The 72,089-nt window shown below is 39.0% G+C and overlaps 3 protein-coding genes across 3 annotated transcripts; 2 read left to right on the plus strand and 1 right to left on the minus strand.

Moving 5' to 3' along the window:
• The first annotated feature begins 750 nt into the window (after positions 1-750).
• On the plus strand, positions 751-5,413 carry LOC145095237 (ubiquitin carboxyl-terminal hydrolase 2-like). Its single transcript, XM_079033153.1, has 3 exons — positions 751-913; positions 1,652-4,275; positions 4,966-5,413. Exons 2-3 carry the CDS (start codon positions 1,658-1,660, stop codon positions 5,168-5,170), a joined length of 2,823 nt encoding a protein of 940 aa, XP_078889279.1. The 5' UTR covers positions 751-913; positions 1,652-1,657; the 3' UTR covers positions 5,171-5,413.
• Positions 5,414-7,866: 2,453 nt separating this feature from the next.
• On the minus strand, positions 7,867-11,167 carry GB1 (GTP-binding protein 1). The gene is made up of 7 exons (XM_079033158.1): positions 11,012-11,167; positions 9,765-9,963; positions 9,514-9,654; positions 9,234-9,342; positions 9,067-9,128; positions 8,333-8,436; positions 7,867-8,226 (listed from the first exon to the last, which is right to left on the minus strand). Exons 2-7 carry the CDS (start codon positions 9,855-9,857, stop codon positions 8,118-8,120), a joined length of 618 nt encoding a protein of 205 aa, XP_078889284.1. The 5' UTR covers positions 9,858-9,963; positions 11,012-11,167; the 3' UTR covers positions 7,867-8,117.
• A 49,350-nt stretch (positions 11,168-60,517) lies between these two features.
• LOC145095249 (putative F-box protein PP2-B12) lies at positions 60,518-67,029 on the plus strand. The gene is made up of 3 exons (XM_079033166.1): positions 60,518-61,067; positions 65,724-65,842; positions 65,984-67,029. Exons 1-3 carry the CDS (start codon positions 60,759-60,761, stop codon positions 66,432-66,434), a joined length of 879 nt encoding a protein of 292 aa, XP_078889292.1. The 5' UTR covers positions 60,518-60,758; the 3' UTR covers positions 66,435-67,029.
• Positions 67,030-72,089: the final 5,060 nt, after the last annotated feature.

Here is a 72,089-nt window from a genome sequence, read left to right on the forward strand (position 1 = left end):
TATCTTATTTTTACTTCATATTTAAAAGAAAAAAAAAATAGGTTAAAAACGGTCTACAGATCAAACTATAATTAATCTACTATTTTCTTGACTAAAAACTACATGCACCAAAAATACGAAGAATATATAATAAAAAACTAGGAGTGTATGAATAATATATTTTTAGATTTTAGATTTTGACCGCTATAAACTTATATATTGATAAATTTGGTCATATATAAAAAATAAATTGTAAAAGTTATCCATATAATTTACGAAAAAGACGGTATGTATTTTTATATGTTTGAGTTTTAGACTTTGATCAGAAGTAAATAATACTTCTATATGTTGACAACTTTTTCTATGTAGAAAATAATTTACAAAATCTCTCTTGTAATTTACAAAAAAAGTCTATGTATATATTTTTTTCAAGAAATGGTTCACATGTTTAAATAGTATATTTTTTATTCCATATGTTTAAAAAAAATTTAAATATAATCCCGACCTAATAGCAAATTTACAGATTACGTTCCTCGAAAAATGATTCATTTAAATAGTATATTTTTTATTCCATATATTCAAAAAAAATTTAAAAATGATTCCGACCTAATAGCAAATTTATAGATCACGACCCTCCCAAAACATAAAGGTGATAGGAACAATTTCTAGTTATAAATAAAATAAAAATAATCATAAATAATATTTATTTAAATAAAAAATTAAATTGGATTACTAATTTTAAAACTTGGTAGAAATGCAGAATTGGGAAAACTAAAGAGACGACTGGCAAACCCTCGCCCCACAAGCCCTTGAACTGTTGAACCACACCCCTTTACTGAAGACTGAAGACCGTAGTCACAGCTCTGGCGTCTGCTCCTCGGCGTTGCCCGCCGCCGATCCGTTAAATTCAGCCTCCTTCTCTAGCGGCTTCCAAGTAAGTTCCTCTTCTTTTGTTTATTCTTTTTGGACATCTAATTTCCAATTGGTATAACATGTTTTTGGTTACTCTGAAGTTCACGATTTGAATTTTTTTGGAGTATTTATCGTTCGTTTCGATTTCATCGGTTTTCTTAATGGATGTTTCAAATCAGAAACTTACATCTGAACATATTAATTGATTTGAAACCCTAAGCCATTAATCTATCGTGCTTTTGAGACTATTTATAATCAAACTGGAGTTGTGAATTTCGATTATGGATGATGTACTAATTCAATTTTAATATAATTTTTGTGTAAGATATCCTGTAGCTACAACATTTACTTGTTCCTATTAGATGACATTGAAGATATGCTAAGAACAGATCTTAATTCTTCAGGAGAAAAATAGGCTTTTTATGTAAAGTGCCTATCTTATTTCATTATATAATACTTATCTTTATGGATTCCAGAATTGCATATAATCAACATTGCTTATATCATTTTGGATTTTGTACTTATAAGAAAATGGACATCCACATATGAATAGTATGAAGATAACATAATACAGAGATTTTGGGAAAAAAACTATCATCCAGTCGATTCCAATCTTTGAATTTACAGATTACATTATGATTCTAAACTTCTTTCAATCATATTGGTTGGCAAATACCATTTATCTCTAACAATGTACTTTCGATGCTATCTTTAGCTATTCAGAATTGTTGACCTTTTTATTCAACTGAAACATTTTCAGATTTTAATGGGGAAAAAGGTCAACAAGAAGGCAGCCCGCAGTGCTCAAAAGGACAAACGGATTCCATCTTTTTCTCCCAAAACAGTTTCACAAGACATCATTCCATCCGTTGATACAGTCATCAATGGAGTTTCTGTTATTAAAGAGACTAAAACATGTCCTCATCATGAAAAGGGCATCAATTTTGAAAACTTTTCCTTAAAAATAGCATCACTTGAGTCTCACAAATGTGATGATTGTAGAGAAAGTGTGAACGATAGAAGGACAAAAAAGGGAAAAAAGAATAAAGGAAATGGTTCAAAATCCGATTCCAATTCCAATTCCATATGGGTATGCTTGGAATGTGGTCATTTTTCATGTGGTGGTGTTGGGTTCCCAACAACCCCTCAAACCCATGCAGCACGCCATTCAAAACAAAATCACCATCCATTAGTTATAAAATTTGCAAACCCTAATTTAAGATGGTGTTTCATTTGCAATACACTTATTCCAGTTCAAAATGGAGAACAAAAAGACACATTATCCGAATTTGTTAAAGCATTAAAGACCCAATCGATAGAAACGCGTAAAGATGTTGATGATAGTGATACAGCCGAGTTAATTTCTGTAAATACCCTTGAAAATGGTGGATACATAGTAAGGGGTTTAGTGAATTTAGGAAACACTTGTTTCTTCAATTCAGTTTTGCAAAATCTTTTAGCAATGGATAAATTGCGGGATTATCTCTTGAGACTTGAGGGAACTTTAGGGCCTCTTATGGTGTCTTTAAAGAAACTTTTTGTTGAAACTAGTCAATCAACAGGGGGCAAGAATGTCATTAATCCACGAGCCTTTTTTGGGTGTGTTTGTGTCAAGGCTCCACAATTTAGAGGATTTCAACAACATGATAGTCATGAATTGCTTCGATGCTTGCTTGATGGAATGTGTAATGAGGAATCTGGTATAAGAAAACGTTCTCAAAATGGTAATGCTACTCAAGAACATGTTCCTACTTTTGTGGATACCATTTTTGGAGGACAAATTTCTAGCACTGTTAGTTGTTTGGAATGTGGGCATAATTCGGTAGTATATGAGCCATATTTAGATCTCTCATTACCTTTACCTACTAAAAGATCTCCTCCATCTAAAAGGGTTCAGTTGGTTTCTAAATCCAAGAAAACAAAACTTCCTCCAAAAAGAACGGGAAAATTTCGGTCAAAGAATAAAAAGGAAAAGGATTCCAAAGTAGACCAAAGTTTTATGAAAATTTCAATCATTGAAGAAAACTCGGGACCCACAAAGTCTATTGAACCATGTGTTAATGGGCAAGTTGAGTCTGTTGTTTTAGAGGAAACAACATCATGGTTGGATTACCTTGAACCAACTTCGGAATCATGTATTGAAGACATGTCAGGACTTCATGATTCCGGGAATAGCAATGAAGTTTCTTGGAGAGACGAATCCCATGTAAAAGTTCAAGAATCTGAAGTTACCTCAGCTATGGAATCATGTAATGAAGACCCGTCAGGAATTCAAGATTCCGGAGATAACAATGGAGTTTGTTGGAAAGATGAAGGCTACTTAAAAGTTCAAGAATCTGAAGTTGTCTCAACTACGGAATCTCGTAATGAAGACCTTTCAGGAATTCAAGATTCCGGAGATAACAATGGAGTTTCTGGGAAAGATGAACCCCATGTAAAAGTTCAAGAATCTAAAACTACGGAATCATATATTGCGGACACATCAGGAATCCAAGATTCCAGAAATAACAACAATGTTTCTTGGAAAGACAAACCCCAGTTAAAAGTTGAAGGATCTGAAGTTACTTCAACTATGGAATTACAGAATCCGGACGCTTCAGGAATCCAAGATTCCGGAAACAGCAGCGTAGTTTCTTGGAAAGATGAAGCCCAAATAAAAATCCAAGACTCTGAAGTTACCTCAACAACGGAATCACATAACAAAGACCCATCAGTGATTCAAGATTCTGGAAATAACAACGAAGTTTCAACAAGTGGTGGCAATGAAATTACAAAAGAACCCTTGGAAGTTGATGGGTTTGGATTTGGAGGTCTGTTTGATGAACCCGAGCTTGATATAAAACCCTTGTCAAATGGAGATGAAAAAAAAGGTTTAATGACTACAAGCAACAGTGAATCTGATCCTGATGATATTGATGACAACAATTCTCCAGTTTCAGTGGAGAAATGTTTGGCTTACTTCACTACCCCTGAGCTTCTAACAAAAACCGAACACGCGTGGCAGTGTGAACAATGTTCAAAACACCAAAGGACGATACTAAAGAACAAAACCAGGGGTAAAAATGGAATTTCATGTGATTCAGGCGTTGACCACTTGCTTCCCAATGGGTTCGGGAGTCAGGATACTGAATCTTGCAGTGTAAACAAATCCAATGGTGAATGTAAGAAACATGAGTCAGATAGCAGTGAAGATGATGACGTGGATTCCAAGAGTGCCAAGGTGGCGAGAGATGCGTCTAAGAGGATTTTGATCAGTCGGGCCCCACCGGTTTTGACTGTTCATCTGAAAAGATTCTGCCAAGATGCTCGGGGGCGTTTAAGTAAATTAAACGGCCATGTCAGCTTTAGAGATACAATCGATCTTAAACCCTACATGGACCCTAGGTATGTTTCTTTTCTTATACTTAGGCTATGTTTGGCGTATTAGCTGAAAAATTAGCTGCTAAGTGCTAACTGATAAAAAATGACATTTGGGTTATGTTTGGCTACTAGCTGAAAAGCTAGCTGATAGCTGAAAAGTTAGTTGATAAAAAACGGTGTTTGGTAAAACTAGCTGAAAGATATAAAATGACATAAAAGGACATTTAAAAGAATGTGTTTCTATAATTAATTAAGGGGTATATTTGGAAATTTTTAAAAAAGCTCCTAAAAAGCTAGTCTAAGTAGCTTTTCAAAAAGTTAGCTTATAAGCTAATTTTTGGCTTGTCAAACATGAAAACTTAAAAAAGTTTGAAAAATAAGCTAAGCTTATCAGCTAGCTGTGACGTTCCAAACACAGCCTTGGTAAAAACTAGCTGGAAGATTCAAAACGACATAAAAAGATATTTCCTATAATGAGTTTTCTATAACTAATTAGGGGTATATTTAGAATATTTAAAAAAAGCTCCTGAAAATGTAGTCTAAACAACTTTTTAAAAAGCTAACTTATAAGCTATTTTTTGGCTTACCAAACATGACAATTTAAAAAAGTTCGAACAATAAGCTAGCTCTAGCGCGCCAAACGTAGCCTAAAACTCTATTACACGACAAGACTGAATGTTAAAATGACCAAATTGTCCCTTTGATTGATTACAGTTGTTGTAAAGACAAGGAGACATACAAATACAAATTAATGGGAGTGGTGGAGCATTTAGGGTCAATGAGGGGAGGCCATTATGTGGCGTATGTGAAAGGAGGTGATTGCGTATGGTATCATGCCAGCGATGCGTATATCCGTGTGACTTCTTTGGAGGAAGTTCTTCGGTGTGAGGCCTACATTTTGTTCTATGAAGCAATGTGAGTTTAAAATTTTTGATATTTTGTTTATTTAATTATTTTTAAAACTTCAATCCTTTGATTTTTCGGTATTCTTTTTGGGAAATCATGGGATGTTGTCAAATTTTGTCTCATGAGTATACAACAGAGCGATATTTTTCATTGCTGTTTTAAATTAATTTCTTGTAACTTTTGATTTGATATCGAGGAATTAATGGCTCATTTACAGCCATATTTTTTGTTATTATTATCTATGATGTTGTTTGAAGTAGGTTTGGTTAAATAGGATCAATTCACAAAGACAATTTGAGATCAAATACCTTGTTTGATTCATGAATTTCTAAATGGTGTTATAAAACGAGAAATGTGAGTCTAATGGTTATTTTTAATCAAATTGACCCCACAAACAAAAATGAAAGCACTCTACACCTCATTTGTGCCCGAATTGCATCAATGGCTTGTTGAAAGTTCATTACATTCAATTTCAAGCCATGGTTTTTACAAAAAGTTTATGTAACAAATAATCAGATTATCATTTGCAAAATTGCATGATTTTTGGTAAATTGTGAAAATGCATATGCAAAAGGAAACAATTCCTACTTAGCAAGTTTTGTCTAAAATAGCAGATTGTTTGCATTTATGTTCGCTTATAACAGGGAAATAAATTCAAATGGTTAGAAAAATTGATCATTTTCTAGCTAACAATAATGTTCCATTAAATATAAGAGGATGATTCTATATGTACCACAACATTGCTAGATGTACCCTTTGATGGATGAGATTTTTTTGTTGTCTTGTTTTTTGTGTTTTGTTATTATTTAGATTATTATTGTTTTTTTTTTTTTTTTTGAAAGACATTATTCATTAATACAAAGGTTAAAATAAATAATTTACTAAAACATATGAATTTATTTTTATTAATAGCTATCAGATACAATAACTTTTGCAATATTACAATCATTGCAGGGCGTTTGGTGGAATGTAGTCATTTAGTATGTGGTTACTTCATAAATATCAAATAATTAGGCATTGGATATGCTACTTGTAAATCAACATTTACATTATGATTACCATAAACAAAAACAATAGCAATAGCTACATAAGTTAGGATCTCTTGTGGACCAAGCCTTAGTGGAAGCACGATCGATGAACTTTGTTTGCTTAGAAAATTAACGATCACACAATACTTGTTTGGAATGAGAAAACCGATGACCATCATAATAAGTCGTTGTCTAGTTCCTACAAAAACAGATTCACAATAATTCAAAAAATGACTTGTGTTGCTGAAATAGGCTATATATCAAGGTATATTCTTCATGGTACGCTAATAACTCCTCGTATAATCTTCCTCATAACTGAGAGAAATGAACATTACATTTGTTTTATAATCAAACAATTGAGAGGCTTATGACTTATCCACTCAAATAATTGATTCATTTCATGTGTTTCATAAATTACGCCGTAAACATGGTGTATTATTGATTTTAAAAGACATGTCGTCAAGAATTGAGAGTAGACAAGCTTCATTCATCCAAATAATTAAATATTTCATATCTATATTTAAAAGCTTATTTTTCATTTTTTTTATATATTTGAAAAATTACTTTCAGCAAACCAAATTTGAAAAGTTTTGACTAATTTTGAGTGTAAACGGAAAAAAAAATAATCCATTTTTTGATAAAAAAAAGAGCAAAAAGGTTATAAGTAAAATTAAATATACTTAAATAATAATAATACAAAAAGACAAAAAGCAAATCAAGAGGATGCAATAAGGTCATCCAGTATGGTCATTACAGAACAAACATAAGGTTGATGTGGTGTAGGTTATAATGCATGAACACCGCACTGTCCTCTTGGGTTGTTGTGGTGTCCTCTTGGATTGTTGTGGTGACATGACGTGGGAGGCTCTGCCTACTAGGAAACTTCACTGAAGAGAGAACAGAATTAAGTTTCTTTGGCCTCCCACTCTCTTTTCTTCCCTGATGGATGTGAAAAAATGATTTCATGGAACCCCAATTGGGGAAAGGAGCCAGATACAACTAGTGTTGAAAAGTATGGATAGTAGCACTATTTTACTACTTTAGCCACTTGTTTGGCATCGGCTGCCCATTGTAATCATTGATTGAAGTTATAAAATCAGACAATTAACTATTTGGATGTTTAAAAAACCTTAACATGCATTACAAAATGATCATGTAATTTGCGAATACAAAATGATTTGTAATTTACAAAAAATAAATTGTGCATTTATGAAATCATATTTTTTTTTTAATTATTCTTCATGCCAACTTTTTCCCCATGCATAACTAAATGCATGTCGTTAAGTGTACATAAATGCATGTCGCTACCACAATGTTCTTTGTTGTTATAAATGATAGGTTTGTGATATTATACAAATATGCTATTTACAAGCTTTCTAGGCAATTTTTATCACAAATATTTCGCAAAATACATTAATTCCGCCAAGTGGTCTTTGTCATATATGCTAAGTTTTATTGGAATCAAATGACAACTTTTCTATCGTTTTTCCATCTTTATGTTTAATTTATTTAAATCCATAATAAATTTACGAAACAGTAACATTATAGTACTTCTTTGTAGTGGAGGGACGATGGAGAAGGTTTTATCTGAGTTGAGATAACTGGTGGTTATTCAAATTTCAAAGGACGAATCCCCATTTGCATCATTATTTTATCATTTAAATAACATAGTTTTATGACATGGAGTTTTCAATTGCAAATTTGATTCATGATAAACGTCATTTGCTTGGAGCTCAAAGATTCAAACCTATTAACTTTTAGAATAAAATAGCATCTAGTTATTTTTTTTTTCTTCCAAAATATCACTATACTAACATAGTTTAGTTATTACTTTTTTTTTTACACAAAATAAATAATTCTCATGAATTTTGAAGTTAAAAAGGTAACTCATCTAGGAGAGATGAGATGAAGATGAAGTATATAATTTGTCTTCTAAGCGCCACTGCTATTTGCAACACCTGCACGAACTCTCAACATTTCAGTCCGCTTGCTTCTTTCCATAACATCTACTAGCCAGTTCACAGTTTCCGTTATTCCAGTCCTACAATATAAATTTTAAAATAAAAATAAATATGTTTATTCTAATTCCATAAATTCATAATTAATAACAACAAATTTTTATATATAAAAGATAAATATAGACTTACCCATCGTACCCTGAAACAGCTTCAAATGTATAAGCTCTTTCATCTAATTTCTTAAGGTCCAAATACTGAGCAAGTTCTTCTGCTGATACAGCATCAGCAAGATCCTGCAATTAATCGGTTTTATAATAAACTATCCGCTTTTCAATATAAAAGCTCAAACAAGGACCAAAAATTGCAAACATTAGCTATACTCAGGGACCAAAAATGTAATTTACTCTATAACATATAATGAGAGGTTGCTTTGTCTGTTTATAAACAAAAGGGAAAATGGAATTGAATCCCTTCCACACTCCATCAAACATGGAATTTGAAGGACTCCTATAGAATTCAATTCTCTCCATGGAATGGAATCTCAAATTCTAATTCCATTGGATTTTGCAAACCAAACACGCCTTAAACTTCCAATATTTTCACTTTAAGTCCCTAATCTTTTAAACGTACTCTATAGCCCATTTAACTTTTTTTTTTGTCTAATCAATTTGACCTGGTAGGATGCCACATAGACAATGTTACCTTATTTACCCCTTCAAACTGATTAAGTTTCTACACTTACAATTTACAAAAAAATAAATACTTCAGGGACCTATTGAGTACAATTAAATGATTAGGGACTTACATGTAATTTGGCAACAGTTACTTGTTATATAGTGACAATAACCCTTTTATTAATATCAATGTCTTTGTTAGCAGTTTCTAAAATAAGGGTCAAAATAGTAAATGTATTGGAGGGGTACCTGCTTGTTGGCTAGTATTAGAAGAGGAGCACCTTGCAGATCCTCATGCCTAAGCACCTTTTCTGAAATCAACAAATTTCAAATCACAATCAGCATATGTTAAATAGCTTCATGTCATAAATTTACCACAAAAGGGCAACATCTAATATAAAACAAAGATTATTTACCAAGGGCAGATTTGGAATCTTCAAAACGTGATGGACAAGAAGCATCAACTACAAAGATAACAGCATGTGCTTCCTCATAATATTTCTCCCAAATTGAACGAAGACCAGACTGTATAGATACTCATGCATCAGTGACAAAATAGAAAATTCATGGGAACAAAATAACATTATTATGCTACTTTTTAAGATAAGATCATAAGAAAAGTTGGGAAATTTAGAAGGTATAAGATAAAAGGCACCTACTATTATTACATCATGAGTAAGGATTGATTGTAAATACCTGACCTCCAAGATCCCAAAACACAAGTTTTGTATTTGAAGTTTCTATTCGACCAATATTGAGTCCAACAGTAGGAACAATTCGATCAGGGGGAAGGCCTTCTAAGCTTGAATATTGTGTCTTCAATTTCTCCAGTAAGGTCTACACATAAAGAAAGTATTGCTCATGTCTAAATAGGCTTCTTTTACTACAAACAAAATGCACAAATTCCATAAAAGCATGCAAGAATGAAGAAGTAGAGAAAAGATTACTGTTTTTCCAGCCTTGTCAATTCCAAGAATCAATACATGAAACTCTGTCTTACTGACCAGATATTTCCAAAGTCCATAAAACAATGAAAACATCTCTTTATCTTTCTTTTTATTTCTCTTGCTTAGCTCTTCTCCACTTTAAAAAAAAAGGAGAAATTGGACTTCTTTTTTTCCTAATTCAAAGTCTGCATATCAGCATCTGGAAAACAAAAGGGAATCTGGATATCAAGATCTATGGCAAATGGATATGCTCAACAAAAAATATTGAAATCAAATACAAATTATAGAACACACTAATTTCAGCTCCAACAACCTATGTAGTCTTCTGGTTATGGTTTCAGCATTTCATGGTGAATCAGCCATGTATATATAGGACTATGTATTACTATTATTTTATGAGTTATGAATACCATGTAAATTGAGTTAAATTACTTCATGACATGAGCTTGTTACAGCTCATTACTATTTATTAGTGAAGACTGAAGAGCTGAGGTCTGAATTATCTTTTCAGTGAGAAAAAACTACAGCCACATCAAGCAGAAGCAGCAGGAAGCTGTGATGCATACAGATTCAATCATAGTACTAGTAGTGCCAAAATATCAAAATAATGCAACTTTTCATTCCCAAAAGAGGTAAAATTTGTCTTTTAAGGTCTAAGAACTACTTCCAACTTTAAAATTGACAGCAATGTTAAACCATAATGAGAAAAGGATAACTCAAATCAAATTGAACTTCATATCAAGCAACAAAAGGAGAGATATATCTGTTAGATTATAAGAAAACCGAATAGAATTTAGCATGTGAATATACTAGGTTTCACATCAAATTGTTTGAAGCAAGCTATTTTGCTTTAATTGCAAGAGAAATTGACTAAAACATGGAACGCTGTGAGAATCATCCAACCAAGATTTTATCTGGTAATAAATCTCATAGATCTAAAATTCTATTTATCATATGATCCAACTGAATATTCACAAAAATTCAAGGCACTTCGCCGCGATCTCTTACTCTAAACCAATGAGATACAAAAGTAAGTATACAGTTCGGTCAGATCACATATCATACTGTCCATTCGGTCAAACAAAACACGATCAACATCGAAATTAACAAGTTTACCGAACAATCCACATTAAATACGCGAAAAATCAAAAAACCAAACGACATGATCGAGAAAATCGCAAAAAATACTGGAACGGTTAGGTTCTAAAACAACAAATCGGAACCGCGGTTGAAAATTTCAGAGTTACCTCGGAGAATGCAACGAATAGGTGAGCCGGAGGACGAGAAGAATTGCAGCTCTGGCACTCGTCGTCGTCGTCGGTGGATGTTAATTGTCAAGTGTGGATTTCGATTTTCGCCCAATTTCCCACACAGTTGCATTTACCAATCTACTATTTTTTTTTTCCCAAAAATAATAACAATAATAATAACTTGAATTAAACAAAAAACCAGCCAAATTGAGAAATCTAATTCTTATAAATGAGTTGGTTAACAAAAATAACCACCTTATTATTACTATTATTATTATTATTTATTTATTTAAGATATGACCATCTTCCGAAATACGATATTCTAGAGTATTTATTTTCGTTCCGAAGTTGGTGGTGGTTGGTAGGAATTGCGTCCAGAATCTAACATCCCGTACTTTCCGGACTGAAAAAGTGTATTTCAGACTATTGTTCGGAATGCTCGTACATTCCGGAGTGCTGTTCTGAAGAGGTAAAATCAGGGTATTTGTGTGTTTTTGTTCCATATATGCAATACATTTGTGTGTTTGATACTTTCCTTATACGTTACAGAATGAGTATGTATACACGATTTTTTCAAGTGTCAGTTTCTAGTGGAGGGCAATGAAGTATATCGAGGGATCTATGCAATATATTGCTCCAGACTACACATGTTTTTGTGTAGATATAAACAATGATATCAACTCCATTAAGTTCATTACGTTGGTTGTTTCCAAGTTCAGGTTACATGTAACATCTGTTCCAGGTAGTACTTAATTCAATTAAGATCTAGGATTGTGGTGTGTGGACTCGGCAAGTTGGGAGTCCAACTCGTCGAGTAGAGGGCATTTCAAGGACGCGAGATCTACACCTTACTCGATGAGTTGGAAGGTCGACTCGACGAGTAGGCGTTGTAAAGATAAAACCCTAAATTTAGGGTTTACACCCTATATAATCTCCTTAAGAGCCTTAAGGATGACCTTACATCAACCTCCCAAACCCTAAGAATGTCTGTGCTAACCCTAATCCCCATTCTCTTTCATTTTGTGAGCTAGTGTGACTTTAAAGCTTAAAAAGAAGGAGATAGTGAGAAGATCCAGCAAACCAAGCCCTCACTCTTGAGCTTGACCATCTTGTGGACTGTTGTAAGTCTTCAAGACTCGATTTTTATCATAGAATATGGAAAGATCTTGAGTTTACTCTTCATTTCCTATCCTTCTTGTTGATTGCATGCATGGGATTCATAAAGTTTGCAACTTTATGAATCTCCAGGGCAAAATGGTCCCAAGGTGGGCTAGATCTGGCCTTTGGTTGAGCAAGGACACCATGCAAGGGTTTTTAGGGCATATTTCCCTCTTTTTGACCGTTTGACCTAGAGACATGCATTGGACATGCATGTCCATAAAGCCTCCGTCTTTCGAATGTTTTGAGGACTATAAACTCTTCTGGAAAGGAGGGATTTCAGATCCCTAGAGTTTTGGACTATATGGCAAAGCTTTGGAGCTTTCGAACCTTTGGCAAGGGCCTTAGAGCATTTGGAACGGTTCCAGAAGGTAAAGTTGGAAACTTTATCCTTCTAGACACCTTAGGGCTTCAGATCTAAGCTCTGAGTCCCTGCATTCGGTGTATCATCACAAGAAGCAAACAGAAAGGGAACTTGACGAGTTGCCCTAGGAACTCGACGAGTCGGGTTGGGTTTCCCCGCCTTTTGGATATCAAGCGAACTCGGCAAGTTGGCTAGGGTTTGATCAGGTCTTCTTGACTCGGTAGGAACTCAACGAGTGGCTAGATGCACTCGACGAGTTGAGGTCAACATGGACTGTTGACTTCGACTTTGACCAAGGTTGACCAGGGTAGACTTTGAGGGTAATTTTGGGATTATGACAAATTTGTCTTATGATGGTTTTAGGCAGTTGAGTTGGAGCAGCACGTGGGACATATCTGATTCTAGCTTGTCAGTTCAGCATTCGAGAGAGGCGAGTCTCCTCACCATACCAATGGGTCTAAGGCACCAAGGCCTCACCATATCTGATGCTAGTCATTTATGACACTTGCATGAAAGACCTCGGGGGGTTCCCGAGGCACCTAGGTGTAAGAACTTGGAGGGTTTCCGAGGCATCCTCAGTAAAGACCTCGGGGGGTTCCCGAGACACATGGGCTAAGAACTCGAGGGTTCCCGAGGCACCCGGAGTAAGACCCTGGAGGGTTTCCAGGGCATCCTTGGGCTAAGACCTCAGGGGGGGGGGGTTCCCGAGGCACCCGGAGTAAGACCCTGGAGGGTTTCCAGGGCATCCGTATATGTTGTTTGCATGGATTATGTGGTATATCTAGCTTTCTGGCTAATGTTATATGTGATATGTGGATTGTATGTGCGCTATGCTCTGGGGAACTCACTAAACATTAGCTTACAGTTTGTGGATTTATTTCAGGTACATCTGAGGCCAAGGGCAAGGGCAAGGCTTGATGGTGCAACGTGCACTCTCTCATCGACATCTTATGGGACACCCTGATGTTTTTAAATAAAGTTGTAATGGATGTGGATTAGAAAACAATTGTTCTGGGATTTCATGGTTTATGGAAATGTTTTGATTAATTAAAAATGAAAATTTTCCTTCAAAATTTTGGGTTGTTACATTACACACTAACAATATATTTTCTTAGTTTTGTTAGTAGTATGCGTCACAACACAATACAATTTTTTTTTTGTTAATAATGTTATGGAAAGTGGTATTTTTGATTTGTCGGGGAAAAGCGTTCTGGTGGAAATAGGTATTCTGGTGCTGGAAGTAAGCAAAGTTGTAATTTATAACCTATGACAACCAAACATGTTTCTACTTACAATGGCACTATAGATGGTGGTGATTATATGTATAAAGGAAAGATTGTTGTCGATGCTTCTCTTACAGTTGATGTTGATGAATCTACAAATAAGAGGAAAAACTAATGATGTTGGTTGATGATGGTAATATAATTCCACATGGAGAGCTAGTTGAACATTTTCAAAGTAACACTAAATTTTATGGGGAAGATACTGAAGGTGAAGAGGAGAAAACTGAGCCCTTACAACCCCGAAACACAAACCACCCACTGGGGTATGCCTGAACCTTTACCATTTCCCAAATTATCTCAAAAAAAACGTAAAGGTACCACAACCCACAATTATACTTCTTATGTGAAGTTATATCTACTCTTCAAAAGCAAATAAGAACTTAAGCTTAATTTAGGATTCAAAAGTGTTACTGAAGACTTCTAATATAAAGTGAAAAAGTCCACAAAAGACATGTTTGAAGTTGTTTGCTTTATGGATAATTGTGACTGGCAGATACGGGCAACAAAACATAACACTACTGATACATTTTAAGTAGTTAAACTATCAGAGAGATACACTTGCTCAAACACACAACTACGTCGCCATCACCGACAAGCCAACAAAAAGGTACTAGCTCACTTCTTGAAAGGCATATTACCTGATAGTACATGTAATATGTTGTGGGGGAAAAAGATACAACGAACTTTAAATGACCGTCTTAGTGTACATATTTCATATTGGCAAGCATGGAGTGCTAAAATGTATGATCTAAATCTATTGAGAAGGACCTTTGAAGAAAGCTTTCAAAGACTACCTTTATATTGTTACAACTTGGAGAAGAAGAATTCATGGACGATTACACATATAAAGACGATTTATGAAAATAAATTTGAAAACTTTTTCAAGGTTTTCGGTTGCGCGTTAATATTTCTTGGGTATGAGCTCAGATCTGAAGTTGTAACTTTAGATCTGATCTCTCTTTGATTTGTAAGTCTATAAAGTTATCAACTTTGGCAAGTATGAACCCCTCCTTAAGTGTAAAACCCCATTTCAAGCTTGGATTTGGCATTATGATTCATTAGAGCCTTGCATGCACGTAAAGTTTGCAACTTTACGTGATAAGCATGTGTAACAGCCCGGAATCTCAGGTATTGTTAAATTATGTTTTTGGGGTGTTTTAAGAGGGGACTCGGCGAGTTGGAGCCTAGACTCGCCGAGTAGGACCGCAAACCTGGTCGCGGGTTCGCGACTGGACTCGACGAGTCCAGATATGGACTCGGCGAGTCGGCGCTGTTTAGCGAAAACCCTAACCGTTCAGGTTTGGGACGTATAAAAGGGACTCATTGGCTGTCATTGTTCATTTTAGCCTTCTGAGAAGAACCCTAAATCGATTGTGTGCATCTGGAGCAAGGATTATAGGCCATTGTTGATTATAGAAGAGTGGTTGTGCAAGGAAGAGAAGGGAATTGGCTAAAGGAGCAGCAAGGGAGTCACGTTCTGAGGATTGGGGACACAGAGGGTACATTATCCAGGTAAGAATTCGAGTATACTCTGCTATGTTGATGTGTTTATGGAATTAGGGTTTATGGAACCCTTTTGTGACTGGATTGAATGTTACCCTAGTTCCCCAAACGATTGTAACCCTGTATTGGGACCTTTGGAGGTCCAGAATGTCCCATGTCTGTGCATTTCAGGAATTGATGAAGGTTTTGGATTGGAATCCTTATGCCTTAGGTCAAAATGTAAATTATGAATCATATGGTGTATCATGAGCACTGAAATGAGGACTTTACGTGATGGATCAGCCTAGGAAGGCCAGACCTAGGAATGGTCGAAGCAGTTCTGACCTTAGGATGCAGTTCGAACGGTTGCATGGCATGGACTCGCCGAGTTCGATGAACAGACTCGGCGAGTAGCTTGAAGATTAACTGGGACTCGTCGAGTTGTTCTTCAAACTCGGCGAGTTGAGTCGGGGTGGCCCCGCGATTCTTCCAGGAGTAACTCGTCGGGTCAAGGAGGATACTCGACGAGTAGATAGGGAATCTCAGAGAGTTGGAGGACGTCTAGACTCGCCGAGTCTCCATGGCACTCGCCGAGTCTGGTCGAGTTAACCGTTGACCGTTGACCAGAGTTGACCTAAGTCTGACTTCTTAGGGATAGTCACGCTTAGAAGATATAAGTGTTAATGAGAGATATGTGATGTTATAGGGAGGTTGTAGCTCGTCGGATTGTGCACGAGTGATTTCAGGATTTGCTAGCTTTCAGCATTCACGAGGTGAGTCTTCTCACTATACTGTACCCGGAAGGGTTTGACTGTATGACCGGAAGGTCGGATATGATATGTGATATGTATGCTATATGTGGTAAGTTATTTGTTATATGTGCTATGTATGTCATGGGCCGGAAGGCGATTATATTATGGGCCGGAAGGCAATATGTTATGGGCCGGAAGGCAATATGTTGTGTGATGGACCGGAAGGTCGGCGTGGGTAGGACCGGAAGGTTTACCCAGCAGGGACGGAAGTCCCCTGAGACACATGGACCGGAAGGTCAGGGCCTGGAAAGGCGTATGTGCGTAAGTTGTATATTGGGGAACTCATTAAGCATTTATGCTTACAGTTGTTATGTATGTGTTTCAGGTACTAGCGAGGACCGTGGGAAGGCGCCGGCGTGATCGATACACACTGAAGGATGTTTTTATGATCTTGGGATTTAGACAGTTGTATTTGACATGACACTTAAACTATTTATGCCTTGTTTTGAATGGAAATACTATTTTTTTTTTAAATGAAAAAAATTGTTTGGAAATTTGTGTTGTTACAATTGGTATCAGAGCCTTGGTTTGAGGGATTCGGGTGCACCTTCGGGAGTAACTGAACTCAAACCGAGGATTTGAGGAAAAACTTTTTAAATAAAGGCATAAACTTTTGTAAATGGTTTTGTGGTAAGCAAGAAAGAAGCAGTGTGTACGATCAGTCAGCGCCCGAACGGTAAAGATCCCCAAAATACCTTACAATATTATATGATATACATTGTTATGCATGCTAGAAGACTAGGTGTTCATGATAGGACTAGAGTGGCCTGATTTGTGATGCCTTAGTCTAGGGAAGTTTGCCGATATGAAATGCTTTGCTAGTGTGCGGGTAGATAGTGCATATCAGAAGTAGAGTACTCACTATCCGGGGTTTGGGGAGGAAGACTTGGGATGAACGCTGATGCAGTGTGGTCGGTAGTATTGGGCCCGTACTACCGAGGACACCGGGTCAGTGGGAGACCCAAGTAAGAATCCCTGGATATCGGGGACTGAGTAGGGTTGCGTTATCGGGTGCGATTATACTCGATGGAGTCTCTGATAGTTTTATGTTGTAATTCAGAGACATCATGGTTAGACCACGCCACGGAGCGAGTTCGAGCGGTGTGAGTGACGGGGAGATTCGTCAGATGATTCACGAGGAGGTAGCTGCGGCGATCCGGGCTGAGATCCCGGAGATGTTTGGGTCTATTAAGACCACCCGGTTGGAGACGTTTGAGGTGCGGTACGCCGCATTGACTGAAGCTGCAGCCGCTGCAGCTACCGCAGCTGTGGCCGCTGCCAGGCCACAGGGGGGTGACTCGTTGCTATTCCGGGAGTTCAGCAACACGAAGCCACCTGAGTTCGATGGGACGCAGGATCCGATTGCTGCGATGAGGTGGATCGCGGATATAGAGGGGTGCTTCTACACTTGTTCATGCCCGGAGCACCTGAGGGTACGGTTCGCTTTGAACCAGCTCCGTCTGGGAGCGAAGGATTGGTGGAAGTTCGTGACGGCGAACTTCACTCTGGCAGAGATTACAGCAGTGACATGGGAGGGGTTTACTGCTATGTTCAGGGACGAGTACGTTCCCCCGGTGGAGAGGGAACGATTGGTATAGGAGTTCTTGACCCTCAAGCAGGGTACTGATTCTGTTGCGGTGATCACGCGGAAATTTCATGAGAGGGCGATGTTCTGCCCCGAGCTGGTATCCACTGATCAGGCTCGGATGAGCCGGTACTTGGGTGTGTTGAGGAGGGATATCCGGGAGTTTGTGTCAAACTCCACCTACCATACTTTTGCTGAGCTTCAGGCAAATGCCAGGAAGCGCGAGATCGAGTTGGAGACCCAGGCCAGGGAGGAGGCCGAGTCTCAGCGAGTGGACCGGCGACCGGCTCAGTCCCAGCCGGCAGCCAAGCGGATAAAGTCCGCCGATTCGAGGACAGGAGGTTCGAAGGGCCGCACTTGCGGGAAGTGCGGCAAGAGTCATGATGGGGTATGTCGATCTGGTGCTTGCTACAAGTGTGGCAAGGAGGGGCACATTGCTAGGGAGTGCCCCAAGGGGTTTACGGTTTGCTTTCATTGCAACCAGACAGACCATAGGAAGGCCGAGTGCCCTCAGCTTCTTCAGGGATCTGCACCTGCTGCCAGAGCTACTGCGACCCGACCAGTGAAGGCCGAGGCCCCGCGGGCTCGGGGGAGAGCCTTTCAGCTGACTGCGGAGGAGGTCCGCGCTGCGCCCGATGTTGTGGCAGGTATGCTGTAATTCATGTATTTACCTTTAATGTCGAGATGTTATGCTTATGTTATTATATGCGTAGGTACTTTCCTTGTGAACTCTGTGCCTGCCTTAGTGTTATTTGACTCGGGTGCGAGTAGATCCTTTGTATCTCTAGCCTTTAGTCAGCATATCAGCGTTAGTCGTGAGTCGTTGAGTCGGCCTCTGAGAGTTTCTATAGCTGACGAGAGAGTGATTTGTGCCACGGAGGTTCTCCGGGGATGCGTGTTAGAGATTTTCGGGGTCGAATTCCCGATTGACCTGATTCCTATTGCGATGGGTGATGTCTGTGTCATCGTGGGCATGGACTGGTTGAGCCGATTCGGCACTGTCATCGACTGTGAGCGTCAGCTGGTGACTATACGAGACCATAGTGGGGGAGTTCTTTCGGTGTACGGCGAGGGTACCCGTTCGGGATCGGCTTTTTGTTCGGCCGCTAGGGCGAGGCAGTGTCTACAGCAGGGCTGTAAGGGTTTTGTGGCGTATGTGATGGATACGCGGGAGGTTTCCGAGAGACCGAAGTCAGTTGAGGAAGTCCCTGTGGTGCGTGAGTTTCCAGATGTTTTTCCCGAGGAGCTGCCGGGAGTACCTCCGGTGAGGCAGGTAGAGTTTGGTATCGATCTAGTTCCGGGGGCCGCGCCTATTGCTAAGGTGCCTTATCGTCTTGCACCTCCAGAGATGCAAGAGTTGTCCTCGCAGCTCCAGGAGTTGCTAGGGAAGGGATTCATTCGGCCGAGCAGCTCGCCGTGGGGAGCACCTATTCTGTTCGTCAAGAAGAAGGATGGTTCACACCGGATGTGCATTGATTACCGGGAGTTGAACAAGTTGACGGTCAAGAACCGTTACCCGTTACCGAGGATCGATGATTTATTCGATCAGTTGCAGGGAGCGTCTTGGTTTTCCAAGATCGATCTGAGGTCAGGGTACCATCAGGTGAGAGTGCGGGATGAGGATGTCCAGAAGACAGCGTTTAGGACGCGATATGGGCATTATGAGTTTGTGGTGATGCCTTTCGGGCTCACCAATGCCCCGGCTGTGTTCATGGATCTCATGAACAGGGTATGTAGGCCGATGTTGGATCGGTCAGTGATTGTATTTATCGACGACATTCTAGTGTATTCGAGATCTAGAGAGCAGCATGAGGAGCACTTGAGGGAGGTCCTTGAGGTATTGAGGTCGGAGAAGCTTTATGCAAAGTTCTCCAAATGTGACTTCTGGCTGCGGGAGGTCCAATTTCTAGGACATGTTGTTAATCAGGAAGGAATATTGGTCGATCCGGCCAAGGTTGAGGCTGTGATGAGTTGGGAGGTGCCGAAGTCACCCTCCGAGATCGGGAGTTTCCTTGGGTTGGCAGGGTATTATCGGAGATTCATTAAGGATTTCTCCAAGATCGCAGTGCCGCTCACCAGATTGACCCGGAAGGGTGTTGCATTCTCATGGGGGCCCGAGCAGCAGACCTCCTTTGAGACACTTCGCCAGAGGTTGTGTGAAGCCCCGGTATTAGCTCTCCCGGAAGGGATGGAAGATTTTGTAGTATATTGCGACGCATCGATTTCGGGACTGGGTGCAGTGTTGATGCAGAGGGGTCATGTGATAGCGTATGCGTCGAGGCAGCTGAAGCCTCATGAAGCGAGATATCCCATGCATGATTTAGAGTTGGGGGCAGTAGTGTTCGCTCTCAAGATTTGGCGTCACTACCTGTATGGGGTTCGATGTACGATATATACGGACCATAAGAGCTTGAAATATCTGATGGATCAGCCCAACCTAAATATGCGTCAGAGGAGGTGGTTGGATGTGGTCAAGGATTATGATTGTGAGATCCTGTACCACCCAGGTAAGGCTAATGTGGTAGTCGACGCGTTGAGCCGCAGGGCGGAGAGCACTCCATTGCGAGATGTATGCTTGAGACTGACTGTGATGACTCCAGTATTGGATGCTATTCGTGGGGCACAGGCCGAGGCTGTGCGGCCAGAAATGCAGAAGAAAGAGCGGGTTGTGGGGTTAATTTCAGAGTTCGTTAAGGACGGACGAGGGCTTATGACGTTTCAGGGTCGGATATGGGTACCGTTCGTGGGCGGTACGCGTATTACTTTGATGGAAGAGGCTCATAGATCGAAATTCTCGATCCATCCCGGTGCTACGAAGATGTATTTGGATTTGAGGAAAGAGTATTGGTGGCCCTGTATGAAGAGGGACGTTGCATGGTTCGTTGAGAGGTGCTTGACCTGCCGTAGGGTTAAGGCCGAGCACCAGAGACCGCATGGCAAGTTACAGCCATTGGAGATCCCCGAGTGGAAGTGGGAACAGATCACTATGGATTTCATCACCAAATTGCCGAAGACTGCCAGGGGAGTTGATGCAATTTGGGTGATTATGGATAGGTTGACGAAGAGTGCACACTTCCTTGCCATCAGCGAGAGTTCTTCAGCGGAGAAGTTGGCGGAAATATATGTGAGAGAAGTAGTATCTCGGCATGGAGTGCCGATCTCGATTGTTTCAGACCGTGATGTGCGCTTCACTTCCAGGTTCTGGAAGAAATTTCATGAGGAGCTGGGTACTAAATTGCATTTTAGTACCGCATACCATCCCCAGACAGACGGTCAAAGCGAGCGGACGATTCAGACGCTGGAGGACATGCTTCGAGCGTGTGTGTTAGACTTCAGGGGTAGCTGGGATGCATATTTACCCTTAGCAGAGTTTTCCTACAACAACAGCCATCATTCGAGCATTGGTATGCCACCTTTTGAGCTGTTGTATGGTAGGAGGTGTCGGACCCCCATTTGCTGGGGAGAGGTGGGTCAGAGAGTGATGGGCAGCACGGAGATCGTGCTCCAGACGTCAGATCAGATTCAGCAAGTTAGACAGAGGTTATTGACTGCCCAGAGCCGACAGAAGAGTTATGCAGACAGGCGCCGGTCCGAGCTTGAATTTCAGGTCGGCGACTTCGTTCTCCTGAAGGTCTCTCCTTGGAAAGGAGTGATTCGATTCAGGAAGAGGGGAAAGTTGGGGCCCCGGTATATTGGGCCATTTCGTGTGATTGCAAGGATAGGCCGGGTAGCCTATCGTTTGGAGTTACCAGCGGAGTTGGGGCAAATCCACGACACTTTTCATGTGTCGCAATTGAGGAAGTGCATAGCCGATGAGTCGGCAGTGGTTCCATTAGAGGATACTCAGGTGGATGCGAGCCTGAATTATGCTGAGAGACCAGTGACCATCAGGGATCGGAAGATCAAGGTTCTGAGGAACAAGGAGGTACCTCTGGTGTTGGTTCAGTGGCAACACCAGAAGGGATCGGAAATGACTTGGGAGCCGGAACGTGAGATGCGGGAACAACATCCGAAACTATTTTCAGAGTGAGACTTCGAGGGCGAAGTCTAATCCTAGTGGGGGAGAATTGTAACAGCCCGAAATCTCAGGTATTGTTAAATTATGTTTTTGGGGTGTTTTAAGAGGGGACTCGGCGAGTTGGAGCCTAGACTCGCCGAGTAGGACCGCAAACCTGGTCACGGGTTCGCGACTGGACTCGACGAGTCCAGATATGGACTCGGCGAGTCGGCGCTGTTTAGCGAAAACCCTAACCGTTCAGGTTTGGGACGTATAAAAGGGACTCATTGGCCGTCATTGTTCATTTTAGCCTTCTGAGAAGAACCCTAAATCGATTGTGTGCATCTGGAGCAAGGATTATAGGCCATTGTTGATTATAGAAGAGTGGTTGTGCAAGGAAGAGAAGGGAATTGGCTAAAGGAGCAGCAAGGGAGTCACGTTCTGAGGATTGGGGACACAGAGGGTACATTATCCAGGTAAGAATTCGAGTATACTCTGCTATGTTGATGTGTTTATGGAATTAGGGTTTATGGAACCCTTTTGTGACTGGATTGAATGTTACCCTAGTTCCCCAAACGATTGTAACCCTGTATTGGGACCTTTGGAGGTCCAGAATGTCCCATGTCTGTGCATTTCAGGAATTGATGAAGGTTTTGGATTGGAATCCTTATGCCTTAGGTCAAAATGTAAATTATGAATCATATGGTGTATCATGAGCACTGAAATGAGGACTTTACGTGATGGATCAGCCTAGGAAGGCCAGACCTAGGAATGGTCGAAGCAGTTCTGACCTTAGGATGCAGTTCGAACGGTTGCATGGCATGGACTCGCCGAGTTCGATGAACAGACTCGGCGAGTAGCTTGAAGATTAACTGGGACTCGTCGAGTTGTTCTTCAAACTCGGCGAGTTGAGTCGGGGTGGCCCCGCGATTCTTCCAGGAGTAACTCGTCGGGTCAAGGAGGATACTCGACGAGTAGATAGGGAATCTCAGAGAGTTGGAGGACGTCTAGACTCGCCGAGTCTCCATGGCACTCGCCGAGTCTGGTCGAGTTGACCGTTGACCGTTGACCAGAGTTGACCTAAGTCTGACTTCTTAGGGATAGTCACGCTTAGAAGATATAAGTGTTAATGAGAGATATGTGATGTTATAGGGAGGTTGTAGCTCGTCGGATTGTGCACGAGTGATTTCAGGATTTGCTAGCTTTCAGCATTCACGAGGTGAGTCTTCTCACTATACTGTACCCGGAAGGGTTTGACTGTATGACCGGAAGGTCGGATATGATATGTGATATGTATGCTATATGTGGTAAGTTATTTGTTATATGTGCTATGTATGTCATGGGCCGGAAGGCGATTATATTATGGGCCGGAAGGCAATATGTTATGGGCCGGAAGGCAATATGTTGTGTGATGGACCGGAAGGTCGGCGTGGGTAGGACCGGAAGGTTTACCCAGCAGGGACGGAAGTCCCCTGAGACACATGGACCGGAAGGTCAGGGACTGGAAAGGCGTATGTGCGTAAGTTGTATATTGGGGAACTCACTAAGCATTTATGCTTACAGTTGTTATGTATGTGTTTCAGGTACTAGCGAGGACCGTGGGAAGGCGCCGGCGTGATCGATACACACTGAAGGATGTTTTTATGATCTTGGGATTTAGACAGTTGTATTTGACATGACACTTAAACTATTTATGCCTTGTTTTGAATGGAAATACTATTTTTTTTTTAAATGAAAAAAATTGTTTGGAAATTTGTGTTGTTACAGCATGTGTGACAACCCGAAATTTCAATCTTGTACAATTAATCAATTCAATCAATATTCAACTTGTTTCGTCGATTTCTAGTGCTATTCAAGGGGGTCATTTAAGTGTTCTAAGCTTGTATATATAACCAAGGTTGAGTTTAGGAATGAGTCGGAGTGTTGAATAGTGAAAAATTGGGCCATACACACCTCTTGGAGGAGTGTGCGGCCGCACACTCACCCCCTTGGCAGCACACTCACTTTTGGGTAGCACCTTTACCCCTATATAAAGGGTAGCCCCCTTCCTTTCATTCCTTTAACACCTTGGCATCACACAACATCATTTCCTCTCAAGTTTCTCCAACTTTGAACCTTCCAAAGCTTCAAAAACATGAGTAATCCATCCCTTAGCTTGTTATACTTGAAGAACCTCTTGATCTAGGCCTTGAATCATGAAAGTACCGTCATGTTCTTCATCTTGTTGAAGGAGTGCAACCACACACTCGTGTGTGTGACAACACACTCATTTGTGCGGCAACACACACACACACACCATAGGACCACAAACCCATTTCTAAGACCCTAAACTTGTACTACAACCAAGTATGGGCCTAGGACACTTCATGGATGCAAGTATGGACCTTGAAAACACCTTTAAAGTGGCCATACACCTCACTCATGCAATCCTTTTGAGGTCCTAACACTTAGCAAGTAGTCCCAAGTTCTTAGAATGGTTCTTTGTCACATCTAGTGGTGAAATACCATCATTTGACTCCTTTATGTGTCATTACTTGTTGATTAGGATCAAATCGTGTTCAAGGCTTCACTTGAACATCCCGCATTCCGTATCGATCCTTCATTCAAATCACCCGAGGTGAGTTCATACCCCTACATTTTTCCGTATTTTTAATGTTTTCAAGGGGGAATACAAGCTAAACATAAATGTTTTCAAAAATCATGAAATTCTCATACTTTAACCCTTTTGTACTGTGTTGAGCATAAGGTTCGTTTTTCACTGAAATTTCATAGTTTTCCGGATTCGCTATTCACTACGTTACTCATGCAAACTATAATCGGTATAGTTTGGGATTTTTCTAAACATAACAAGTATAGAAACTTTCACTACTAAACGTATGCACTAAGAACATGAATAGTTTACAGTTTTCATCACTACTCTATCACGTTTTTTCATAACTATTATCTCTACGAACGATATACATTCGGATTTTCACTACGGTGGAACGCTACTACACTACATGTAAACTAGATTGTACGATACTGTGAGGCGCTACTTCACTACTGTACCCTTAGGTATAAAGGGATAAATCCTATCATAGTATAACTAGAGTCTCCTGGAGGGAGAGCGTGAGATTTGTGAATAGATCTATTCGGGACTGGCAATCCTATACCCGAACTGCTAGCTACAGTTGGGCAGGCATGCCCAGGGTGACAAATGTCATTTAACTCGACGCCTGAAGAACGTTGGAAAGGTCTCTAGTCATATCAAGTATGGTTATACGACTCACATTATGTATAAATCACCTTTAGTTTACAATCTGACACTCTTCAACGGTTTTATTTATACTAAATAGAACTAAAACACACTACGTATACTGGCCAAAGCCAGGGTTTTCAAACAGAACCAATTATGTAATGGCTTCACATACAAAATACTTATACTTCATGATTAGCTTTAGCTAGTCACATGAGGTAGTATTTGCGCATATCACTACAATTTTCAGTAACGAACATTCATGGTTTTATACGGAATCGATAACGCTACATTTTTACTAAAGAAAATATCGGATTTTCTTTGAAACATACAGATATTCATGGTTTACTACAGAACTGATAACGCTACATTTTCACTGAAGAAAAAATCGGATTTTCTTGGAAATATACATATATTCATGGTTTACTACAGAACTGATAACACTACATTTTCATTAAAGAAAATATCGGATTTTCTTAAAACTATACAAACATTTCTGCTAGCTCATCAACAAGTTTCATTACAAACTACTGCTTATGAACTCACCGGCTTTATGCTGATATTTTTAAACTGCTTGTATTCTCAGGAAATCAGTAGACAGGTACCTGCTGGGTTTTTGAGGAGTTGGAGCAATAAGAGTTTAATGTTTATATTCTATATATATTTTGTATGACGAAATCCAAAAAAGTTTCAGACAATTTCCAAATTGATGTAAACATTTTTATTTAAGTATTCAATGTAATGGTTGCATTGCTATGATTGCTATTATACATTGGTTGTGATGCTATACATGACGTCCTCCACCCCAGAACGTTTCCGCCATTCTGGTTTTGGGGTGTGACAACATGCATTGGGAAGTTGGATCTACAGTATGGAGCCTTAGCATGGCTTAAAAAACATCTGTTTGGATGAAGGACTGAAGGGACTCGGCGAGTCGCATGGTAGACCCGGCGAGTCATATAAAGATGGTCATGAACTCGACGGGTTGGATGAACAACTCGGCGAGTCCGATGAAGATTGCCTTGGGCTCGGCGAGTGGCATGGTGACTCAGCGAGTTGGAAAGTATGAAAGGAACTCGGCTAGTAGCTGAGGTTACTCGACGAGTTGAGGTCAACATGGACTGTTGACCTTGATAGTTGACTCTGACTTTGACCAAGGGTTGACCGTTTTGACTTTTGAGAATAATTGGTAAGCGGGTATTTACGAATTGGATCATTGATGGTTATAGGTGTTGGAGCTTGGGGCAGTGTCTCGGGAGCGTGATTTCATGGTTCAGTCCGACATTGCAAGGTGAGTTATCCTCACTATATCAATAGGGTCTACGGCACCAAGGTCGACCCTTTATCGGATTTGTATCTGGGTATTTGCATGATATGTTTATTGATATGTTAGATCTGTGTCCTGGTAGTTAGGACGGTATTATGTTTAGTGACCTAGTTTAGGTCGGTATCCTGGTATATAGGATGATGCTATGTTAGTGATCTGTTAGATCGGTGTCCTGGTTTATAGGAGTATGTTATGTTAGTGATCTGTTGGATCGGTGTCCTGGTTTATAGGACTATGCTATGTTAGTGATCTGTTAGATTGGTGTCCTGGTTTATAGGACTATGCTATGTTAGTGATCTGTTAGATCGATATCATGGTTATAGGATGGTTGTTATGTTAAAGATCGGTTAGATCAGTATCCTGGATATAGGATGATGCTATATTAGTGACCTGGTTAGGTCGGTATCCTGGTTATAGGATGTTGTTATGATATTGATCTGTTATATTGATTTGATTGTTATATATGCTAGTGCATCATATGTATGAGCACATGTTTGTTTGATTGGGGGTTGGGTTGAGGCGGTCCTGCTTTGTGCTGAAGGCCAACATACCCTAGGCAGACCGGATAGACTGCAGACCCGGCTAGGGTCCAATCAGATCGAAGGCCCAACGAGCGGTCCGGATAGGCTGAAGGCCCTGCGAGGCAGTCTAGACATGCAAAAGGCTCGGAGAGCGGTCCAGATAGACTAAAGGCCTGCGAGGCGGTCCAGTCAGACTGAAGGCTCATTATGCATGTTGTTTTGTATTTGTTGATATGATATGATCATGGTTATATGAGATTGGTATTTTGGGGGTAACTCACTAAGCTTGCGGGCTTACAGTTTCAGTTTATTGTTTCAGGTTCAGCGGATGGCCGCGGGTAGGCGCAGATGTGACCGTACACTTCCTCGATTGACGATTATGATTTCTGGGAACTCTGATGTATAAACTATTTTGAAAACAAATTGTAATAATTGAATGGTTTCAAATGATTTAAAAAGTTTTAAATTAGCTCGAATTTTATGGGTGTTACACTACTCCTACCTCTGTTTATTGGGGAGCTTTTCTCCGTATTCTGAGATATCTTCGCTACACTCAATTTCAGACCCTCTTGTTTTCTTCGATGTCTTCTCTTGAGTTATGTGCTTATAGTTATGCTGATTGGGATGGTGATCGTCATGATCATAAATCCACCACTGTATTTTGTGTGTTTCTTGGAGAGTCTCTCATTTCATAGAAGAGCAAGAAACATGACGTTTTCTCTAGATTTTCCATAGAGGCTAAGTATCATGCTATGGTTGTGGCTACATATGAGATTATCTGGTTACATTGGCTTCTTGCGGATATGGGGGTTCATATTTCTTCACCTACTCCCCTGCATTGTGACAACAAAAGTACGACACAAATTGATAAGAATTATGTTTTCCATGAGCGGACGAAACACATTGAAATTAATTGTCACTTCACCCGTTATCACTTATAGCTCGGAACCATATCCTTTCTGTTTGTTTCATCAACCTTGCAGCTTGCAGATATTTTTACGAAGGCTCTATCGACATATCAGTTTCGTTTTTTGTGTGACATACTCTCAATGCTTATTGTTGTGGCATTGTGAGTTTGAGGGGGGATGTTAGCCTATATGTTGTTAGCCCACATGTTTATGGGCTCTTTAGCCCTTAGCCCATTAGGGTTTTCACTTAACTAGTATTTATTCTCCTCTTTTGTCACACCCCCAAACCAGACGGCGGAAACGTCCGAGGGCTTGCGTGACTTTAATTGAATACCATCACAATGAATACACATGAATCATAACATAAACGTCACCATGCATCAATATATTACAACTGAAATTGTTCACGTCAAATACATTGTTTTAATATTACACATCCATAACCTAAATAGTTTGAGTACATTTAACAACATGACATCTAACATTACTTCTTATAAATCTTCCGTTTACCTGTTACCTGAGAATACAAGTTATTTTGGAAAAACGTCAACATATGAAATGTTGGTGAGTTCATAAGCAATGTTGTGGTAAAATGATTTGTGTATTTTATAAAACCCAGAAAATCCGATATTTTCTGAAAAGACTTTTGTTTATCAAAGTGTGAAGATCCATAACTTGATGCATGAATGATTTTAAAAACATATATATATATATATATATATATATATATATATATATATATATATATATATATCTCAACGAAGGGTATTTTGTAATATTGTTATAAAGTTTCGAACGAGTAGTATTAAATTCCCCGGAAAACCCGATGTTTCCCGCTGCTGAAATGTATTCGTGATTACTGATTTTTGTATTGTCTTAACGAATGAATATTGAATTATTCTATATTGTATATCGTCCTAGTTTTGTCTACTTTGATTTCTCGTAAGCCTTAACAAATGAAGAGAAGGGGAGCATTATGTCCCACTACTATCGTAAGTACCTTAGGTTGTCGTGGACGCGAAAGACACGTTGGTCCAGCTCGCATTTGATTACTGTGACCTTACTAACTTTTCTAGCACGACACTTTGGCCTACTAGCACACAAAACTACTGAAAGTCCTTTTTTAAAATATTGGGTCATTGGAGGCCTAATAACATATAAGCGTTATCCCTTAGGGCCCAAAGATCATGTTGGTGGGCTTGCAAGGCCCAACAAGCATAATTTGAAACTCATAAGCCCAAAGTTTGTAGATTTACTCATTGTAGTCATCACGTATCTATTGAAGTGTTTTGATTTAACGTTTGTTGTTTTGTATTGATTCGAGACTGAATCAATTCGTTTATAACGATATTTGGTATTGAAAGTGTATTTGTTTTTCGTTTTGTCGCCAGCCGGATATCTTGTATTTTGTCTTAATAAACTAATTTGTTTAGAAGTATGACTTTGATCCTTTTCACTACCTTTCTTTTATAAAAATAACACTTTTAGTCCTTTATATAAAAGAATTTCATTTTTAGTCCTTAAAAACATTTTCTTGACACTTTTGTATCATAAACTTGTTGAAAATACATTTTTAACCCAAATTATATTTAGTAAACAGTTTTAGCCCTTCCAGAATGGTATTTCTCGGTTAGAACCCCAAATTTCTCAATTTTTACAGTTTTGGCCCAAAATACAAAAAGTTCACATTTTGATCCTTTTTGGAGTTTAAAAGCATTTTGACCTTAGAAATAGTTTTATTTCACTTCATGTCCCCTGTTTTACAGATAATTACAATTCATCCCCTTAAAAACTTCAATTTTCGCAATTTTGGGCTTGTTGGGCCGAAAAGCCCATATTTAGCCCAATAACTCAAATTTTTGCATTTTAAGTCCTTTGTAAATTCTAATATTCAGAAAAATGATTATGAAAACTGTTTTGACTCTTTTGACCTTCAAGAAACCGTGACTTGGCAGTTTTTACCCCAAGTTTTGTATTTTTAACTTTTTAAGTCCTAAAATGGGTTTTATGTTAAAGTGTGTTCCTCATAACCTTATAAGTTATCTTTCTTAACTAGTTTAGTGTATAAGAACTTAGTTTTTGTTTGTTTCCTTTCTCATGCCATAGATCTCGAATTATCACCCTTTTTTGTTACATATTTACCACATAAACACATAACATCACATAAATACATGCATAAAATCACACATAGCATACACATACACATAGATCTAAACATTTTCTTGTATTCTCCCCCATAAAACATATGAAAACCGAAAATAGAGGGGTATGAAGATCGCCTTGAGTTGTAGTTTAGGTTTTGAAGAAGACTAGAAGAAGTTTGATGTTATTTCTCGGCTTTAGCAACCTTCCTTGGAAGATCTCGAACTTAGATGATTTCTAAGAGAGTGATCATCATTTTGTATGGATTAGGAAGAGGTTTTTGATAAAAAAAAAAAGAGTCTAGGTCATAGATCCAAGCATGAACTTACCTTAGATGATGAGTTTTGTGGAATAATCTCTTGAAAGCCTCTTAGATCTCGAAAATTTGGAGAGGAGTGGAGAGAGTTTCCTTGAGAGAATTTTGAGTGAAATGTGTGTGTGTGTGTGTTTGGGTTCGGTCGAGAGGAAGAAAGAGAGGAGAGAAGAGAGAGTGAGTGATGAGATAGTGCATGGAAGCATGAGACTTTGCATGGAAAATCTCCATGTAAAAATGAGGTGGCAAACAAAGGTCAACTTCTCCTTCTTTGGTGGGCTTGAGCCGAGAATGGAGAGGGAAGAAAATAAAATTTGGGCCTTGAATGCTTAAGTCCATTTTATGGTTAAGTTAGGTGATTTTTGGCCCAATAAAAATCAAAGAATGATTTTTATACCTATTATGGCTAATATAAATTTGTTTTGGTCCAATAAGGTCTATTAAAGTTAATCTAGTTTATTTTGGGTTCATAAGGCCCAAAAATGTTAAGTTTCAAGTATATGGGTCTAATTAGGGCCCATTAGAGAGTTTTAGATTCAAGATGGATAAATTGGAAGCTTATTAGTCCATTAGGCCCAATAAGGAAATCCTAGTCCAAAGTAAACTCAAATTGGAATTTCAAAGGTTTCCAATTCTTTGTTGACCACTTGTAGGGTTAGAATGTAGTATTTGATGGAGTTTTGTTGTTATAGAATGAGCATCATGCATGCTTTCATGTTATTGATTCATAATTGTTATAAGTGTTGTGATTACAAGGCACCAAAATTCCTAGTTGTGACATCTTTCTTGTAACATCCCAAAAATACGAGCCAAAAATTTCATTTTTAAAACATGTACTTAGCGAAACATTAGAAATAAATGTTCAACAATCATATCATTTCACAAAAGATAGTGCATGTCTGGAAAACATTTTGATAAAACATAAAAGTGTCAGAGTACAAAACCCCAGGAAGATCTCATGATGCGGAATACAAGCATGTGTGTGATGTACCGCTACCGCGCCAGCTCCTTCCCCTTCGAAGAAGAGGTACCTGAAACCAAAACTGAAAACTGTAAGCACGAAGCTTAGTGAGTTCCCCCAACATACCACATACCATACATTCACATATCATGCATACTGCCGGACAATTCTTGGGTGCCCGACCTACCTGATACGGCCATTCTGGGGTGCCGACCTACCCGTGTCTAGCCGTTCTGGGGTGCTGACTACCCGTGTCAAGCCGTTCTGGGGTGCTGACTACCCATCGGCCCTAACAACCGATCCTCGGGGACTATTTCACCCCCTACTGCTACTATCACATATGTGACATCCCCAAAAATCACGGCCAGAAAAGACCGATTTTGTTTATGCTTTATAAAAATCAGAGTACTTCATTTTATAAAAATGTTGCGGAATTTGTTCCCAGAAAAACACGATAAATACGTTATTAAAACATTTTTGAAGAAACGTATTTATTTCATTTTAAAACGTTTGGGATGTTATTGTTAATACAGAAACATAAGCATAAATAGAACTTACAATTATTTACACTAGTGATCTACATCTCTTTAAATCTCTCAGTGTAATGTCACTTCATATCGTCACCTGTGATGTAAATAAACTGAGTGGGTCAGGTTGGGAAACCTGGTGAGTACATAGGGTTTTCAACCCACAATAATATAGTTATGATGTTTAAACAATCAAACAATCAACCCAATTACCCATCCCCGTTATCTTCTTTTAGTCTTCCCTAAAGATATTATCTCAAGGGTCATCTCCTATATCATATTTACTTTTCATCTCCTTACATCGTATTTCCTTATATGATTGTTCTTACGAACTTTACCTAAGGATCATCGCCTACATTGCATAGACAATACTAATCCGGGGATTACTCCCTCAATATGTGTCTAGCAAGAGTTAGGGTATCATCGCATGATTACGCAGCCACAACATCGCCTGGACTCGTACTTCATAATAAGGGTTAGACTATCATCGCATGAATACGTAGTCACAACATCGCCTGGACTCGTACTTCATAATAAGGGTTAGACTATCATCGCATGAATACGTAGTTACAACATCACATGAACTCGTAATTCATCACCTACAGGTTGCTAGCCTGCTGGTGTTTCCACGGGGTTGTCTATAATAGTCCGTGGTCGCCATCTATACTCTGGTAGATGACTACATCTCCAAATTGTCGGACAAGGTTGTAGTATCCTACATCACCGATTCATAATCACCTATCTATCATCACCTTCCTATCATCACCTATCTCTCATTATTTTATTTCATCACTCACCAACTATTTCATCTACCCATGTTTTATCCCAACATATTTGTAGATATAAAATAAATATACAGTTTAAATCATTTAAAACATGTATAAATCATTCATCCAGCATAGACAACAAGTATTCAAACAATATGCACACATAGCACGTAATTTATATTAAAATACTTCATATCTATGTGTAAGATGAAAGGGACCATGCACTCACCTGAGTAGGTGGTGACTCAGCACTCGGACAGCGCTTCGATACTCTCAAAACGATATTCATTCGATAAAACCTAGTATCGATACCACTAGGGTTTAGTTTAACGATAACCGCGACAAATTAATTAGTCCGAGTATTATTAAGCGTTAATAATACTCGATATAACTCATAACAATAGCTCAAATAATTATTTTAAGGACCTAATAACATTCCTATAATTATTTGAAAGCTATATTAAAAATTGCGTAAGCGTAGCACACTTACAGCGAATTTTATCGAAAACCGGAACTTAATTGGAGCAGCGTTCCCGAGCCGAAAGGCTCTTTTCTCGGAACTCCGGGAGCCTCGGGGCTTCCCTAGGGTGCTAGGGGGTTTACCTAGGCTTTAGGGGGCTTAAGGAGGCTTAGAGAGAGAAACTAGAGAGAGAAAGTGAGTTTGGGAGGTGTGAAGAGAAGGCTAGACCCGGCACCTCTATTTATAGTGCAAAATCTGATGGACTCGTCGAGTCTGAGTCATGACTCGCCGAGTTGGTCCATGTGGTGGCCTTCTGGTGGTGCCACGTGTCCAATTCTGGTGGTGCCACGTCACCCCCTATCGCGTATCAGCCTCCGAACTTAGAAAAATCATAACTTTCGCATACGAGCTCCGTTTTCGACGTTCTTTATATCCACGCGTAGGTAAAATCAAGATCTACAACTTTCATTTAGACTCCGTCGGCTAATTCTCGACCGATCTCAAATTTAACTGTAGGAGGCGTTTAGACTGTTAAATGACCGCGAAGAATTCGTAACTCCTTCATACGAACTCCGTTTTCGTCCATCTTTTTACCGTTGAGTTCCTATTAATGAGATCTTCAACTCTCATTTAGGTCGCGTAAGCCAAAAACCGCTTGAACTAAAATTCGAGTTTCGGGCCGTGTACTGCTAAGCCGAATCTTAGAAAAATCATAACTTCCTCATACGAAGTCAGATTTGGGCGTTCTTTTTACCGACGCTCTTAGTTTAACATATTCTACAACTTTTGTTTAGATTGCTAAGGCTAAATCTGGCTCTATCGTAAATTCACTATTTACGCTTCCCGGTGTCGTGTCGGTTTTGCCGTAAAACTTCGACGGGCCATAACTTCTTCGTTATAACTCAGATTTCGGCGTTCTTTATATGTACGGAAACCTCGTGACATATACTACAACTTGGTTAAGATTATTTATTCTAAATAATCTTTTGTCGAAAAGTCTTTTTCGACCCTTATTGCCTCTAAATTGACTAGCCCGGATCTACGGGCGTTACAACATATATCATAACATAACATATTATCAGACATATATGGGGTGTCCGATCTACCCTTCGGTCCTAACGACCGAAACTTGGGGACTATTTCCCCCTACTACCACTATCGCAAATAACATATCATGCCAGCATATAAACTTATTATCACATACTGCCAGACATATCTGGGGTGTCTGACTTACCCTTCGGTCCTACAACCGAACTCTACTACTATCACATATACATATCATGCCAGCGTATAACATATCAGGTAGTAGCAAACCTAGATGTTATCACAAAGACAATCATCTAACATACAAATCTTACTGGTGGGTCGGCATTGTGGCCGTAGACCCACCGCTACTGGAAGGTAACCCACCTCAAAGTAGTTGCTGATCGGTGTGGGAACTAACTGTCTTCTGCTGCTGCCGCTCCGGAAATCTTCCGGCTAATAATTCCCACAAAACACTTAGTCAAATACTGCTAACCGACCTCAGGATAAAATGACCATTTACCCCTAACCAGCCAAGAGTCAAAGTCAAAGTCAACTGCCAGTTGACCTGACTCGCCGAGTTGGCTTGCCAACTCGCCGAGTCCCTGTCCCTTAGTCTGACCATAAATCCATCTCTACTCGTCGAGTTAGTCGTTGACTCGACGAGTTCTCCTTCTAAACCCAAGGCCAATAGTCCTTCATCCCACTCGCCGAGTTGTATGAACAACTCGCCGAGTTCATCTTCATCCGAAGAACACTCTATGTTGTGACTCGCCGAGTTGTTCTTGAGGCAAGAAGATTGCCTTGAACTCGCCGAGTCATGGAATTGACTCGCCGAGTTACTTCATGAGTGAGTTTGGCTTCCGACCCACCGAGTCACACCCCATGACTCACTACTCCACCCCGCAAACCCGAAAGGGGGAAAACTCGGGGACTCGCGACTCGACTCGCCGAGTCAGATAAACGAATCGTCGAGTTGGCCACATGCAAATACTATACACACGATTCTGCTTGAATCCAACTCATGACAATCATAGATCTGGGTTTCTAGGGCCTGGTTAACACGTAAAGTTTCCAACTTTACGTGTAAATAAACACCCATGAGGGTTTTAGGGCTCAAAATGCACCAAAAGAGTAGATCTAGGGCTTTCATGCAATATGGCTCCATAAAGGCAGTGGATCCAAGCTCCTGGAGCTCAATCATGCCTAGATCTGGAGGCTAACAACTTATTACAACCCATAATGCACAAACAGGCTTGGGGAAAGGCTCAAGAATGACTTTCGTGAAGCTACAAAGGACAATAAGCATGAAAACAGAGGGAAACTAAGTTATACCTCCAGGAAATCAATGAGATAACCCAAATATGCCTGGCCTCCTTCTTCTCTTCTTGATCCACACTCCTTCCCTCAACAAATCTTCAAGAAAACACACCAAAAAGCTTCAAACTCACAAGGAACAAGGCTTGAACGAAGTATAGAGCTCTGAGGGTGAATGGGGGCGAGCTTGGGGGCGGATAAGAGGGTTTAAATAGGGTGCAAATCCTTGAAATTTAGGGTTTCATCAGACAGCGGGGACTCGCCGATTCCAGAATATGGACTCGCCGAGTCGCCAACTTAAACGTGTTCCGGATCCCGCCTCTACTCGGCAAGTCGGACCTGCAACTCGCCGAGTCCAAGGCTAAAAATGAAAAACACTAAGATAAATTTTACGTACCAGGAACCAGGTGCTATAAATCTCCCCCACTTATTTTAGACTTCGCCCTCGAAGTCTGCTGCTCGATCCTGAAACAGCTCGGGGTAATGCTCCATTATTTCTTCCACCGGCTCCCAAGTCCACTAAGATAAATTTTACGTACCAGGAACCAGGTGCTATAAATCTCCTCCACTTATTTTAGACTTCGCCCTCGAAGTCTGCTGCTCGATCCTGAAACAGCTCGGGGTAATGCTCCATCATTTCTTCCACCGGCTCCCAAGTCCACTCGGACCCCTTTCGGTGCTGCCACTGCACCTTCACTAATTCCACCCTCTTGTTCCTTAGATCCTTCGACTTCTGATCGAGGATTACGACTGGGTGCTCAATGTAATTCAGGCTGTCATCAACCTGTATATCCTCTAACGGAACCACCGTTGAATCATCCACGAGACACTTTCGCAGCTAGGAGACATGGAAGGTGTTGTGGATCTGGCTGAGCTCGGCTGGCAGATCCATCCTATATGTCACCTTGCCCACCCGAACTACAACCCTGAATGGTCCAATGTATCTCGGGAACAACTTGCCCCGCTTCCTGAATCGAATGACGCCTTTCCAAGGCGACACTTTCAGGAGAACCATATCCCCGACCTGGAACTCCAGGTCTGATCGACGCTTGTCGGCATAACTTTTCTGCCGACCCTGCGCAGTCTGAAGCCTGCTCCGGACCTGCTGGATTATCTCTGTCGTCTTGAGCACCACCTCGGTGCTCCCCATGACCCTCTGGCCAACTTCGCCCCAACATATCGGGGTCCTGCACTTCCGACCGTACAACATCTCGAATGGGGGATGGTCAATACTCGCGTGGTAGCTGTTGTTGTACGAGAAATTGGCCAAGGGAAGATAGGTATCCCAGCTACCACCGAAGTCTAGCACACATGCCCGCAACATATCCTCCAAATTCTGGATGGTCCGCTCACTCTGACCATCCGTCTGCGGGTGGAAGGCGGTGCTAAAGTGCAAACGAGTGCCCAACTCGTCATGGAATTTCCTCCAAAACCTGGAAGTGAACCGCACATCTCGATCTGATATCACTGACACTGGCACCCCATGTCGCGCCACTATCTCCCTGATGTAGATATCGGCCAACTTTTCGGCCGAGATACTTTCCTGAATCGGAATAAAATGGGCGCTCTTGGTCAATCGATCCACGATGACCCAAATCGAATCTACTCCTCGCGTCCTCCGGGGAAGTTTTGTGATAAAATCCATCGTAATATCCTCCCTGATGTGCACAAAAGTACCCACTAATTTTAATATTTATAACCTAACAAACTTAGACTAACTATCCACTTATAGGCAGTGTACCTAGTCAGATTATAGTATAGCTTAGGTAAGTCGGGTGTCGATCACAGGGAACGGTGGTGAATTAATTTAAAATATTTGATTATAGGTTACAGGTCACACGAAAATAATAAAGAAGTAATTTAATAATTCTCAAACAAGCAATTAATTAACAACTCTCGATAAACTAACAGGAAAGAAAATCTCTTCAGGTACTTTGGTTTAGATAAATTACACCTTAAAAACATAGACAATTGTATATACAAATTCATTTATTCATGTTCACCGATTCCTAAAATGATTAGATTCGCTTTCACTATAACTAATCCTTTAGCAAACAAGTCAATTCAAACAGTGATCAGTTGATTAAACTAACATGCTTCCTAGTGTTCAGTTCATATCAAGCAAGACTTGTAAATATAGTTAATCAAATTAGTCATTCAATTAACCTCTTGTTGATGGTCATCTAACAAGGCTCACACATTAACTTACTTATTCCCAAGTTAATCCTAGTTTCAAGTTTGTTATTCCTAGACTTATAATCTTGATGGTCATCAAAATCATAAGAGACAAGCAATCAAGCAGATGTTCATACAACTCAATTTACTTAACAATTAACAGAAAATAATTATCATTAACCCGTAAGAATCTTTTAACAAGCTTGGCAAGATAAATTAAACATAAACAAACAATTCAATATAGCAATTAGTCTAATGATCAAAGTTTCATTCAATCATAAACGCAAAGTAAAAGAGTTTTACACCTAAATCAGAAACTAAACACATAATAGTAACACAATGGAATGCTAAACATGGTCACGTTAACAACCCATATGATTACCGACATGTATCCGCTCTCCAATCCTTCCGATCTCCGCTCCCGTTAGCTTAACGACCTTTCGGCTGCCTTCTAGACCCTCAAAACGGCTTAACAGAAGTTTAATATCGACTAAATTAAGTTGGAAGTCGAATCCCCCCTTCTGGTTAGCTGATAATCGACTTTTATAACCCTTGTAACCGACTTACGTACGCTGGGCGTAAGTCGGATTACGCTGGGCGTAGTGAAGATTATTACGCGATTGGAGTTATCTGATGCCAACCATTACGCGGGGCGTAACCTTATATTACGCTGGGCGTAATTTGAATTTAGCCATTACGCTTAGCGTACTTGCAACTTACGCGGGGCGTAATCGTTCCTCCAGCATTTTCCTTTCTTTTAGCTTCTAAGCTCGATTTCCGCTTCAGTCTTTTCTTTTGTGCTTTATCTTCAACGAATAGCTGCAAATCATAATTCAAAGCATTATGAGTACTTTTTAGTTCTAAATGAGAATAATAAAGGCCAAAATATTAAGATATAATGCATAAAAATATATATAAAAATACACATATCAAAATACCTCACACTTAGCCTTTGCTTGCCCCCAAGCAAATTTACTTTTATTTTACCAATATCGTACTAAACAATCCATTTAAAACTCAGCTATTATGCCAAGACCTCAACGCATGCATTTGTGTCTAAAATTTTCCTAAAGTACCCCCCATACTTTAAATACTCACAATCTTCATAAACACTCGCCCACTTTTTCCGAACAATGCTCATTTTATGCAACCCTCCGAATCCATCCGCAGAAAACCTCCTTATCCTCAAGGTATTTTTAGTTGAGCAACCTAAGCATACATAATCTAGAATTACAATCTATGATACCACTATGGAGCTCTTTTGAATTCTTCACTTCCTTGATAATTTGATCTTTGATTTCTTTGAATTCACCACCTTTGTTTGATTTGATTTCTGGTATCTTCAACTTTTTGCATTTCTTGGAATTTTGATCTTTTGATCTTCACTTTATTTGCTCCAAAATTCTTCAAACTTTTCTTGCAATTCTCTCTCTTTTTTTACATGTACCTCACTTTTTCCACTCAAAACTTACATGCTTAAGAAGAGGTGTTCAACCTCAACCTTTATTGGTTAATGATAATAATTTTTCTGGATACATTTCACGTTTAGGCTGCTAAACATATTGTATCCCTCAAACCAAGCGGGGTTATGTTTTTGTTCCATGATTTCACTAAAATAAGGGAGGCCACAAATGCACTATAACGTATATTGGCTCAACTAAACATTTGAGTTCTCATCGGATCACCTCATACAATATTAGCAAAAATTTAAATTATCACTAGATTTTTCTAAATTAAACTATTATTTCAAGTTTTAAAATTTTTAAATTTCCTAAGTCTAGCAATTTCCAAACTATTATATATATATATATATTTTTAATTTACTTTTACCGACCCCCTACCCAACACTTATTTCATACAATGCCCTCATTGTATGCTAAAACGAATTAAGAACATAAAAAGGAGAAAAAGGAACAGACTCCCCTGGGTAGTTGTGGCGAGATCGAATGGGGCTGCTACAAGTTGCTTCAAATATTGCTGAAAGACTGAAAACTGGAACTGCTGCTTCTGAATTTGCCGAAAAATAAAAATCAAGACTGCCGACTTCAAAAAAATGTGGTGCACAAGATTGAAAACAAATGCAATGTGTAATAACCATGGCGTGGAAAAGTGTCGACCACGTCGTCTCTTCAAGAATGACATCCTCTTCTCACGATGAAAAATCCCCCACAACATAGGAAAGTGTCAACCATGTCGTGGCAGTCGGGATGATACTTCTTCCTCGCGTCGAAACAAAACTCTATGGTGTGGGAACAGCTCATCCATATCATAAGAGTCAAAATATCGTAAAAATGTCAATCTTCTAAATAATCGCTCACGAAATCAATATGCACCCCACACTTATGACAGATTGTGGGTCTTGACTATAATCTTCGAACTCTCACACGACTCTCTCTAGCAATAGTCGGACCTAGCTGCTGAACTTACTGCCAGCTTTCTAAGGGCAAAAATTCTGCAGAGATCTAAACAACCAAAGAGCATCAACATGGAAAACAAAAGTAAAACAACCTAAATTAAAGTTTAATTACATACCAAAATAAAAAAAAACTAATACTAAACTAAAAAAATAACACAAAAATAAAAATAAAAAGGATAACTAAATCACTCATCATCTCCGTCATCATGCTGCTGTGTCCCAAAAGTACCGGCCCAATCATGTCGTGGCTGGAATGGTGGAGGGTAGGGAACCGAGTACTGAAACCCCTGGTGGGCAAAGAATGCGGTCAACGTGTCACACCCCGAAAACTGAAGGCGGAAACATTTCCGGGGTTGACTCCACGTTGAGTATCAAATCCAATGTACATAGTAAGTAAAGTAAATCAACCATTACATTACATATATGAAAGTTTTACATTTGTTTCAAAAGCATAAGTTATACAAGTGATACATATCATATATAAACAACAAGAAACGAGTCTTCTACGCACTTCTTCTTCACCAAAAGAGATCGTCGGGTACCTATCTAATGTGAACCTGAGAATACAAGCGGTTTGAAAATCAGCATAAAGCTGGTGAGTTCATAAGCGGTTTTGTTTTCTGAAAATGTACGAGTTCCCTTAGTTTTCTGAAAACGTGGTTATCCAAGAAAATCCCATATTTTCTTATGTAAAGTTAGTTTCCAAATCCGAAAAGTAAAGTAAACTATGTACAATGAAAACATGATTGTTCTTGTGAATTGTAGTTCAGTTATCCAACTCGTTATACTTTTCTGGTTACATACTACTGTTACTCAGGAAAATCCTATATTTTCCTACATGTTTGAGTGTGAACTATTACTGGTTCTGTGTGAGCTATCTGATACTGATTTCGATTATGTTCATTATTATCCATAAGAAAACCCCATGTTTTCCTGAATGAGTGAGGGTGTGCTATTACCAATTCTGTGTATACTGACTGTTACTGATTCTGATGATGTTCAGTGTTCTCCCCAGGAAAACCCCATGTTTTCCTGAATGTGTGTATGTGTGTGCCTGTCATCCTTGAACGTACATTAGCTTTACTACGTACATAAAGCTAGTAAATGAGTCTAAAGCGTTAACAATCTAGATTGCGAGTCCTTAACCATACTCAGACTGGATATGACTCGAGTCGTGGTCAATATCCTTTTTATGACTTTCGTCACCCTTGAACCTTTCGGTTCGGTTGTAGCTAGCAGCCAGGTGTGGGATTGTCAGTCCCGTATAGATCTATACACTCAAGCCACGCCCTCCTACGTTCGAAGATTCTGGTTACAGGGTTAGTCCTCCACTATCTCGTGCCATGGAAGTGTTACAAGGACGTGTCTCCAATCTTTAAGATTCCTCTTTACTTTTCGACTAGGAAAGTAATATTTACGACTAGCTATATTCTACGTACATGTCCTTTACACTCGGGCCTACACTACTAGAAAATAGACCTTTAATGACGCGCTTTTTACGATACGCGCTGATTAATGATACGCAAAAGGACGTGCCCTTAAAATAGTGTCATCTCTTCAAAAAAATTTAGGATTTACGTCACGCATTACTGCGTGCCCTTAATTTAATGTCTCAAGAAAAAAATTAAAAACACGGAGGGCGCTTTATCTTAAACGCGCGTCGTCTTTACCTGTTGCTTTATAATTTTAATGAAACACGCTTTTAGTAGACATGGGGGAAACGAAATCCCCAAAATTTTGAAAACCCGCCTTGTTTTGAAATCTTCTATCTATCTTTCATCCTTGCAATCCACTCTCCTCTCTCTGATACTCTCTCCTCTAGATCTCCCTTCATTCTCTACCTCCCATCTCTCTGTAAACCCTAAGCCATTGCCACCTCCCTTCTCTCTAGCACGTGCTAGGCCAGGGTTTTAGTAGATACTGGGGAAATGAAATCCCCAAGCATTTTGAAAACCCGCTTCTTTTTTATCCTCCATTTTTGTTTCCCTCTTGCTCTAGTTACGATGCTTCCTTCCTTCCCCCTCCTAAAGTTCAAGCTCTAGAAATCATGGTTTTCGATTAGGAATCGGTAGGGAAGCATGATAAAATGGAGATGAATCGTGTACCTTTGAAGGCGAAGATCTTGAAGGAAAACATCATACACATCCTTCCGTTTGTGTGCTTTTCCATGGCGAAGAAAAAAGAACTAAGGTTTGTTTCCCCAATTCAAAATTAACGCTAATTGCTTCTTACTACATGTTATTTTACAGTTTCATTGATGTAATTTCTTATTTTGACAAGCATAATGATGTGGGAAAGTCTTTACAACAGGGTTATCGAAGTGATTCCTATTCTTCATGCTAATTTTGGATCTCAAGGTAAATCATATGTTGAAAATAAATCCATCATCACTAACTATTCATCATCATCCCCAACTACTTACTTCCTTTTTATTGTGTTCAAGCTTCTTTTTATTTTTTATTTCCATGTCTGGTGCAAGTTTTTTTTATTATTTTTTTATTTTAATGTGTTGGATTTTTATTGCCCACTAAGTGTTTGATTATTTGCTTCACTGAGTTTTGCAATATTTGATTATCGAATCATGGCCCCTGTCTTCATGTATGTGCCTTTCTTGCAAAATGGTATGAGTTGTCAATACATTTTTCTTACTTTTTAGCTAAAAATGTTCCATTGAGATCGACACATTAGGGTGAAAAGGGGTATTGGAGATATAGGTGAACAAGATAGAGAAAAAGGAAAGTAAAATATATGTAATGAAGGATTTGGTTAAGGGTTTGTTGAAAATATGACCGAGTTAGCTAAGAATCCATCATAACCACCTTATTTGTGATTGAATGATACAGGGGTACAAGGAGGCTCAACAACTTTAAGATAATATTTCAATGTTTTATAAAAAAACATGAATCTTTCAGATAACTCATGTGACATGAAGTGTATGTATGTATAGAGAGACATTATGCATAATACATATCCCTGAAACTTTCATATAAGCTAGCCTGTGATTTTCTAATTGTAACATGAATGAAAGAATTGACATAGAATAGCTAAAACAGTAAATTTTAAGTCCAAATTACAACTCTATTATTTGTTTCTTGTCTGAATGCTAATCTGGAATCTATCCAGGTAAAGGGCTTAAATCCAAAATTCATTTATTTCTTTTATGAGCTTTTCATTTTTAAATATTTTTTAGTTAGATGCTTACGCCTTACTATTACTTCATCTCTTCTATCTAGAATATATGATATGGGTTATGATAAGTAGCAGTATATTGTTTATGGTTATCATTTTCATGTCTGTTTAAAAAAACTAATTTTATGGGTTTTGGACTGAGATTCAAGGCTGATAACACTTACGTGTGGTGCCCGGTCACTTTGTTACTATCTATTTTTCTAGTTTTCTAATTGATTAAACATGTAATGTGGTGTACTCATTTGTGATTGGTGTGTGCAGGTATTGGCTGCAATTTGTGATGAGCTCCCTCCAAAAAGTGTTATGCTTATATACATAGCAGCATCAGGTTACCTTTTTACCCTCTGTAGGGGATTCTGGTCAAACTAGTGTTCCGCATAAGCAAATATCAAGAAGTATGATAACATATGTAAAGTTAAATACTGTTCATGAACGCAGTAACTACTTTATGCCTGAAACTCATGTTAATGGGAAAGTAAGTTCCAGTCATCCCTCTGAAAATTCTATCTGGCTAGGGCCCACCAGAAATGCAGGTAAAAATTACGAATTTCTATCATCTTCATATAAGAAGCTAAAATTATTGTGAAATTTTACTTTGTTTCATGTTTTTTGTTTTTCAGATTCTAATAATCTTTTTCCCCATTTTATGTCCCTTCACTGACTGCTATCCATCAGTTTTTAAGCAATGGGACATTCCCAAAACAACCACAACAAGGTGGTGGCATGTATCCAGCACTAACAGTGGCTGCCGCCTCTAATTCTAAATACCCACTTAACAGTATAAAGCTAGGAAGCAATAACTCGGGACATATTGGAATGGCGAGAAGCTATGGACCGTATGCTTCAGGAGCCCCTGCTAGTTATAACCCTGGCTCAGCTGCTACACCTGTACTGATTAATATTTCATTAAATTTTATTTTTTATTTCTATCCTAATATATATTCTTGACTTCCTTCTTGCTCTAGCTTTAGATGGATCTACATCAAAGGGAGCCGCAAGATATGTAATTTAAATAAACCTTTTCAATTTTACTTGAGATAATGTATGAAGTTTTTATTATTTTTTAATTTTCAGGCTTACTTTATAACGAATATGGAACCAATACAATTTTGGGAGTTCATGTCACTTATTCTTGTAGGTCTTGGGTATGAAAGGTATATTCTTCTTATTGTTTTGTTTTCATGGAAAGATTAAGCTCCACTTTGCCTTTATTTATGATTTTATGTAGTTTGCAAGCCAAGAATCAAGATTCCTGCATCTGTGATGATGGCTAATGCAAAAATGGTGGAACGTACTTACTTTATCTGTTAAATCCAACATCTGCCTTAGCACCACCATGTACATGCGTATAAAGGTAACTCAATTAGTTTTGTCTGTTAAATCCTTCCTATAGATATAGACTTTTTATGATCATTTAGCTACATGGTCATTTTTTCTAGCATTTGACATGGTTTGATGTGTGATTTTGCCATTATGCAGCTTGTGAAGGGGCAGAAGTGGTTTTCCATATGGCTGCACCTGATTCCTCCATTAATAACTACCAGTTGCATCATTCAATCAATGTTCTTTCCTGACTCATTCAATGTTTTTTTAACAGTTGTTTGGCCTAGGAGTAGCTAATATTGTTGGGTCCTTTTTCTCAGCATACCCTGCAACAGGTAAGAAAGGAACAAGTGATATAACTTAATAATAGTAATACATGCTAGGTTTTATAAATATTGAAATGCTTCTAAAAGGACCAGTTTGGAATTAAATATGTTTTATAGGTTCCTTTTCAAGGTCAACAGTTAATAATGAAAGTGGGGCGAAAACCGGTTTGTCAGGATTTGTCATGGGCATTATCATCTGCTCTGCTTTATTATTCATAACACCATTGTTTGAATTTATACCTCAGGTACGTATAATACAGTTATTAAAACTTTTTATTTTCTATCTTGACTTCACTTCACCTCTTGTTGACTTTTTTTTACAGTGTGCTCTAGCAGCCATTGTAGTCTCTGCTGTAATTGGGCTAGTAAGTTTCCTTATTTGATATTGTGTAGGACCCATGGATATATATTATTGTTCACATCCTAAGTTTTAATTATTATTTAATAATAATAATTACAGGTAAAAAGAAATATAATAAAAGAGTATTAACTTTTGTTTTTGGATTTACAAGTACTAAGAACATAATTGATGCTTGTACTAAACTTAATGTGAAGAGGCTTATCTATACAAGTTCTCCTAGTGTGGTTTTTGATGGGATACATGGAATACATAATGGAGAAGAATCATTGCCATACAAGTCCAGATGTGAGTTTGATGATTTGTATTCCCATATTTTATTAAACTTAAAATTGCTTAGTTTTGTAAACTGGCATTTTTTATTTTTTTAAAAACTTGAAGTCTTGAAAGTGAAATGATATATATATATATATATATATATATATATATATATATATATATATATAATCTGAATGGAAAATAATATGATATTATATTAGTTTTACTTTGTTTCTTTTTTTATCTTAATAGGCTTAATGGGTTAAGCACTTAATCCAGAAAGCTACATATAGTTGTTTCATTTTGACTTAATTTGGACATAATGAATTGATGAGTTAACCAAAAAAGCTTGCCACATATTTTAGATAAGGGTATTATGGGAAAATCCTACGAATAAAGGGCTTATTAATGGGAGGGGCATTTTGGGTAATTCTTTATATATTTTGTTTGTTGCAACAGAGTATATAAGTGGGTAGAAGGATTGGGGGATGGTTATCTGTCATGATAAATGAAGATTTTCACTGTCACTGCCTTCTCTGCTATCAGGAATATACATATTTCATGGTCTTTTTTCCTTTTTTAAAGGTAAACATCCATCAATTTTGAATTAACTCTCTCTTTTATCAAATATCATGTTCTTCATTTTAGAGAACATTAATCTCTGTTAGTTTTTATTTATTTATTTATCCTGTTATGTGTTGGATTACAGCAGTGAAAGGAGCATTAAAAATAAAAAACGAAAACAAAAATATAATTATCTCCTTATTATCATATGCCTAATATATTTTGTACTTCAATTTGCAGAAAGATCATCAAGCAATAGATATCCTTTTAGCAGAGATCGATATATATATGAGCTTTTTGCTTTCAAACATTGTTGGGGAAGAAGGTTGAAACTTGCTCTTTGTGAAGGTAATTTTTTTTCTTAATGTATTATCCTCTATATTCTTGATATTTTCCCACTTTTTAAATCTTTTATCAAATTCTCACTTTTGGAGGTGGCCATAAGAAAAGGTAAGCAAAGGGTAATTTGGTATTTGTTGTTGTTATTGTGTATTACAATACTTCCATGTATATATGTATAAAGTTTGTTCTTATTCAGATTTTCCTTTTACCATTGATTTCCTTATTGAGGCATTGTACTTTGAAAATATTAATTCTTACCTTTTGTCCATGTAGGATCCACCAGGAACAGGAAAAACACAAACAATTCTTGGGCTTCTTAGTGCCATATTACATACCAACTTAGTCTCTTAACTTTGTAAGACATTGATTACTTGAGGGTATTTTTAGTAACATTATAAGAGATTGATTACTTGAGGGTACTTATGGTATATAATGTTATATTCTTTTGTTAACATGGTCCTTAGTGCAATGAATTATCTTTATTGTTTATGGTATTTTATTTTGTATTATCAGACTTTTAATGTGTTATTTAATTTGCAAATTAGTAAATCTATCAAAAAAGTATTTTATTTCTATTAAGAGAAATTAAATGCGAATTTAATTTAAAAATTAATAAATATATAATTTTTTTTAAACATTTAAATTTACGATACGCAAAAATGTGTGTCATCTTCATTTATGACATGGCATTTCTTGACAGGGGCTTTCTTAATACGCATTACGTGTCATTAACACGCGCGTCGTAAGGTTACGACACGCGAATGCTAGTCGTCTTCCTTTATGACAGGGCCTTCCTTGATACGCATTGTGTGTCGTAAACGCGCGTCGTAATTGCGCGTCGTAAATGAGCGTCGTAAATGCGCGTCGTCTATAGACGACGCGCAAAAGCGCGTCGTCTCTCTTTATGACAGGGCCTTCCTTGACGCGCATTTGCGCGTCGTCTGAGCCTTTTACGACGCGCAATGAGCGTCGTAAAAGGCTGTTTTTCTAGTAGTGCTAGGTGTTTTATTAAGGACATTACACTCGAGCCTAGGTGTTATCTAATGATGACTGTCCTTTACACTCGATCCTAGGTGTATTATTAAGGACGTTACAAATGATATATATGTGTTATCTTATGGTGATTGTCCTTTACACTCGATCATAGGTGTATTATTAAGGACATTACAATTGATTTGTGTGTCATGATGGTATTTATCTTTCACACTCGAGCCTAGGTGTATTGTTAAGGGCATACACATGTTTTATGTTTTCTGATGGTGTCTGTCTTTTACACTCGAACCTTAGTGTTTTATTACAGACATTACAATGGTTTATGTGTCCTATCAGTTTAAGTGTGAACAATCAAACATAAAGTATACAATATAACAGTGTATAATAAGAATTGAAAATCGGGTTAAACAAACAACTCTGCAAGTTAAAATATAGTTTGTTAAAAGGTTTTCAATTCTTAAAAATGTACAATTATGAAACCATTTAACTGAAATCATGTGATTAAGTACAAGATATTCTTGTACTTTTCCTTGTATTCCCCCCTGAAAACATTGAAAAACCATTGAAAAAGGGTAGGGGTATGAACTCACCGGACGCGGAAGTGTGTCGATTTCGGATGCTAAACGTCGAATCGAGGCCTGATAACACGCGAGGTTCCTATGTAATATGAAATGGCATACAAATATATCTAATTAAATTCATAAACTCTAATTAGATATGAAGTCACACTCCAACGAACGAAAACACCTCAAAACGGGTGTTTGGAGTGACCCGGGTGACATCTACGGACGGGAATTGAAGCGAGGGACTTGGGATTTGAGTTTACTCCCCAAGAGTAAACTCCCTAATGAAGTTTACGGCCTATACACCACTCACACATGAGTTCACGGCCGTGAACTCATGTTGGCAAGATTTATGGTGCTTAAAGGGTCATAAATGGCTATTATCACTTGGAAAGGGTTGGAACAATTTTACCTAAGGCTTGGAATGAATTAAAATCACCAAATACAACACTTAAGGGAGTTTACGGCCTTGGCATGGAGCCTATGGCTGTAAACTCTCATACTCCCTTGAATAATTGTTTTTAAGGTCCCAAAGTTAATCACATGTGATTCTAAAAATTCCTACAAGCCTTGAAATGATTTTTGGGCACAATTGACATCCTTTTTGGAGTTTACGACCTTGGAGCACCTTATATGGCCGTAAAATCTCAAATGAAGAGTTTTTGATGTGTTTAAAGCCCTTAAACTATTTTTGGTTGGTTCTATGATTTATTCCAAGGCTTTTGGTGGTGTTGGATGGCTTTCTAACACCTTGAAAATGAGTTTACACCCATGATACAGGAGTTTACGGCCCAAGCACATGCCTTGGCCGTAAACTCATACAAACCCCTCAAAATTCATGTCTAAGGTGTTCTAGGTCCATAACCAATATTCTAAAAGTCATATCTAAGTCTTGTTTGTGTCTTGGAAGGGTTTAAGGGCTCAAAAACCCTTTAAATATGGGTTTACGGCCTAAGAACCATCCTGGGCCGTAAACTCATATATAAGGCTCTAAATCATGGTTTGACGCATTCTAATTCCATTTCATAAAGTCATCTAGCCATATTCAAGGTCTAATTGTGGTTTGGAAGGGTTTTGTTGCTCCAAAAACCCCATTTATATGAGTTTACGGCCTAGGACTGTTCTAGGTCCGTAAACTCATGATAATGGTCCTAATCCATGGTTTAAACTCGAATTTGAAGGCTCAATATGATGCAAAATGAGTATACGAAGGTACCTTGAAGATTTGAGACCTTAAACTTGAGATTTTGACCTTTAATTCTAGTTTGAGGAGAGAGGTTGGAGTGAAAGTTGTAGAATGGAGCAAAAGCTTCAAAATGAAGACTTGGATCACTTTAAATAGTGTCCAAGTTCGGGACATGGTAGAATTCTACTCGATACCGGCGTTAGACGGGGCTTTTGGTCGCACCCGGCCAATTTGCCGTAACCCGATATGGTTGATTCTAGAAATGTTCCGATCATTAATATGAGACGTTAGAATGAGTTCTAAGGGTATTAAGACACTTATTAAGTCATAAAATAAAATATACATTAATGACTTAATAAAATGTCGGAATCGGAAACGAAATCGGAAACGGCGATTGGATGATCGGAACGAGTCGCGAGAAGAGTTACATTTAGGGATATGAATTTCGGGTTGTTACACAACGCATCCCCATACCACTGTTGTTGCCTGTCCACATGTGCAACATACTCACTAAGGTTCTGAACCCTCATGTCAAGACGGTCAATGCCCTGAGCTAGGTAGCGCATATCAATCTCCGGCTCAGGTCCCTGCTGCGCTCCCCGAGGAGCAGGTCTACGCCGCTGGACTCGTCTCGGCTGTGGCTTGATGGCACCCTCCTCGTCCGCCACGTCATCTGCTCGTACTCGCAAGACACCATCTCCGACCCGCTCGAGTACACGCATCGACTCTAACAACTGAAGGCTCATCGGCCTCATATCATGAAACACCATCGATCTCGTGATCTCACGCGTCAACAACTGATATGATCAGGCTAATCGCGTGATAAAATGCCCTCCGCAAATCGGGCTATCCTCCCGAAGTCCCCTGGCCCTCCGTCCCAAAAATGCGGCTAAAGCAACTGGAAGGTTCAGGTGCCTCCCTGGAGTAACAAGCGCCCACAAGAAATACAAGTCTATCGAAGGCACTCTCTTATTGTTCTTATGATGCGTGAGAGACATAGAAATCAAACGGTGCAGCAGTCTATATGTAGTAGACCGAATCATCCTCCCTCGTGCAGTAAATGGCGTATAAACTCCTCCTGTAATCTCGACCCAAAAAGTGTTCTCGTTATAGTCATCTGGTCGGTCCGTGAGACAATCAACAAGGAATGTCGGGAAGTGGATACTCCTCGTCTCATCTACTGTGTATATAGCCACTCGAGTCGCAAGCTCTATAACACTGCACTCCCGGCTCACACCCCCCAGTCTGAAGGCAAAAGTTGTCCTATCATCGGGTGCCTTCCTAGGGTCATAGGAAACTGTAGCGTAGAACTCCAACAAAAATTCCCGATAAACAAGCTCCTGGATCCTAAACAATCGTGCCCATCCCTGACATACGAACAAATTCACTCCACTCGCGTCCGAGTGCGTGTATTGCAAAAAATCCTGGATCAGTGCAGCAAGTCCAGTACGGGTCGCCAATTCCCAGTCAAATGAGGGTGCTATGTCGATCTCCTTGGTGAGAAGTAAACTCAGATTGGTGACATATCGTGCCCGGGTTGCATCGTTCAGAGTTTGCGGAAATTGTAAGAACCGGTGATCGGTCACGTCCTCGGGTGGGTTGGTCCTTTGAGTTCTTCGGGCCATAATCTGCACAAATAAACACCAACACAAAACCAAACAACATATAACAGCATTAACAATTTTTTTAAAACCAAAATAATGGTCTTGGACTTGGTCTGTACGCTGGGCGTACATCCAGCTTACGCTGGGCGTACGTCCAGGTTTCACTAATCTGTGTCCCTCTCGATCAAAGGCCATATTACACCGGTAAAACCTGTTCGCAGGAGTATTCTTCAAAACATTTAAACACATGGGGTATTTTCCATATGTATAAACAATCCAGGGGTCAAACACATGGGGGCATATACGTGTTTAGCAAACGGGACCATATCAAATATACAACCTCGTGGTCCAAGACAGTAAAAAACGGGACCACCTTTAATCTTATGTCCAAAAAGATGAATCAATCCCTTGTTCGTTTCTTATCTATTCAAGATTAGCAAACACTTAATAGGGAAACTTCATAGGGGCAGTCAAGAATTGAAGTCAATAGGGGTTACGCTTGGCGTCCGTCCCCGAGTGCAAATCGATGGGTCTATCACGGGGTTAAGGATAAATTAAGTCCTAGGGTTCATTTTATTGATAGAAATCGGTCCATTCAAGCCCTAATCAAAACATACATTTGTGAAATCGGCCCTAATTCAAGAATTGTATAAACCCTAGATTTCGAACAAAGGCAATATGCAGCCAATTTCATCGATTGAAACACAAATCAAAGCCATTGAGTACCCGAAAAACATACCTGTGTGTCGAATTTTACAGGAAAAGAAGAAAAATCGAGATTCTTGGAGAGGGTTGTTCGTCACAGCGTATGCGGTGAAGTAGAAGAGTTTGAAAGAATAACAAAAAAAAGTCAAAGGTAAACAGATAAAACCTGGTCGTTGATTTACGCTGGGCGTAAGGCAAAGTTACGCTGGGCGTAACCCCAACTCCGTGAAAAGGCCATCCGCGATCAATGGTCTATTACGCTTGGCGTAATTAAAATGTACGTTGGGCGTAACTGAAACTGAAATATTCCCCTTTTCTTTAATTGAAATTCCTTTCTTTTAACTAATTAATTTAGGGACTTATTATAATTAATTATTTTTCTTTTTAATTGCTTCAACAACTGATGACTTTCTGATGAGTGACATAAAAAAAATGAGACGTCATAATCACTTGTCTTTGTCGAGATCAAACAACAACGGTTGATCAAAAACCTTTGCACGCAAGAATTGGTTTGCGAAAACAACCACTTTCGGGACCCGTTAGAATATTTCCTTTGTTTTCTTTGCACTTTTAACTAAAAGCGGAACAAGAAGTGACCTAACTAGTCAAGAACAGCAAGAGCTCGGTCTTCCACTTAACCACCACAATACGCCTTGCTATACTACGCCTCATGAATTGAGTTGGACAAATCAACAAAGTAGTAGGCCAACCAGGTCAAGAATTCCCTAATCGCTTTCATCCTCGAAACCCATGCAAAAAGTAAAGTCAAGCAATGTGTACAATCCCAAATTCCTGCAAATAACAACAAGAACCTTCCTGACAAGTGAAATGATATCAACGAAAATCAAACTAAAAATAAAAACTAACTAAAAACTTATAACGAATAATCAAATAAACTAAATTAATGACAAGTCGTTCCCCGGCAACGGCGCCAAAAACTTGATGTGCACAAAAGTACCCACTAATTTTAATATTTATAACCTAACAAACTTAGACTAACTATCCACTTATAGGCAGTGTACCTAGTCAGATTACAGTATAGCTTAGGTAAGTCGGGTGTCGATCACAGGGAACGGTGGTGAATTAATTTAAAATATTTGATTATAGGTTACAGGCCACACGAAAAGAATAAAGAAGTAATTTAATAATTCTCAAACAAGCAATTAATTAACAACTCTCGATAAACTAACAGGAAAGAAAATCTCTTCAGGTACTTTGGTTTAGATAAATTACACCTTAAAAACATAGACAATTGCATATACAAATTCATTTATTCATGTTCACCGATTCCTAAAATGATTAGATTCGCGTTCACTATAACTAATCCTTTAGCAAACAAGTCAATTCAAACAGTGATCAGTTGATTAAACTAACATGCTTTCTAGTGTTCAGTTCGTATCAAGCAAGACTTGTAAATATAGTTAATCAAATTACTCATTCAATTAACCTCTTGTTGATGGTCATCTAACAAGGCTCACACATTAACTTACTTATTCCCAAGTTAATCCTAGTTTCACGTTCGTTATTCCTAGACTTATAATCTCGATGGTCATCAAAATCATAAGAGACAAGCAATCAAGCAGATGTTCATACAACTCAATTTACTTAACAATTAACAGAAAATAATTATCATTAACCCGTAAGGATCTTTTAACAAGCTTGGCAAGATAAATTAAACATAAACAAACAATTCAATATAGCAATTAGTCTAATGATCAAAGTTTCATTCAATCATAAACGCAAAGTAAAAGGGTTTTACACCTAAATCAGAAACTAAACACATAATAGTAACACAATGGAATGCTAAACATGGTCACGTTAACAACCCATATGATTACCGACATGTATCCGCTCTCCAATCCTTCCGATCTCCGCTCCTGTTAGCTTAACGACCTTTCGGCCGCCTTCTAGACCCTCAAAACGGCTTAACAGAAGTTTAATATCGACTAAATTAAGTTGGAAGTCGAATCCCCCCTTCTGGTTAGCTGATAATCGACTTTTATAACCCTTGTAACCGACTTACGTACACTGGGCGTAAGTCGGATTACGTTGGGCGTAGTGAAGATTATTACGCGATTGGAGTTATCTGATGCCAGCCATTACGCGGGGCGTAACCTTATATTACGCTGGGCGTAATTTGAATTTAGCCATTACACTTAGCGTACTTGCAACTTACGCGGGGCGTAATCGTTCCTCCAGCATTTTCCTTTCTTTTAGCTTCTAAGCCCGATTTCCGCTTCAGTCTTTTCTTTTGTGCTTTATCGTCAACGAATAGCTGCAAATCATAATTCAAAGCATTATGAGTACTTTTTAGTTCTAAATGAGAATAATAAAGGCCAAAATATTAAGATATAATGCATAAAAATATATATAAAAATACACATATCACTCCCATTTCCACAACGGGATATCCAACGGCTGCATCTTGCCGTGCGGTCTCTGGTGCTCGGCCTTGACCTTCCTGCAGGTCAAACACCGCTCGACGTACAACGCCACATCCCGCTTCATGCAGGGCTACCAATAGTCCAAGCGAAGATCCCGTTACATCTTCGTCGCCCCTGGATGAATAGAGAATCGGGATTTGGGCGCCTCCTCCATTAAGATCTGCCGCACGCCTCCATGATACGGCACCCACACCCTACGGTGTAGTGTCAATAATCCTCGGCTATCATAATCGAAGGAGGTGAATTGACCCACTATTCGCTCACTCTTCCGATGTTCTTCCTTCATAGCCTCCTGCTGAGCTTCCCGAATTTGCTCCAACAGGGGAGTCACCATAGTCATCCTCATGCAAATATCCCTGATCGGTGCCGCCTTGCGGCTAAGCGCATCGGCCACCACATTGGCCTTCCTCGGGTGATAAAGGATCTCGCAATCATAATCCTTCACCACGTCCAACCACCGACGCTGCCTCATGTTCAGATTCGGCTGATCCATGAGGTACCTCAAACTCTTGTGGTCCGTGTAAATGTTACATCGAACCCCGTAGAGATAATGCCGCCAAATTTTGAGGGCGAAAACCACCGCCCCCAACTCTAAATTATGCGTCGGTTAGTTCGCCTCGTGAGGCTTCAGCTGCCTCGAGGCATAAGCAATGACATGCCCCCTCTGCATCAATACTATGCCTAGGCCTGAGATCGACGCATCACAGTATACCACAAAATCCTCTACACCCTCGGGCAGGGCTAAGATCAGCGCCTCGCATAATCTCTGCCTCAGAATCTCGAACGTTGCCTGCTGCTCAGGCCCCCATTGAAAGACCACGGCTTTCCTAGTCAACCGTGTCAGGGCTACGACTATCTTGGAGAAATCCTGAATGAATCTCTAATAGTAGCCTGCCAATCCTAGGAAACTCCGAATCTTGGATGGAGACTTCGGAACCTCCCACCTCATCACGGCCTCCACCTTGGCCGGGTCTACAGAAATCCCGTTCTGGTTGACGAGGTGCCCAAGAAACCGCACCTCGCGCAACCAAAACTCACATTTGGAGAACTTGGCGTACAAGCTCTCCCTCCTCAAGGTCTCCAAAACCTCTCTCAGATGCTCCTTGTGCTCCTCCTGCGTATTGGAATAAACCAAGATGTCATCAATGAAAACTATCACCGACCGACCCAACATCGGTCTACACACGTGGTTCATGAGGTCCATGAACGCGGTAGGAGCATTGGTGAGCCCGAACGGCATCACCACGAACTCATAATGGCCATAGCGATTCCGAAACGCGGTCTTCTGTACATCCTCTTCTCTGACCCTCATCTGATGATAACCTGAACGCAAATCGATCTTGGAGAACCAAGATGCTCCCTGCAGCTGATCAAAGAGGTCATCAATCCTCGGGAGTGGGTAACGGTTCTTCACCGTTACCTTATTCAGCTCCTGATAATCTATACACATCCGATGTGACCCGTCCTTCTTCTTCACAAACAGGATCGGGGCTCCCTAGGGTGAATTGCTCGGTCGAATAAATCCCTTGTCTAGCAGCTCCTGCAGCTGCGTAGACAACTCCTGCATCTCGGGAGGAGCCAACCGATAGGGTGCCTTGGCCATTAGAGCCACACCAGGAACTAGGTCGATTCTGAACTCCACCTGACGCTCCGGAGGTATTCCAGGAAGCTCCTCCGGGAACACATCAGTGTAGTCTCGCACTACTGGAACCTCGCTCACCGTCGCTTTACCCGTCTCCCGGGTATCTATAACATACGCGACGTATCCCACGCAACCCTGCTGAAGGTAGCGCCTAGCTCTCGTTGCCGAACATACTGCAGGTCCACGTTGTGGCCTCTCGCCGTGGATCACCAACTCTCCCCCACTCGGGGTCCTGATCCGCACTAGCTGTTGTGCGCAATCTATCACCGCCCCATTAGGGCTCAACCAATCCATGCCTATAATTACCTTGTTCCCCCGCAACGGGATGGGAACCAAATCCACCAAATAACTCTCCTCAAATAACCTCAGAACACAATCCCTGAATATTGTTGATGCTCGTACCGATCGATCATCGGCAATCTCTACCTCTAAAGGGCAATCCAACATGCCCGAAGACTCAGTAAACCTCTTGTTAAGCGCAAGGGAAACAAATGATCGGGTGGCACCCGAGTCAAACAACACCTGGACAGGAATATCGTTCACATGGAACGATCCCGTCACCACATCGGGTGCGGCGCGTGCCTCCTCTGCCATCAGCTGAAACGCCCGGCTCCTCACCACTGGAGCCTCTGCCTTGCCCTGCCGGCCATCTGTAATCCGCAGGGTAGCTGGAGCCGGCGCTTTAACAGGCGCTGATGCTGTCAACTGGGGGCAACTGGCCTTCTTGTGGCCCCTCTGGTTGCAGTGAAAACATAGCAACTCCAATGTCTGAAACACAGGTGCAGGGGCGGTACAATCCCTGCTGAAATTCCCCGTCTTGCCGCACTTATAGCAGCCCGACGATCCCAACCTACACGCCCCCTCATGAGGTCTGCCGCATTTCTTGCAGCGGCTCAGTCCTAACTGGCCTTTTGGCCTACCATCTGGTCCCTTGGGCTTCTTCCCCAAAGCCCCTCCTGCCTGTCCCTCCTCTGACTTCCTCTTCCGGATGTGCTCCAGATCTATCTCCCTCTCCCTCGCCCTGGCAATCATAGAGTCCAGGGTGGGGCAAGCTGAAAAACTGACATGCTCCCGAATATCAGCTCAGAGCATATCATGGTAGCAGGTCCTCCTCATGTCCTCATCACTCGCATACTGGGGCACCAACAATGCCCTCTCCCGGAACTTGGCGGTGATCTCCGCCACAGTCTCCGTCGTCTGCCTCATATCCAAGAATTCCTTGGCCAGCTGCTGAAGCTTGACAGCTGGTGCGAACTCTGCCCTGAACCTGGTCGCAAAGTCCGACCAAGTCATAGCCTCGACAGCCGAGGCTCCCAACAAGTCCCCCACGGACTCCCACCAATCCCTAGCTCGATCTCGTAAACATCCTGTTGCGAACCTCACCTTCGACCCCTCAGGGCAGAAGCTAATCTTCTGTGCAGACTCAATGTCTGCGATCCATCGTCTGGCAGCTATGGGGTCCTTTGCCCCGTGAAAATCCGGTGCACCACTGCCCCAGAAGTCCTTGAAGGACAGTGTGCGAGATCCCGATTGGCCAGATGCCATGTCGCTCCTAAATGCCCGGAGGCGATCCTCCATCAACTCCAATATCCCTTCCTTGATCGACTCGAAGATAATGGGGGTCGACTCAAGGATGCCTCTGGTGATCTCTGACGCGATGAACTCGCGTAGCCCCTCATCTACTGGCTCGGAACCTTATCCCGAACCCGATCCCTCTCCTGTACTGCCAACTGCTGGCCTCGAGCGTAGTACCACCATTCTCAAACACATAAATAATAATCGTTAGTGATATTGATACCTCTAGAGGAATCACACCTACTACAAGTTTCCTGGTCTTATCTTGGCCTTCCTCGGTTCGGGTACGGATACTCTGCTTTCAGTAGTACGGGCCCATACTACTTTCCACATCTATCTGTACCTTCTCCAAGGGATGCCTTGACTCCACCAGATCCCTGTCACTACCACTGACCACCGCTATACTCATCCTAGGCTTACCCTAGGAAAATCTCTATCTCTACTCGACCCGGTCCTCAGCTGCTGAAGGCCTCCTTGTGATGCCAGTTAGCCATTACCTGAACACCATCACATGTGATGAGGCTCAGATAATCCTTCGAGTAACAGATTCGTCCTTATAACGGTTAGACTCAAACAAGAGTTGTGCAACAGGGCCAAATCCAGCACTCTAAGATTATTCAACCCTGATCACATGTGACGTGACATATTCACTTAATGGCTAACTCCCATCACTCAGAATCCCACAAAGCACAAAGCAAACATCATTTGGACAAAAGGAAACAATCTCAAGCAACTCTATCCTCGTAGAGAAAAACTGAACTAGCATACAATGCTAAACTCGTACTATCAGGCATAACCTAAACAGACTATCCTACCGCTGTCTACTCAATTCTAGCATGCAACTTTTCATACACTGAAGCACATAAAGCAGGCACATAAGGCATCACTCCTAGATCCTTAGTCTTATTCTAGCATGCTGTTCTATTGAAACTGATAAGCATAACATAAGCTTGTATGGGTACTTTGGGGAATACTTACTTGAGCTTGGTCGGCCGCACACATCACACACTTTGTTCTTTCTTAAAACCCTTTACTTAGCCTTTTAGAAAACATTTTCTTTTTCCAAAATCTTTTAATCCCTCGATTTGAGTTCAAACACCCCCGAAGGTGTGTCCGAATCCCTCAAACCAGGGCTCTGATACCAACTTTTAACATCCCAAAAATATGAGCCAAAAATTTCATTTTTATAACATGTACTTAGCAAAACATTAGAAATAAACGTTCAACAATCATATCATTTCACAAAAGATAGTGCATGTCTGGAAAACATTTTGATAAAACATAAAAGTGTCAGAGTACAAATCCCCAGGAAGATCTCATGATGCGGAATACAAGCATGTGTGTGATGTACCGCTACCGCGCCAACTCCTTCCCCTTCGAAGAAGAGGTACCTGAAACCAAAACTGAAAACTGTAAGCATGAAGCTTAGTGAGTTCCCCCAACATACCACATACCATACATTCACATATCATGCATACTGTCGGGCAATTCTGGGGTGCCCGACCTACCCGGTACGGCCATTCTGGGGTGCCGACCTACCCGTGTCTAGCTGTTCTAGGGTGCTGACTACCCGTGTCAAGCCGTTCTGGGGTGCTGCTACCCATCGGTCCTAACAACCGATCCTTGGGGACTATTTCACCCCTACACGTGATTCTACTTGAATCCAACTCATGACAATCATAGATCTGGGTTTCTAGGGCCTGGTTAACACATAAAGTTTCCAACTTTACGTGTAAATAAACACCCATGAGGGTTTTAGGGCTCAAAATGCACCAAAAGAGTAGATCTAGGGATTTCATGCAATAGGGCTCCATAAAGGCAGTGGATCCAAGCTCCTGGAGCTCAATCATGCCTAGATCCGGAGGCTAACAACTTATTACAACCCACAATGCACAAACAAGCTTGGGGAAAGGCTCAAGAAGGACTTTCACGAAGCTACAAAGGACAATAAGCATGAAAACAGAGGGAAACTAAGTTATACCTCCAGGAAATCATTGAGATAACCCAAATATGCCTGGCCTCCTTCTTCTCTTCTTGATCCACACTCCTTCCCTCAACAAATCTTCAAGAAAACACACCAAAAAGCTTCAAACTCACAAGGAACAAGGCTTGAACGAAGTATAGAGCTCTGAGGGTGAATGGGGGCGAGCTTAGGGGCGGATAAGAGGGTTTAAATAGGGTGCAAACCCTTGAAATTTAGGGTTTCATCAGACAGCGGGGACTCGCCGAGTCGCCAACTTAAACGTGTTCCGGATCCCGCCTCTACTCGGTGAGTCGGACCTGCAACTCGCCGAGTCCAAGGCTAAAAATGAAAAACACTAAGATAAATTTTACGTACCAGGAACCAGGTGCTACATTTCTTGTTTTTTAGCTTTTATGCTTTCTATCAAGAACACTTGTAACCTCTCTCTTTCAATTAGAATACGGCTAAATTATCAAAAAATTGATCTAGTTATCATTCTTTTCTTCCTCTGTTTTTCTGTGGAGATTGACCCTCTCGAATAAGGTCTTATCAAAAATCATAAATGACTTAATATATATACAAAAAAAATATATAAGTGACTAAATGTGTATATGGGATAAATTTATTAACTTATAAGTCATTAACCATATGAATTTTTTTTTGAATAAATTACCTTTTTGGTCCTTGACTGCAGTTGATCTTTTGTTCTCTATTTCGGTCCTAATATGTTTTCTCTTGTAGGTTTTTATATTTATTTAAGGTTTTTGTAATGTTTTTTGTCCATGTTTTAAATAAAATTAATACTTTTGGTCTCTAAGTAACAAGTATAGCTGATTTTTTGAAATTTTGGTCCAAAAAATATAGCTATATTACTTAGAAAAAGAAAAAAAAAATGTTACCACAATATCAAGTAAGTACCAAAAATACAAGTGAACCCTTTTTGAAGGGTTTAACTTATGTTGCAACAATACCATATATAAGGCAACTAATGTATAAATATGTGGGACACTAAGGCTGAAGGGAGTGACTTCGTCATCTCCTTCGCTATGCTTACATGGCTTACTCACTACAACTCTTTTACAATTGTTAAACTCATGTGTAACGATCGTCTTGCCAAGTGTTTGGCAAGACGAAAGAGAATATGAAAAGGATAGCAGGTGGTCCCCACTAACCATTTCATTGTTTCAACTTTAAACAGTTGTAAATTCAGCTTAACAACTTGTACCTTGTTAAAGTTTATATTAATTTAATATTTAAATAAATATTTATTTGATTTAAGAAAAAAATTTTACCTTCTACACACATATCACTCCATATCGTCAAACTATATTAAGGTGTCCATAAAAAATATGATGTGACGATAATTTAATAGATGCTACCACTCATTCTAGCCTAATAGTTCTTTGTTTCTTGAGGGGTTTAAATTGTCTTAAAGTACAAATTGTTGGTAATTATCATTTGTAACTATGGTCATTAGTCATTACAAGCCATTATACCCTGTTTGTATCATATATCAGCAAGTTTATCTTACATAATACGCATTCCATTTAATACCAAAACGGTGTGCGAAAAACCCATATTTTACCCAAAAATCTACAACTTACAACAAACCACATACACCTTACAAAGTTCAGGTTGCAAAACTGTAATATACTCGATCATTTTTGCAAAATAATATTTTTGGATTTGGATTAAAATAAATAAAAAACACATGACAGTTTTTGCATTTTATCATTATTATTCTATGGGCGTTCACACCCTTTTCGGCTGGTCGTATAGTGAACGAAGCAGAAACCTCCAGAAATTCATGACGGTGGCCATCGCCCATCACCAATCACAGCAAAATTTATGGCCCGTTATTCAATAAAGCTCCCAGATCTCTCCCATTCGATAACTATTTGTTTGTGTCTTAAAGAAAAAGATAAAGTCCTTCACCATGAAGAATGAAGGAGGAGGCAGTTCAGGTGTAACAAGTGCTGTGAAGCCTACAAATTTTGCGCTTCTTTCAGAAGGTTGTGTGTCGTATATTTTATCACAAACCTCACCTCGCGATGTGGGTAGAGCGTCTTCGATTTCTAGGGGTTTCAAGTGTTTCGCTGATTCCGACGCCGTTTGGGAGCGATTTTTGCCGGCCGATTACCTGGACATCATTGCTCGATCGGTTTCTCCGGTGGTTTACTCATCCAAGAAAGAATTGTACTTTCGTCTGTGTGATTCCCCGATCCTTCTGGATGATGGCAACTTGGTAAGGTCCCTAGCTCATGTTTTTTAATCTCTACCACCAACTGTTTGATTATTCTACTCTTTTTCGTATACTTCCTTTCCGTTAATATATTATAGTGTATCAATTCTTACAGCTGCACGGATTGAATCTTTAATGGCCAAAGTGATTTAAGAAAAAAGAATAACGTTTTAGGAAGGGATCCTTTCTGTAATTTTGTGAAATACAAGGACCATTTCTGTTATTTCGTAATTAGGCAAGGACCATTTACGTAGTTTTATGGAATGTAGGGATTGTTTCTATAATTTTGCTATTAGGCAGGGTCTTTTTTGTACTTCTGGTAATTGTAGGGACCATTTATGTATTTTAATAAAATAGATCGACAATTTATCTATTAGGCAAGGACCTTTTGTGTAATTTTGTGAAAGATAAGGACGATTTATGTAAATTTCCAGTTAGGCATGGACTATTTCTATGAGTTTAAGAAACAAAAGGACCATTTTTAAAATTTTTCTATTAAGCATACCCGTTTTTATAAATTTGCATGCACACTTAAATTTGTTCTATCAAACAAGGACCATTTAAACATTCATGTAGTTTTGTAAAATATAGGGCCCATTTCTATAATTTTGCCTAAACATGGACTATTTATGTACTTGGAGAGAAACACATGGATTATTTTTATAATTTCAATATTACGTAGGGACTATCTATGTAACTTTTGTGAAACATAGGGACCATTTATCTAATGTTGCTATTTAGGATGGACCATTTCTAGAATTTGCTATTAGGCAAAGATGACTTTTTTATTTTTGAAAAACCACAGGTCTATTTCTATAAAATCGCTTAGAAATGGACCATTTTTGTGACTTTGTACAATTGCAAGGCCCAATTATATAGATTCCCAATTAGACATGGACCATTAATGAAATTTTGGGAAACACAAAATTATTTTTGCAAATCTACATAAAAGAAGGCACCATTTGTGTAATTATTTAAAATCCCAATTAGACATGGACCATTTATGAAATTTCGTGAAACACAAAAACCATTTTTGCAAATTTACACTAAAACAGGGACCATTTGTGCAAAGTTACACAACTTCCTAAAAGTGCATGTGTTTTAATTAGACTAAACTGCACTGTTGTGGTTTATTTAATATTGAGACTTTGGTCCAAAAATGTTTGGACTAGCATCACAGGTCCAAAGTTTTCATTTTGTTGTAACTTTGGTCCAATTTGTTTTAAAAGTATTTAAAATGATAGGATTTATTCTTGGTATTTTTCTTTTTCTATTTTTTTGTTTATTTAAATGTTTTTTTAATTAAAAAAAATAAAAAAGAAACTCTCTCTCTCTCTCTCTACGATTTTATTTGTGTTCTTTAACCAAATAATCAAAGATATGAGGAAATTTTTGCAGAAATTTATTTTCATGTCTGAGTTTATGTTATTGATTTTTAGGAAACCCACCATTCCAAAAATCAGAAATCAAAACCCAATTTCAAAAAGATATATATTTCTAGAAATCATTTAAAAAAAAGAGAAATCAAATGTGTGTGTTATTTAGGAAACGGTTTTTGTGTTTAATCTTCAACCCAAGAATAGAATTGAATATCCAAGGAATTTTTTTACGTAAATATGTGTTCATCTCTGAGTTCATGTTCTTGATTTTTAAGAAATCCACCATTACGAAAAAAGCCAAATTCAAAAAACCTACCATCAAACAACCCAGGATCTCAAGAACCCAAACATATGTGTGCTTCTCGTTACAAATCATCCTCAAGAAACCCAGATGAAGATGAAAAACATGAACAATCAGTTGAAGATGAATACATACGTGTCTTCGAATCTGGAAACCATTAAAAACGCCGATCTAGGGCTTTCTGTTTTTTTTTCTTCAAATCTTCGGTTCTTGGGTTTCAGTGTTTTTTTACTCTAATCTGCTACAACACCATCCAATGACTGACTGGTCGTCGAGAAGTGCACATTCTGAGCCGATTAACTAGCAAAAGCTCTGAACGCAACTTACAGAGTTGGAGACTCAATTGGAGAAAGCTCAAGGTGAGCTCAAGAGTCTTAAAGATGTGATGAAAATTGAAAACTCAAAGTAACAACTGATGAAGGTCATCAGACGGATTTTTCAAAAATCTTTCCTTTCTTTTCCCACCATTACATTATTGAAGAATCCACATCTAGATCAAGATCTGCATGTATGGATTTTGGGTCAGTTTCTGAATCTGCACCTAGATCGATTTCCTGGGTTTTTTCATATTGCTTTATGGGTTTTTGAGAGACGATGATGGAATCATGGAGAATAGATCCAAGAACACTAGAATCTGGTCTGCAGAACCCCATCTCGATTTAAGAAGGAAGAAATGAAGAATATGAAGTGTTCTTGGGTAAAAAGTAAAAAGATGTAGGGGAATACGGTGGAGAGAGAGAGAGAGAGAGAGAGAGAGAGATATTATTTTTTTAATCAGAAAAACATATAAATAAATAAATAAAATAGAAAAAGAATATATCAAGATCCGTCATTTTAAATATTTTTAAAACAAATTGGATCAAAGTCGCAACAAAATGAAAACTTTGGACCTGTGGTGCTAATCCAAATATTTTTGGACCAAAGTGGCAATTTTGAGTAAACCACAGGGACCATTTGTGCAATTTAGTCTTTTAATTATATTTAATAAATTGTATTGGGAAGATTTTTTTGTGGACCAATCTAGAAAGTTGTTTTTTTTTTGTCTATGTCCGGTCCTAAGGATGAGCAATGGGTCGGACTGGACCGGACTGACCCGAAGACTGAAAACCGGACCGTTTTTGGGTCTATCGTTCGGCCCGGTCTGGTTCTGGGTACTAAACCAGGTTTCGGGTTTTAGACCAAATTAAACTTTAGCAGTGTTGTTTACAGTTTTGGTCCAGTTATGTTCTGAGCACTAAATTGGTTTCGTATATTTGTTGTTTACAGTTTCGACTTTTGTTTGTCATATTACTCTCCAGTGTACTATTTCAACTTATAATCTTACTACGAAACATCCATCATTCGTATTTTTGTTGTTTGCACAATTCGACTAAAATATACATAAAAGAAGATGAATATAAAGGTAATAAGTAGCATTATATTACTCTGATTTTTTTAAAAATTGATGTCGCATAAAGTTATATGTTATTCTGTAATGAAATAAATGTTATAAGTTTTATGTTGTGCTCTTCAAAACCAATACAACATATTTTGGTGAAAAAAATAAAGTATTATTATTATCATTTAATCATATATTCTTTTTATTATGTATTTCACTTAAAAAAGTTCTTGTTTGGCTTTATAATCATTAGAGGACGATAACAAGAGTAACTTAAATCCTTAAAATTCACTTATTTCTATTTGGAAACGTCATAGATATATGATTAGATTAATGATAAATATTGGTAGGGGATATCTATAAAAGAAATTAAAGTGAAAATGTTTTCCTGTTCCGGGTTAAAACCCGTGCTCTGGGTACGGTCCGAACCCAAAACCTGATTAATAGTAAAAACAAAACCCGAAAGCCAACCCACATATATATATATATATATATATATATATATATATATATATATATATATATATATATATATATATATATATATATATATATATATCAAAATGTATGAAGCTCATATTTTATATATTCAAATCCACTTAGAGGGTGTTTGGTTAAAAACTTATTTAATGAGTTTCTTTAACTTATTATCAGATTGATACCGGTATAAGCTAAAACTAGTGTTTAAATAGAGTTTTTTTTTTAAAAAAAATAGCTTCTAGTGGTTCTACACTGGAGATAAGCCATTTTTTATAAGTCACTCCTCACTGACTCATCAAAACTTTGTCAAACATTTTTTTAAAAACTCTGTTTTGATACTGCTATAAGTCAATAATCTAATAAGTTAAATGTTTATCATTTTAAATAAGCTATCCCAAAACACTCTCTTGGCGACTCGATCCACTTAAAATTTATTCATTAGCCAATAGTCTAATCCATTTAAAATTAAATAAAAAATAATTCAAAAAATAGCTCATGAAACGTTGTATGGACCTTGATCGTGATCGAAACGTTCATGTTTGATGTGGCCATGAGATGAGGTGAACACCATGAAGAAAGAGAAAAGGGAAGAGGACCTCCTCACTAGTCACTAAGCAAAATAAGAAGAGAACTAAAACTTTATCATGAATCTTCTGATTTAGAGTCAAGTTGAATGTGTTAGATTTTGTTTGTCATATTGTAGATAAATAATCAAGGTGCAAGTAAATGAGTCGATAATTCCTACAACAGAATGTGAAAGAGCCTATTATGAGCTTAACCCAAATTTCATTGTGAAGTGAGATGTGAAAAGAATGAAGTGTGCATTACAACAGACCTGTGAGTAAGAGGAATGAAGTGTCACAAATGCTTAACTTCAACTATGAAACAGTAATAATATATAATTGATTACTTATTAAGTCAGCTCCATGTTATCTCAAAAAGAAACAGCACCTTAGACGTAGAGTATTATAGCCTATGATTCTCACTGATCACATCTACAAGGGAAAAAGACGCCTTCTTTTTATTTTTATTATGGTGAATATTGTGTCTCTCGTGTGTGTGATATACATATACGTAGTTATATGTATCTAATCCAGATTTTATCATATGATTGGATACAGAGCTTCTACCTTAATAAAAAGAATGGGAAAAAATGTTTTATGTTAGGAGCACACGCGCTTTCAATTGCATGGCAAGACACTTTAGTTTTCTGGAGGTGGAGATCTTTAACTGAATCAAGGTCCCCCCTTCCTTTCTCTCTCCCCGTTGTGTTTTCTTTCTTTCATCAAGGTTGTTAGTTGTTCCCCATTTACGACATTAACTTTAAAAAAAATACAACACAAATCTTTACTGATTTTTGTAAGGAATATCAAATTTTCAGGTTTTCAAAGGTAGCGGAGCTTTTAGCTGTGTGTTGGCTTGAAATAAAGGGGAATTTCAGAACAAAAATGTTGACATCAGCAACTAGTTATGCAGCATATCTTGTGTACAACATTGGAGAGATCTCACATGGGCTTGACTTCACAGGGAAGACATTGGTGAGACATGTTGGTGGAGATGATGATGATGATGACGTGGCAAAGACTGTTTACTTGAAACCACCAAAAACGGGTGGTGGTTTGCAGGATGGGTGTAGAGATGGGGAAGTGATGATGATGGGTGGGGGCCCACAGAGGCGGGTGGATGGGTGGATGGAGATTGAGTTGGGGAGATTTTATAATGGCGAGAATGCGATTGATGATGAAGTGGAGATGTGTTTTATGGAGACACGTCAGCTTCATTGGAAATCTGGCCTCATTGTTGAAGGTATTGATATTCGGCCTATAGATTGAAGAAATTAAGCGGGTTGTTATTGTAGTCATTCATTTGAGCGTAAGCTGAGAGAAGGGTATTTTGGTCATTTCAAATGGCTGCAAAAGGGAAAGCCTAGAATAGAAGGAAGCCTTGAGGTTAGAAAGAGCTGGATGAAAAAAGAAGCAAGCTATCTATATCTAATGACTCATAGCTTTCAAAATTCTGAATGGGGTTTTGAAGGAAATTCAATAAATTGCACTAAAAGGAAAATCCCTCTTGTAATACTCTTACTAATGGAAGAAAGCTTCCATGCTTTTGGATTGAATCTTGGAATGTGGGTTTTATTAGCGTCACTATGTTTTTTTTTTCTTTTGTGGGGAAATGAAGGTTTATTTTGGAGGGAAAATATGTTTACTAGTTACTTCTTTGGAGGAGAATATGCTAAGATAGCCATCAAAATGATTTTCTAAAACACAGAGTTGAGGATTATATGTTCGTTTGAAAATCTAAGTACAATCCATTATCCATAGATACTATCTTAGTATATTATTATGGAAGCATCGAGAACACTATGAAGTAGTTTAGTTATGATTCTTGAAATCCCACGAACAAACAGAATCCATATTGATACAAGTGGATTGTGTGTACGTATAATTAATTTTGAGAAAAGGCAGAGCAAGAATACATAATATTACACTAAAAAGCTGAAATAGATGTCACGTCACAAAAAGAATCCATGCATGCTGACTGGCCTTTTAACTACATTTGTAAATCCCTGCATGAATGCATCAACACTAACGTAAAGATAAGATAATATCATCAAAACATGTCTACTATGCCAAAAAGACAAAAAGATAATAAAAGATTTGAATTTTCAGAATCGTTAAGTTACCTCATTAAACTTGAATAGCACAGGACGTGAATCCCTCTCCCATGTTGCCGAAACTTGTTTCACAGTTTCAGTAATCTGAGAACCATTGGCGCTCACTTTTCTAAACCTGGTTATTTTACTATAAGCCACAATCAAAACAAAAAATATAAAATCATATTTGGATTACTATTCAAAGAAATTGAAAGAGCTTGATCTAGTAGTAGTAGTAGTAGCCTTTGGTACCATAGTGATAATAAGAGTATGTCTTTCTTGCTGTAATGGATTCTTTACTTTGCTGTCATTTTCCAGAACACCATTTTGTTTACTAAATTTCTCTTTCACAGTTTCTTTCCCATGATTTTGTTGGAATCCTAAGTTTCAGGATCAAGCAATCCAATTTATGGCAAGTTTGTTTTATGGCAAGTTGGTCATATTTTCCTATTCTAGAATCTATATATATCTATCTATAATCGAGTTTATGATTATAAGAACAGATTGTAAAACCATTGGTTTTGAGTGATTTTCCAATTAAATCAAAGAGTGAATTTTGATTACTTTTGTTTTGCATTCTCGTTTTCTCAAATAGAATTGGTATCATAACTTGAGTTAAGAAGCTGTGAGATCGAGTTGTTGGATGCTTTCTTCCACCAACTATACTCTTTGGGCACTAAGGATGAAAGTAGTGCTCTGAATTCACAAAGCATGGACAACGATTGATCCAGGAACAGACGATAATGAAGAAAAAAATTACCTGGTATAAACTTGAATTAATAATAGCACAGTCCTTTTGGGTTGCCCTCAAACATAGCAATGGACATGATATTTTTGGAGAGAGAGAATGATTTATTATTTGACTAATAAATTGAAATAAATAATTTGTTAATATATTATGGAAATAATATATTAATTAGAAATAATAATATTTAATTAATATTTAATCAGAATTTAATTTGAATTAATTTGGTGATTAAAATAATTAATTGAAAGTGCAGAGACTGAAGTGTAATTGTTCAATAGTTAAGCAAAATACATTCTAGAACCTTCCATGAGGCTATGGAGGGTTTTAAAAAGTCTTTAGGGTTTCTAGAATTATCCCTAGTGGATAATTAGAAAGCTGGATAATTACCCGGTTCAAAAATTATATTGGGTTTGGTAAACTACAAGGAACATTCATATAACTTTGTCAAAATTTAATAATTGCTGATTTTTAGGCTGATAATGTAATGCTTTTATGTCATTTTCCTTTTCCATTATTTGAATTAATATGTTTTGTTTCTAAATATCTTATTGTTTAGGGCTGAAATAATGGAACAAAATTACAAAACTAGGCATATTCACCCGTTTTTTTTAACTTAATTTGAGATTTTTACTCACATTTCACAAGACGCATCTCTTTTCCCTCAAGAAAATCTTTTTTTGGTCACAACAACAGACCTATTATTATTGTTACATCTAACAAGGAATCCTTTTTAAAAAGGCACCTTCTTTTTATTCTATTATCCAGGAAATTGTGACACGTTTGTCATATAACTCTGTTTCTAACTCAATTTTTAAAAACGATTTGGTACACTACAGAGCTTCTCCCTAAATAAACACAACAGAAAAAAAAATGTTTAATGCTAGGAGCGAAGGCGTTTTATATTGCATGGGGAGACATTTTAGTATATTCTGGAGGTGGAGATCTTTGCCTGAATCAAGGTCCCTTCTTTCTCTCTCCATTGACTTTGACTTTTCGTTATTTTGCCCCATATCTATTACATTCTTAACCAATAACAAAATAAATAAATAAATCTATTATAGCATTGTACTTACAATTTTCTACCAAATATATCAAATTGATTTTTTGCTTATGTGGCAATACAAATATTCAATCAGCATTCAAAAAAAATAGTCAGGTGATGTACTAAAATAAATGGAGGCAACGGTGTTTCAGTCATATAACAGTGTAGGATCTTAACATCTACCAAGTCATCATTGGTTGGATGCCAAATAAGCAAAAAAAAAAAAAAAAAAAAAAAAAAAAAAAAAAAAAAACTAATCGTAATTGCGTTGCTATTATGGATGAAAATTAAAATATATTCCCTTTATCGGACCATGAGACAAACGTTTATTTATTTTGTGAAGAATTTGCAGATTTTCAAAGGTAGCAGAGCTTTTAGCTGTGTGTTGGCTTGAGATAAAAGGGAATTTCAGAACAAATATGTTGACATCAAAGACTAATTATGCAACATATCTTGTGTATAAAATTGGATACATGTCACATGGGCTTGACTTCACGGGAAAGACATTAGGTTATGGGAAGTGGTCACCACCAACCCACTGAAAAAATGTTGTCACCTCACGCCACGTCAACTTCACCACCAACCCACACGACATAGGAAATAGTTACCACTTCACAATTTTCTTTTTTCTTTTTTTATGATTAAATTAATTTAAAACATAATAAAGTATTAAACCTAAATTAGTAAAGAACATAGAAAATGAAAACTAAAATACTAAAAAAACATAAAAATAACATAGAAAATTAAACTTAAATTACTAAAAAAACATAAAAATATAGAATCTAGTTGCGATATTTGTCGAGAACTTCTTGTTGAATTTTTGAAAACACCCTTAATGTAACACCCAAAGTTTTGAAGGCCAAGAAAGGGAAGAAAACCCTAAGTTTAGGGGTCGACTCGGCGAGTCCAAGGAGGGACTCGACGAGTCGGAGCGGGATCCGGGTTGAGGAGTAAGTGACCAACTTGGCGAGTCGGTCAAGTGGACTCGGCGAGTCTGGTCTGTGCGTGGAAAACCCTAAATTCGGGACTTGGAGCCTATATAAACGTCTTAATCTCCTTCCTAGGGTTCCTTACTGCCTCTTAAGCCCTAGATATCAAACCCTAGCCGCCATATCCTCTATTTGAACCATTTATTGCCTTCAAGAGTGCATTTAGCTTGGAGGAAGAAGAAGAATCTTGAGAGTGCAAGAAGGGGGTTGTAGATCCGGGATTGGGAAGACATTTCTGAGCTTTTGGAGGTATAAACTAGTTCCTGGACCCTTTTTGCATCTAGATTTATGTGTGGTTGTTGGGGCTCTTTAGCCATAATGATATTATTTTGAGTTAGGAGCCGGATCTGGAGTTGCTACTTCAGATCCAAGTGTGTTATGGACTGGAGAAGCATAAAGTATCAGCCCTTGAGTCGATTTTGAAGCCCCTTGGCCTTAAACTCTAGCTTATGGTGCTTTTTGCCTAGATCTCCCCCTCTACACGTAAAGTTTGCAACTTTACATGGGGGATAGGCTTGGGAAGGGTAGATCTACAGTTTGGAGTCCATGCATGACTCAAAAGTCCTCTACATGAATGTAGATCTGAATGGAATCGGCGAGTCCTTCAAGTGGACTCGGCGAGTAGCTTGAAGATGAGGAGGAACTCGACGAGTGGGATGAACAACTCGTCGAGTCGGATGAAGATGAGCATGAACTCGGCGAGTTGGATGAAGATTGCCTTGTGCTCGGCGAGTCTGTTCTTAGACTCGGCGAGTCAAGTCGCGTAGTCCCAAACCCTTCGAGTTAAGACTCGAGTCAGCGAGTCGAGCAAGGACTCAGTGAGTTGGACAGGACATGATTCAGGAATCAGTAGACTCGGCGAGTCAAGGGCTGACTCGGCGAGTCAAGTCGTGATTGGAAGGACTTTGAGCATAGGGACTCGGCGAGTCAGTAAGTGGACTCGGCGAGTAGGGTTGACCTGGAAGGTTGACTTTGACCAGGACTTTGACTTGACCAGAGTTGACTTGGTTGTCTGTCAGGGGTCAGTTTGACTCAGTGTTGTATTGATATTGGTAGCTCGGGGAGCTAGTGGAGCAGCAGTTCGGAGTCAATGGTCAGGTAGCAGTCAAAGGGATTAGCAGCAGCAATTCAGCAGTATCAGGTGAGTTTCCCTGTGTATGAATGGGTCTACGGCCACAATGCCGGCCCATGTAGTTATGAGTAGAAGATCAGGGGTTAGCCCTAGGCCCGGTATGCTAGTATGATATTCGGGACGAGGTCCAATGATAAAGGGCGGGTGCCCAAGGAATGGTTTATATGGTAGTTTATACTTGTTGTTTCTGTGATACTTGTATGTGTCTGGTAGGGAGGTGAGTGTGGGCGAGGTCCCGTATCTCACCAATAGCAGAGTGTGGATGGTGTTCCTGTGACAACCCCAAATCTAATTCCGTTACAAATCCCATTTTCACTAACGGAACGTGTCACTATACGTTATTTTATGTAATATTTGGAACCGTCAATATCCGAATATCTAAGTTTATGCATGACTTAATATTATCATAAGAAATATAACTCGTATGTGTTAACCCCGTTTAACCTAATAGAGTTGTATTACCTTTTCTACCACTTCACCCGGGTAAAAAGTTTTAACCCAGTTAAATTTAAACATCGGGTAGCCGTGTATCGGGTGCGTTTCCCAAGACATATGCAATGGGTGTGCACAACATTTGAACACCCATTTACTACACACCCACTCTCTCTCTCTCTACTTTCTCTCTCTAGACTCGAAATCGGCCCCGATTCCGCTAATTTCCGACTTCCAAACGTAAGTACTCATCCCCTATCTTATCCTAGACATGCTTCATTTAATTTGAGGGCCAAAAATCATAGGAATCAAGGTTCAAAGTGGAGTTTACGGCCTAAGAAGCTCCTTAGGCCGTAAACCCCCAAATTCATGCCCAAGGCCATGTTTTTCCTCCCTTTAAGCTAGTACACTAATTAAGGCTTATAGCTAGAAGGGTTTGGACACTAAAACACAAGATTTTGATGCTTAAAAAGGAGTTTACGGCCCAA

This window comes from Lactuca serriola, chromosome 1, assembly GCF_051521515.1.
Source record: "Lactuca serriola cultivar US96UC23 chromosome 1, Lser_US96UC23_V15, whole genome shotgun sequence".
Classification (NCBI taxonomy): Eukaryota; Viridiplantae; Streptophyta; class Magnoliopsida; order Asterales; family Asteraceae; genus Lactuca; species Lactuca serriola.

What these genes read in the sequence shown, in the direction of transcription:
- LOC145095237 (XM_079033153.1), top strand. Translation starts at nt 1,658, where the DNA reads ATGGGGAAAAAGGTCAACAAGAAGGCAGCCCGCAGTGCTCAAAAGGAC. An exon ending in AAACCCTACATGGACCCTAG is followed by an intron (nt 4,276 to 4,965) that starts GTATGTTTCTTT and finishes GATTGATTACAG; the next exon opens with TTGTTGTAAAGACAAGGAGA.
- GB1 (XM_079033158.1), bottom strand. Translation starts at nt 9,857, where the DNA reads ATGTTTTCATTGTTTTATGGACTTTGGAAATATCTGGTCAGTAAGACA. An exon ending in AGATTCCAAATCTGCCCTTG is followed by an intron (nt 9,129 to 9,233) that starts GTAAATAATCTT and finishes TGTTGATTTCAG; the next exon opens with AAAAGGTGCTTAGGCATGAG. An exon ending in GCTGTTTCAGGGTACGATGG is followed by an intron (nt 8,227 to 8,332) that starts GTAAGTCTATAT and finishes TTTATATTGTAG; the next exon opens with GACTGGAATAACGGAAACTG.
- LOC145095249 (XM_079033166.1), top strand. Translation starts at nt 60,759, where the DNA reads ATGAAGAATGAAGGAGGAGGCAGTTCAGGTGTAACAAGTGCTGTGAAG. An exon ending in TTCTGGATGATGGCAACTTG is followed by an intron (nt 61,068 to 65,723) that starts GTAAGGTCCCTA and finishes GATTGGATACAG; the next exon opens with AGCTTCTACCTTAATAAAAA. An exon ending in AGATCTTTAACTGAATCAAG is followed by an intron (nt 65,843 to 65,983) that starts GTCCCCCCTTCC and finishes TCAAATTTTCAG; the next exon opens with GTTTTCAAAGGTAGCGGAGC.